The 65,975-nt window shown below is 35.5% G+C and overlaps 1 protein-coding gene across 1 annotated transcript; it reads left to right on the top strand.

Moving 5' to 3' along the window:
• The first annotated feature begins 26,628 nt into the window (after positions 1–26,628).
• prlhr2a (prolactin releasing hormone receptor 2a) lies at positions 26,629–49,129 on the top strand. Its single transcript, XM_058785304.1, has 3 exons — positions 26,629–26,787; positions 37,455–37,959; positions 47,710–49,129. The coding sequence occupies exons 2-3, from the start codon at positions 37,490–37,492 to the stop codon at positions 48,350–48,352; spliced, it is 1,113 nt and encodes a 370-aa protein (XP_058641287.1). The 5' UTR covers positions 26,629–26,787; positions 37,455–37,489; the 3' UTR covers positions 48,353–49,129.
• Positions 49,130–65,975: the final 16,846 nt, after the last annotated feature.

The raw sequence follows: 65,975 nt of genomic DNA, 5'->3' as shown, positions 1-65,975 counted from the left end.
TGACCATGCCTTTCAAACATCAACAAAATGTATTTAAAGTACTGCCAAAACAACAGGCGTATAACACATATTGTGGTGCAACCAAGCAGTCAGCAGTTAAATTATGAAAGATTATGAAAACATTTATATTTAACTAATATGGTAAAACAATGAGTATTAAACAAGTTTTCACACTAATACAGTAAGCTAGAGGTAAATCTGACACATCTCACATTAACATGCCTTTATCATCTTTTTAAGTTTATTTAATGTGCTGGCTAGATTTACTTATCATAGTCAACATTAATTAAATCATGGCCACGAATTAAGAATGTCGTAATAATCAAAACTAGCAAACAAATTCCTGGGAATCATTTTTTTCTTAGCAGTTCTCACTTTGGCTACGTAAACTTTGCATTGTTTTAACGTTATAAAATTAAATTAAATTGATAATCGGTAAAGTTACTTACACTCTGATTGCTGTCCATGTCGTCCATCTTTGGTGATCCAATTCGGTAGGTGGCGCTGTTACAAAAAAATAGGGTCCTAGAAATGCGGTTCTCGAACTTCGGTCCTGAAACTGCAGCCTCCAGTTGTGCAGGAACATACTATTGTGTTCTGCAGGGAAGGGAGACTGGCGTTTGTCGTGGTTTAGAAAAAAAAGGGAGAAAACATGACAGAATAACACGATGGATATAGCATTTTGCGTAAAATTAAAAATGGACTTTTCAATACCGACCAGATACAATACTGATTTTGGTGTTAACTCAATTTTTGTAAAAAATGCCGTTTATCGCGTTTTGGAACCATGTTATCAATGTTCTATTAGCTCATGTGATTTGAAACTCTTTTAGTTTTCATTTTATTCAAATTTAAAAAACATCCCAACATTTCTGGAATTCGGGTTGTATTTATATATACATAATAAATATACACAGTACACACTCATATATTATGCAAACAAAAACTTTTATTTTGGATGTGACTAATCGCAATTAATCGTTTGACAGCACATAATGCAACAACGATTCCTAAAGTCAACAGATTTTACTAACAGACCTACCAATCTCTGTGTAAAAGTAACATTATTATGCTGCCATACTTAACCCTCTGTAATTTGGCTCTGAATCCCAGGTGAAATTTACTATTTTGACCCCCCTCTACAAAATAGTGGATTACTCTGCAATTATTCATCCATGACATTTAATATTTTGGCTTTCATCACTATACATGTTTATCTTTCTACATAAAAAATATTAGGAAAAACTAAAATTTGAGCCAGGGACCTCTGGTTCAGTTGATATGGAATGACCCTTCTGTAAATTTGTAAATTTTTTCCTCATCTATAGTAAGTTTGAAATGAACCCAATCATACGACATGAAATGGACGGATATTAAATCGATAAGATGGTCAACAAAATTAAAGTGATGGAAAACGGTGTAGGGGCCATTGCCTTGACCTTGAGCAAAAGGACTCAGGCATGTCAATAATTTTTTTCTCCAGGCTGAGATATGAGTTCAGAGCCACATGGTCAGGGCACTTAGAAGATCACAGAAACACTCCACTAACATGGAAGAGAGCTCTTTGAAAACCAAGCACCCAGAAATATCTACACATTTTAACCTTTGTTTCCATGTCTTGACCACAGGAGAAAGCGGAGAGGTAATATGGTCTTGTCATGAGTGGTTTATATATAAAAACACAATGCGTCTCATTCATTGTTCAGCAGAAGCATAGCAGCTTTTTTTGTAACACTTTGATGAGAGTCGGTTGATGTTTTGAGCTGACCTGTGCTCTGGATGAGTATTGTTTGCTCAGAATTGGATGCGTTTCATCAATGGCTTTTCACAGATCTGTCAAGATTTTCAAGGTATTGTAAAGAGCATTCTGAAAACACATTGAATTATTCAGTGGATTTGCAAGTTCAGGACCTTATTCATGAGATGATTCAACAGCGAGAAATATTAGTATGAAGAACCTTTCATTGATATAACAGTGATAGTTTGCACAAAAATAAATAATCTGTCAACATTTATGCATCCTCATTTCTTTTCAAACCTGTATGAGTTTCTTTCTTCCACAGAACATAAAAGGAGATATTTTGAATATTGTGCTAATTACTCTTTGCCATTATAATATAATTATATATATTATAATAATTGGGGACTGTGGCTTTCAAGCTTTAAAAAAAGCTGCAGCATAAAAGTACCATAAATGTATAATATTATGCATTATATTCCAAGTCTTTTGAAGCGATATGATAGTTCTGTGTAAGAAACAGACTGTACGTACAGTACACTACGGTTCAAAAGACTGGGGTCGGTAAGATTTTTTGATGTTGTTTAAAAGCAGGCTCACCAAGGATTTAATGGTTTTCTATTTTAATATATTTTAAAATGTAATTTATTGTTGTGATGGCAAGTTTTTTTTTTTTTTTTTCAGAAATCATTCTATGCTGATTTGGTGCTCAAGAAACATTGAGGGGGAAAAAACAGCATTTATTTGAAATAAATAGAAACCTTTTGTAACATTTTAAATGTCTTTACTGTCAATTTTGATCAATTTAATGCATCTTTCCTACAGAAAGTCAACATGAAATGTCATTCAAACTCCATTTTGACTGACAGGATAAATATGACATTTACAAATACTATCTTGTGATTCACCACTGACTGAAGTAGAAGCTACAGGATTTAGTCAAAGATATAGACTCCTTGAAACTATACTCCAGAGCCCAAAGTAGCCTGCTCTATGGTCTTTAACCCAGCTCTTTGCCATAGTGCGACAAAACTCATTTGGGACTGTGTTTGTGATTCACATGCAAAGAGTATAATTTTGTCAAGGCCAATCCAATAAACTAAGTCAATGTGAAAGAGCAAGGGGTCGTTCATGGATTAACAATCCAAACAGTTAAACAAAAATCCAAAATACGTACAGTAATTCCAATTTTTTTGCAAATGGGCTCTCAGTTCTGCAGCCAGGCTGTTTTGAACCAATTACCTGAGCCACAAATATGACTAATCACTATAGAGCCGCAGGAAAAATGACATCATGACAACGTGGATTGGCAGATGGCACCACGAGAATATACAAAGTTTTTATGGTCTTCATGCAGAATATGCAAACCCTACAGTACAGTATCCTGAGCTGTGACAGCAGACATAGTTCATGTCATGATTTGATCACTAGCAAAATATCTAACAAAATATTTGTTAACCAAATATTTGCAATTTATATTTATAAAATGGACAGTTGTAGTCCTTGACTCTGAGTGGTTGAGTCCCCAAAGAAATAGTTTCAAAACATCAGATTTTGTTGTAAATTTTTACTTAACACTTTCCCCACCAAAACTTTCACAAAACTTTAATTTCTCAGGAATATTTTGGTGCATGAATATCTGAACGTGCAATATGCCCACAACATTTTTGTAACATTTTATGCTTTTTTTCTTTTTCTTTTTCTTTTTTAATCAACACTTGTTTCGTTCTGGATTTCATTTAAAAAAAAAAAAACATTTTAAATATATGTAAACGTAGATGGAGCAGATCACTTCCATAGATGTGCTCTGGAGCTCCTTCTTTGAATCATCTCCAGTTCATTTCTTCTGTTCAGTCTGTCGAGGTTAGATTTTCACAATTCATTGTACAGATACCTTTGTGACACTGAAGGAAGTAGAAGCAAAAGAAATGTTGTCTGGCACTGTAATCTTTAAAATAAATCACTTTGTTAAAATGTTCAATTAGCTGTCAGATCTGACTCACTTGTACTGACGTGCATAATGGCTGGCAGTTATTTTATAGCTATTTAAGGTAAGCTTTTATACTGGTAAAGAGTTTCCTTGACAATTCAGTCTTCACATGTGCAACGACTGCTTGCCAGCCAAATCACACAGCTGGTAAACTAAGAAAATATGAGCACTTGGACTACTTCTGCCAATTGGAGCTTATAGATTGCTTCAGTCAAACAGACTGAATGAATTTAAGAATCCATATGCACTGTAAAAAGTGAAAGTTGACTTGAAATTTAGGAAACCCGTTGCCTTAAAATTATTAAGTACATAATAATTAAAAAAAAAGAAAAAAGTTAAATGAACTTGACAATTCAATTAACCTATTTTTTAAATGATCATTTACTTAAAAATTTTAAGGCAACGGGTTTCCTCAATTTTTTTAAGTTGTCAACTTATCACTTTTTACAGTGTGGCAATATTAGTGGATTCTAATGCTCAGTAGTTTCTTAGCTTTCAGACAAATTAGAAACCGTGTGTTCAAGTGTCTCCAAATGTCTTAAACTATAAGCAGTCACACTCCATGTTTATGTGCTGTCATATAGTACTATAACTATACTTCTAGATAAAATTACAAATCGAGCCAGAAACAACAGGTAAGTAATTAACAGGCTGGTTTATTGACAGACTTGAGAGAGATCAAGAAGAGCAAAGGCAGGTGAGTATTAAACACTGTAACCAGTTGTTGAGTGCTTAGCTGAAAGCTGATTGTCTGTATCTTTGCAGGTTCGCTGGTGATCGGATGTCCAGGAACGAAAGGGAACAACGTTGGAGTTTCGCTGGAGAATCGTCTGGAGATCTAAAGGGAAGTACAAACATGTAAGTAACGTACAGGAGTCAGGCACAGTTCAGGGTAGTGAACAGTAGACCGGATGATCGAGTGCAGCGTGCTCTTAAAGGTGACTTGATTGAAGGACTGCAGGAGCAGGTGATCAGAAGTCAGGTGAGTGTGATCTGTTGTAAGTGGTGGCTGATGATTGTGATTACGGTGGAGGCTGTGACTGCGTGACTTCTCTGACAATATGTATGTATGTATGTATGTATGTATATATATATATATATACAGTATATATATACATATATATGTGTGTGTGTATGCATATGTGTATGTGTGTGTGTGTGTGTGTGTGTGTGTGTATAAGAGCTCTCTATTTGCACACAGGCACAATTTTTATTATTTTAGCTGTTGACCAAAACTTATAATGAATATGGGCTTAAAGTGCACACTCTGAGCTTTAATTTGAGGGTATTCTCATCACAATCGGAGGAAAGGTTAAGGCATTACAGCTCTTTATTATGTACCCCCTTTCAAGGGGGATGTACGTAATGACTATAAGTAATTGGACAATTGACTCAAAAGCCATTTCATGGACAGATGTGGGCTATTCCTTCGTTAATTCTACATCAATTAAGCAGGTATAAGGTCTGGAGTTGATTCTAAGTGTCATTTGCGTTTGGAAGCTGTTGCTGTGAACCCACATCATGCAGTCAAAGGAGCTCTCCATGCAAGTGAAACAATTGTTAGGCTTTAAAACCAAAACAAATCCATCAGAGAGATAGCAGGAACATTAGGAGTGGCCAAATCAACAGTTTGGTACATTCTGAGAAAAAAGAACGCACTGGTGAGCTCAGCAACATAAAAAGGCCTGGACTTCCACGGAGGACAACATAGTGGATGATCAGAGGATCCTCTCCATGGTAAAGAAACACCCTTTCACAACATCGAGCCAAGAGAAGAACACTCTCCAGGAGGCAGGCGTGTCACTGTCAAAGTCTGCAATCAAGAGAAGACTTCACAAGAAAAAATACAGTGGGTTCACCACAAAGTGCAACAAGGCCAGATTAGACTTTGCCAAAAAAAAAAAAAAAAAGCCAGAGCACTTATGGAAAAGCATTCTTTGGACAGCTGAAATTAAGATCACCCTGTACCACAATGATGAGAAGAAAAAAGTATGGAGAAGGCTTGGAACAGCTCATGATCCAAAGCATACAAAACCATCTGTGAAACATGGTGGAGCAGTGTGATGCATGAGCTGCATGGCTTCCAGTGGCACTGGGTTACTGGTGTTTAGAGATGAATTCTGAAGTGTATAGGGATATACTCTCTATAAAGATTCAGCCAAATGCAGCAAAGTTGATTGGACGGCGCTTCATAGTACAAACAGACGATGACCCAAAACATACGGCAAAAGCAACCCAGGAGTTTTTGAAGGTAAAAAAGTGGAATATTCTGCAATGGCCAAGTCAATCTCCTGATCTCAACCTGATTGAGCATGCATTTCACTTGCTGGAGACAAAACTAAAGGCAAAAAGACCCACAAACAAACAACAACTGAAGTCAGCTGCAGTAAAGGCCTGGCAAAGCATGACTAAGGATGAAACCCAGTCTCTGGTGATGTCCATGAGTTCCAGACTTAAGGCAGTCATTGCCTGCAAAGGATTCTCAACAAAATATAAAAAATGAATATTTTATTTATGATTATATTAATTTGGTTGGCTATGTATGAAAATGGTTGTAATTCCTAATTATTATTATTATTATTATTATTAAACAAAATTAAATGGGAACTGATATTTATGCATGCACAAATTTTTATATATGCAATCCCGCCGTCATTAAATCTTATTTGTTTTCATTTAGAACAATGTTCTTGCTACTGCTTTCTTTCCCACTAATTATTATACATAATAATGAAATTTATATACTGTTCAAAAGTTTGGGCTTGTTAACATTTTTTGATCATTATTTTTAAATAATCTCATTCAGAAAAAAAAACAATTACAATAAAGACAATAAATATTTGTACACTGTTACAAAAAGTATTCAAATAAATGCTGAAAAATTTTGGGGGAAAAAAATGTATCACCTTTCCCACAAAAATATTAATCAGCACAGCTGTTTTCAACACTGATAATAATAAATGTTTCTTGAGCAGCAAATCAGCATCTTATAATGATTTCTGAATTATCACGTGACACTGAAGACTGGAGTAATGATGCTGAAAATTCCGCTTTGTATCACAGGAATAAATTGTATTTTAAAGTATAATAAAATGGAAAATAGTTATTGTAATTGTACTTGTAATATTTCAAAATATTACTATATTTTTTAACTGTCTTTTTGATTAATTAAATTGGGTGAGCATAAGAAAAGTCTTTTAAAAAGCCATCAGCGTTGTCAGAATTACGTATTTTGGATTATTTGGACTATTTTTGTTGGACTGTTAATCTGCAAAAGACCCCTTTCTCTATGTCTCACTAATTTAAGATAATTGGGTTGCCCTATATAAAAGGTAACTCTCTGTACTCTCTCTTTTTTTTTTTTTTTTGCACTATGTTTAAAAGCTGGGTTAAAAAAGTACAATGTATTATTATTATTTTTATTTTTATGGATAATATATTTATCTAGCTATACTTGCAAATTCTGACACAAAAATCTCCAAAGGAGCAGAAAAATAACTTCTATCATGAAGCACAGCAGCACATTTACTATATATATCCAGACATATCCACATTGCGCAGCAACACTTTTACAGAGACATTATCAAATGCATTATCATTTCCTCAATCTTCCTCTGGTTCGACTCTACTGATGCACAATCAAAAGGTGTGCTGAAAAATGGCTGCAATCTTCTATTTCTCATCAAGCTTTGCAATTTTAAGGCCATGAACATGACCACCAACTTTGTTCAGACACCTCTCACCCTGGTTGTTATTTATTCCAAAAAATATATGCTCCGGAAAATTCAGTCCTAAATTAAACCTATCATACCCCGTACAGCACACAGTGTACAAACTGAGACAGAGGTTCAATTTCATTGCTGGAGTAAATGAATGTTTTCATTTTTAATAAAAAAAGCAAGAGTGGGATCACATTTTGCTTTATTTTATAATAGAACAACATACACACTTAGAAATAAAGGTACAAAAGCTGTCACTGGGGCAGTACCTTTTCAAAAGGTACACTTTTGTACCTATTAGGTTCAAATATGTACACTTTAAGTACTAATATGTGCCTTTAAGGTACCAAAATGGACCCGTTAGGTACAAACATGTACCTTTTGAAAAGGTACCGCCCCAGTGACAGCTTTTGTACCTTTATTTCTGAGAGTGTAGAATAATATAATGGTTTTGATTTTGAATTTGAAAATGAAATAACGTAGCATTTTGTGGGGTTAACATTACTAAAGTTTACTAAAAATTGGTATTTTGCACGGCTGTAACCACCTATCTAAGACTTATTACATAACTTATTACGTAATAACGTAATATGATTTCATGTTCATAATATTTAATTTAATAGCATTAATTTAATTTAGTATTTTAAAAAAATAAATTTTAGCATAAAATGAATATATGTAATTTCACTTTCATCTTTTTTCCTCATCTTTGACTGTTAAAGAAGATTTTTCTTTTCATATTTCAGATAAACCTGATCACCTAAATGGTAGTGAGATATGAGTCATAATAGCTTCTGATTTTTCTGTCTCACCCAGATTCTCTCCCTCTCTCCTGTAATTAGAGGAGCGCTAGCGGCGCTGTGTATCTGATAATACAGGCTGAGAGGGGATGTATTATGCTCCTGTGCTTCCATTTCACAGGTGCTCATTGACATGGTTAACAATGAAGAAAATTAATGACTGTCATAGTGCAAACCCATTAGAGATTTGCCCCAGCTCAACCCTTCACCTCCACGTACACAAAAGCACAGACAGAATATGACAGAATATGAGCCACTTGTGCAGCCCATCGTATCTCTCAGAAGTAACTAGATCAGATGCACAACAATTTGCGAACTTTAAAATCAATGCAGAGCAAAATCACCCTCAAACCAGTCAAAATACATTCAAAAACTATTATTGTTCCCTTTCGTTGCCTAACCTAAGGCGAACAGGTGTGACTCTTTGATTGTCCTATTCAAACAGAAGCTTACAGAAACAGCTCAAATAGTGAAAACCCTCACAATAACACCTGTAAACATAGTGAGGAGTAAATATCAAAGATGGTGACTATAATGCCAGAAAGTCAACTGACATGACATGGAATTGACATTTTGCCCTGTGTGCTTTCATTAACATCACAGCTAGTCACTAATGAGGAGCTTTATTATCCACCTTAGAAACACCACCAAGCAACAGAACATGTTATCTGTTTCTGATGCAGAGAAGCTAGTTCATGCATTCACCTCTAGAGTAGATTATTGTAATGCACTACTAGGTGGTTGCCCTGCATGTTCAGTAAACAAGCTACAGTTAGTCCTATATGCTAGAGTTCTTACCAGCTCAAGGAAATATGATTACATACTCCCAATTTTACAATCTTTATACTGGATACCTATTAAGTATCAGTCATGAAATATAAGGCCCTAAATATGGTTTAGCTCTTGTGCATTTAACAAGTTTTGTATCTTCTATCTACGAACCATCACTCTCTTTAAAGGGATAGTTCACAATTCTGTCATTAATTACTCACCCTCATGTTGTTCCAAACCTGGAAGACCTTCGTTCATCTTCACATGGACTATTTTAACAATGCCCTTACTACCTTTCTGGGCCTTGAATGTGTCAGTTGCGTTGCTGTCTGTGGAGGGTCATAAAGCTCTCATATTTCATCAAAAATATCTCATTTGTGTTCTGAAGGTGAACAAAGATCTTACGGGTTTGGAACAACATGAGGGTGATTAATTCATGACAGAATTATCCCTTTAAGGCTGCAAAACTCTGGACTTTTGGTGGTACCTAGGAAAGCAAAGTCGACTAAAGGAGTAGAGATATTTCTTATTTTGCTCCTAAACTTTGAAATAGACGTCCTGATATTGCTTGGGGCTCAGAAACTCTCTCTCTATTTAAAGACACATCTCTTTAGCCATGCATTCACATAATGCATCTCAGATTGTTTTCCAGTTATATCCGATCAAATGCATACTGTATTATCATTCTTTGCTTGAAGTGTTATGAACAGCAGCTACAGAATTATTCTCTATTTGCCTTTCAGTTTTTACCTCAGATGACGCCAACTCTGAATCATTATAAAAACTCCTACATTTCTTTACATTATATTCCTTATGATCCTAACGTGCAATCACTGCCTTTATCATGTTCATCGTTTCTGATTGAATATATGATATTAACTAACTGCATGTTTTGCATTATCCTAGAACTCTATATTTCTGCCATATGGACATCACTTTGACATAGTCACCTCTGATAACAGATTCCTCAATTCATTATAGAACATTGCCAAAAAGTCAAAGCTTTAACTGATTATCTAGTACACCAAGTGCCTGGACCTAAATGGGCCCGTGTCTGTTCTCAACATGTTCTCCAATTTCTCTGTCAATTTCCTCTCTGTGTCAGATTTTTATAATGTCAGTCACGTGTAGCTTCTCAATTTGTAGAAACATGCATCTCCTGTAAAGCTGCTTTAAAATGATGTGAATCATGAAAAGCGCTATACAATTGTAATTTGAGTATTATGACATTTTGCTGTAGCTTCAGAGTAATTAATCACAAGTTACAGAACTTAGTGGACATGTATGGAGCCCCATACATGACATGCAGGAAAGAAAAATGTGCATAAATTAAGAATTAATTTGCATGATTTACTAATCTGTGGCCAATTTCCCTTGTGAAAAAGTGCACTTAAAAGTGCAGACGTGTAGTGCACTTCAAAGCTTAGAAGTGTATATATATATATATATATATATATATATAACTGTACTTACAGAAAATATTACTTAAATAAAAGGCAAATTAAAAGTTTTATTTTAAAGTACATTTAAAACATTGTTTTTTAAATAATCTTTTGTCCTGCTTTAAAGAAGAACACTAATTTTGGAGTGTTGTCTAACATACTAAAGCACATATTTTAACTGCAGTATGTTTATTTAATATTAAACTTTAAATTAGTATATTTTGAATGTACTAATTAAAAATTAAATGTACTATTTTAAATGTTCAAATACAACAGCAGTAATTATGAAACTACATTTAAAGATGTACTTAAGTCCTACTTAAAAAAAAAAAAAAGTTCAGCTAATTGCATTTAATATAAATTTAAACTATAATACTTTTCTGTATTATATTCTGTATTATATAAAACTGCAATAACATGCCGTAAAGAAAGCATTACAATCAGTTCACACTTATAAGCATATTAAGTATACAACATTTATTTTTTAAAAAGTACTCTTTTTAAAAGTAGTCTTTTAGTACTTTTTTTTTTTTTTTTTTTTGTGCTGGGGGGTCAGTGGCCACAATTTGAGTGAAACAAGGGAACAAATTAACTAGATGTCCCAACCTGCAACAACCCCCCCCCCCATGTCAAGTCCACAAGTCCACATTGATAAAAAAAAATTTGATGTGCATAAGTATCAATGAGCATACTAACTCTATAATTTAGCGGTAGTAATTTTACAGCATACTATTATATAGTATGGGTTTGACTTTGTTTGAAAAAGCTTGACTTTGCAACTTTTTTTGCTATAATAATCTTGAAATGAAGCTCATATAAAAAAAACGAATCATTAATTGGGCTCTGTGATCTGTACTCGACAGCCTCAAGTCTCGCTGTCCTCAGTTCACTAAAGTGCATGGCCAAAAAGTCACAGCTTTAACTGATTATCTAGTACACCAAGTGCCTGGTCCTAAATGGACCCGTGCCTGTTCTCAACATGTTACCCAATTTGCCCATCATTATCTTCTCTGTCAGATTTTTATAATATCAGTCACCAGTAGTTTCCCAACTATCATCCTAATAAACTAGAATTAAAGTATAATTGGAGCAGCATGTTGGAGGTGATCAGCTGGCTTGATTACGCACCAGATTTGTCCTGTCATAAACTTTGTTTTTAGAAATACATGTTGGAAAGAGACTCAGCTGCACACAGCTACTTCTGTATTGGCTTTGAAGCTAAAACCAGGAGGTAAATTGTTGGATATTGATTTCTGAAGAAGCAATCTTTCTGGATGGAGTTCTGATTGAGATGGTCTGTGAAGCAGAAGCTAGCTATTAAAGACTAGAAAACAATGGCACCTGCCTTTCAAACCCTACAGGGGTTAAACTGCCTCTCTGAGAGGGACGAGAGCTGCACGAATCCAAGAAAAACAACTCTTACCCCCATAAGTTTCATCAAAACATTTTTAAAAGGGAATTTGTTCAAAGGGTATTTCACTTTGATACTAGGGGTTTCACAAAAGCGCTCAAGGAAAATTTCTGGATAACTTTTATTGTACTAAGAGAACATTAAGTGTATTCCTTTTGTAAAAACACTATAGGAGTACAAACCATGACAGCAAAGCAGCATTAGGGACATTAGTGATGTGCATAATAACACATTTTCTGTGAGTCAGACCTTCGTAGGACGAACCTCTGACAGAATACAGTAAATGAGGCTGGATTGCATCACCGAATAACAGGATTGTTAAAAGGCCAATAGCAAAATATTGTCTCTTGCATCCAAATGTCAGGCCACTAACTTTGGTGTTGGCTTTATCGGCGATGAAGGTCAGCGAGATGAAGTGGATTTCAATGTTTGAAATGTACAATGACAGACACATTATATTATGACTGTATAAGCTTCTGTCCTTAAGAAATCAAGCCAAAACTATTGCAATTCCTTTGATCTTCCAGGTAGATTGTATCCGACATGTTCTAGGTCACGTTTCCCAGTGTACTTACGCATTAACTCCATGCTCTCCGTGTGCATTCACGGTTCACCGATGAAAGGTGCGCTGCTGTACAAATTCAGTTTGAACTCATGCCGAGAGGAGAATTGAACATGATGGTCTTTGCACAAGAGTTTCCTATGTAGGTGCAAAGCATACCAAACAGATGAAGCTGGTAAAATTGAGCACATACTTCAAAGTCAAACAGAAAAAAACGGGAAAACAACATACTCAGAGAAACACTCATCTATCAGTGCACTTTGCAAATGTATTTCCCTTCCGAGGGTAAATGTGGCATTTTTCTAGCACGTATGTGCTAAAAACGAATCGCTGGATGGATTATAGTGGGGCTTGATGTCAGACAAAGCAATTTACAGCATGAATTAGCTCGAAACAGTCATCTACATATTGATTAACATTCCAGCCTAAGCCTGAATGAAGTAATTTTTTCAAATTAAATCATCCTTCATCCTTATCATCGCCTGTCATGGAAAACATTCGCACATTTTGTTAGTTGTGAGGATTAATGGGTCTTGCGTACTTAAATCCTCAGAAAAGACATGAGGACCGAAGCTAAGCTAACACGCTCACAGACATATTCCAGTCGACTCATAAAATAATCCATTACAGCTGTGTTCTCGCAAATGAATAATATTTGATATTCCAGAATGGAACTAACTAATGCTCTTTTCCAAACATTGCCCAGTCTGAGACACATTTGCTTCTTTTCAAACTCCTGCATAATTGACAAGGAAGGGACGTTCATTAGCAGAAAACAGCAGGGAAGGTGATTCTTTCACTGTGGGTTTGTACTGCGTTGATTAAACTGCAAGGCAAGCCGTCCGAATGTTCCTGGCACTGGCTGGACAAATTAATTAGCCCTCTCAACTCTAGACGGTACTGAAAAAGTGAAATCTGCAAAAGTGATTGTATAAGTATGAAATATATACCAACCCACTAATTTACTAATTTATCAATATTGTTAATGCTATGAAGACAGAAATGGTATTGAAGTATAAGTGAAATAAACCATTAGACCAATTTTGATACAATGGCAAATTGCCATAAAAAAAAAAATGATAATAATTAACTAACCCAGGCAGCAAGTCTCATTCATGAAAGCTATGCAGAAAGAAATTTGTGTAAATTGTTTTTAAAATCATTCTATGTAAATAGTAGCTTTTAGAATTTACATAATGACAATTTTATGAACTACTAGAAATTCATTCTGCTCCTGTTTAATGCATGAGGCCCAATAAATGGACAGACTGCACTGAAGCAAGTTCAAAATATATTATCTGACCTATTCCATATTTAGAACAGAATATCTTGCCCTCTGGTTTAGGTAATGTAAGGTGGGAGGAGTTGGATCTAGATCTAACCACACCCCCTGGATCTTGTGTTCTGCAGTGAGGACCATCTCATAGAGCCACCAAATAGGTTGAATAGATAGACAGACAGTAATGCAGCTACTGTTTTCAAGGACATCGTTAAAATAGTTCTCCGTGTCAGTCTTCACCACCATTGGAAAGACAATTGTGGAAACAAATTGTTTTGCATATTCAAACAAAAGCCAACACACAGAAGTTGCTTGTTGCACTGCTTGGACATGTAAACCAACAGAGCAATGTTCTGATAGCACCACACCTATGGCTACATTTGGCTGTATACAAAACACAAAAGGAAATATTCAGAAGAATGGTTTACCTGTCAGTGGGGTCCAAAACAAAACAAAAAAACAGCAACCCTGAGACTTTTGACAAAATGTCTTCTTTTGTGTTTCTCAGAAGAAAGGAAGTCATGTAGGTTTGAAACGATATGAGAATGACTGACTAAATGATGACAAAATGTTCATTTCTCAAAGATCTATCCCATCAAGCTGGGATCTGAGAAAGCTTTAAACATTCCTGTTAAATAACTGGCTATTGTTCTTCTTTTAAGTACCATTAAAAAAGGAAAGTAGAAATAAAATAGTAGTAATCTTTTATCAGTCATCTTTCACATCTCTCCATCTGTGTTCTTTGAATAAAACCACCCACAGTGACACAACGTTCCTGTGTGTCACTTACATAACATTCGTTCCCTTTCTCTTCAGATCCTGAAGCTAACACCAACTCATCCTGTAATGGTTGTCTTTGATCTTTGGGAAGTTGAGAGTGCTTCCCAGTCACTGACAGTATCTGGATTTTTCTCTTCTTTCCAATTGCACTGCCTGAATGAAAGGAAAAGAGCTAATTGTGACCCAGCCAGGAGGAAGGACATATAACGTCATGCATTTTTAACCAGCTGGGACGATCGGCTGTTCAAATGTGTGTACGTGATCAATATAAAAGTGCATACAATCCTCTTGAGTATAGAAAGAGGACAGGACATGTTTGTGAAACAGATGGTGCGTGTGCTCTAATACGCATGGCACAAGGCGATCTGGAGTCTGGCTTGAAGGGCTTTCTGATAATGTCACCACAAAACGTGATAAAATAAAATAAAAAATTTAATTTAATTTAATTTAAAGAAACAGTTTAAATGAAAATCATTTCCAGACCTGAATGATTTTATTTTTCATCTGTATTATTTACAAAAAGAAAATATTTTCAACAAAAAAACAAACAAACAAACCAAAAAACACATTGACTTTCATTGTATGGACATAAATCATATTTTGACTTTAGAAGACCTGAAATATATTGCACAAGTATAAATATAAATATACTTTCTGGGTCATTTCTTAAGCTTGACAGCGGCAATCCCAATTTATTCTAATTATATGAAACCAAGCAACCAGCACATATACTAAATGTCTTCTTCATTGTTCTAGACATCACTTTCATTTAACTTTACTGTGCCTCAAAATATTACAACAGATACAACATACGTAATTTGTAAACCCTGTCCATCATGGATTTTATATTCTTGCATAAGAAAAACATAAACACACAAAAAATAATGCTATCTAAACGATGTATTTGCAACAAGAGACACTTCATACTCGTCATCCTGCTCTGAGAGCTAATGATTCGTTTGGTAAAAAGGTCTCATGCGTGATAACCTAAGGCAACAGCACTAGTGAGAGTCAGAACGTCAGAGATGGATTAGTCTTCACCTCATTTGAGCTTTTTCTCTAGCTGTGTCCGTGAATTTGAATTCAAGATTATCCAGCCAAAATCCATATACGATTTTGCCAGAGTAACAAAGGTCAACTGATAACTCATGCAGCATATGCGGTATTTAAAATTCATCCAAAAAGACAAACCCCAGACAGAAAGATAACTAGCTGCATAAGATTCACACAGTCAGAATTAATTACTGCTTTTCCCTTCCCAAGTTCTAGTTCCTTGGATGAATAGCTTTTTTCCAGTTTCATTTGCTACTGTTTTCTTGATGGAAATGAATATCCTGCATATTTTGTGCAATTTCTAGTTAAATGTTTCCTTGGATACACAAGTTTAAAAAGAGCTTCATCGTGTACAGTATGCTATTCAACGTGAATCCATATTATTAAATGAGTGCCAGAGGCTACTTTAAATGACTAACCTTGGGTTAATGAATCATTTGAATATAGATCGTATAGATATACCACATAATTTCAAAAAGCCTTTCAATATAATTATACACTCCACTCACGTTATTATTAATTTCTCTCTGTCTGCTGCAATATGCCTAGCCTGATGTGACCATATTGTGGAAGACATTCTGCAACATAGCAACAACAAGGAGAACATGCACTGATATGACTGCAATCATTGGCTCCAGATGATTGCAAAAGAGTCGAGCATAAAAGAGTCGAGACTGGAGATGACATTGCACATTCATCCTACGTACTGAATAAGGCTTTGAATTTACTTGAACAGCTCTGAGCTGATGGCTTTCAGACAAGCCCAACATTTTCAGATAGTGAGCAATAATGAAACACGTGGTCAAAGGTTTATGGCAAGGCACTGATGATCAACCTTGAGAATCTCATTGAGAATATATTGACAGTTGCTCACTATTATAACTTACCACAAATCATTGCAATGAACTAAAACAATAAATAAAGCAATCCAATAAAAAAGTTAGTTGAAACGATAAATATTTTGCTACTTGGAAGAATGTTTCAGTTTAATAACTATAATTTTAAAGTTTACACCACTAAACCACCAGCCAAGCATCACATAAGAACACTTTCCATTTTCACTTACGCAAACTTTTTAGAACACATTAACGTTATGTTAATGATTAATCAAATACGATGTACAAAAATGTGGAAAAACAAACAATTATAAAGGACCCAATGATATTGTCAGGTGCCTCGATACCAATAAAGGCTCATTGTAAAATGTGTCCATATCTACATTTTTGCAAAACTTGCAAATTGTACCTATACATACAATTCACACCCGTTTCCAGTTGACATAAACACTTGTGGCAATCAAACAGCTGCAACTGTTCTTCCTTTTCACACAAATTATGATTACAGTGGCAGATTAGCAATTAGTAAAGACTTATTTTTGTGTGGTTCTTTGCACACTGTGTTACGACCTCAAAACACTTATACCGTATGCATGATTTGTAAACTTATACATTTTAACGTTTGCATCACATAACCAACTCCATATTTATGTTTTTTCTGATGTAGTAAACTTGCTCAATAGCACACCTGGTGCAGCTTTGCATCTATGATCAACCTGGTCTCATAAAAATACGTACCTCTGCGCACTTTTTGTGCGACACTGTTTTACGTACCTTGCTGCACGTTTCGCCGCAGTTTCAAATAGAAATGTCCACTGAGTGGCGCAAAAACACAGGTTCAATATGTGAACCCTGGCACGTTTTTATTACGTAGATATTGGTACATATTGCTGTTTTTTATTACGTTGCTTCAGATACGTATTGCGGCGGTTCAGAATTCAAATATCCGGGGACTGTCGCTAAAGGTTATTGCTCTATCGTGTTGGAAATATGCCCTACACCTAATCCAGTCCTAAACCTACCCGATAGTGTTAACAAATGCAAAACTGATATAAAAACGTATTAGCTGATGTAACTATGCCATTTGAACTTCCTTTTAAGCAGATTTTAACTGCTTTGTCGAACCGTAGTTACACGGGATTCGAACCGGTGCTTCTCGTCATCTAAGTCCGTCTCCGTACTCCGTGAGCTACCGAACAAACTTGTCATTTGTAAAAACCCAAAGATATAAAGCTGGATGTGTGCGATGCTAACGTTCAAAAGTATCAGTTTTCAAATCTCCCAAGTCATAGCATGATATTCTTCAAGTAATTGTGCGAAAATTACACTTTATTAATCGAAACTCTGTAAATTTGTGTGAAAGTGTTCATTTATTTTGGAAACTGCAGTGATATGTACTTATTGGTACGTATTTCATGTCACGCTAAAAAGTGCACCCAGGTACGTAAATGCCATGAGTCTATGATGCAGTGAAACACACATCATGATAAAAGACTGAGATTAGTTGAAGTAAGCTATAATGGTATGGTTCCTTCAGAAAATATGTTTTATGACACATTTGTTTTGTTCACACTGTTGGTTAAGATTAGGGCAGGGTTTAGTTTAGGTGGTACATTATTTGTAATGATAGAGCATTAACCTTTGCAACCATGCAACGTATTATCTTTTTGCAGAAAACGTTTTCAGTGTGTCACCCTCTTGTGACTGACTTCCATGTCTGCCTTTAACCTGCCCTGACACTGCCATGTAGGGTATATTAACACACTGTTTCTCTCTCCATCAACTAACAGAACTGCGTTTTTTCTATATTCTTGCCAATAATGATAGAAATGTGGAAAAAGCCTTTTTGAAGACATGACTGAAAGGTATGCATTTATACAGAAATTGATTTTCAAAACTTTGAGAAATATTCAGTGGAGTGAAAAATAACCAATAGAAAATATCCCTGATCGCTCTATTTATATGCAGTATGTGAATGATAATAGAAAGTCCCTTATTTATGATTATGAATTCAGTTATTAAGTGCAACCCAGCTGACGGTATTTCAAGATATCTTTCAGATTAGGTAAGAAGCACTAAACTATATATACTTTCTCATGAGACATTCAAGATATTAATTGAAAACATCACAATTTGCTAACCTTCACCTGTGCTCATGCCATTGTGAACTACATTTGCGTCACACTGTTCCTCTCAAAAGATTTTGCATACACCTCTGACCTTTCTGTACCAAAGGCATTCATTACCGGAAATCTCAGAAGCCATCTATCTGGACAGTGAACGCTGAGATGGAGGCAGAGGTTACAGGTGTCTAGATGGAAAAAGCACAGCGGTTGCCTGCTTTGTCTAGCGAGAACTACAAGTAGCCTTCGACAATGATGGAATAGGATTTTTTTCTTTCTGCATGAGAGACAGACCTGAGGGAAAACAAGCTGAACCAACGAATTCACAAAAAGAGTTGAGAAAGTTGGCTCTTTACTTTTGCCTCTTTATTCAAAAGACACAGTGGGTAGTGAAAAGAAATGATTGGGAATGGAACAGGGAATTGGATTTGGTCATGTTGCAGGCTGAACTCGAACCTGCGACAGCCACATGAGCACCATGATCCAATGTGTCTGGAGCTATCAGTATGTGTGAAATACAGTATGTGTATTACTGTTCCAAATGGACTAAGTTTCACCATTATCTGTACTTCACAGTAGAGACTGGTGTTCAGATAACACAAAGGTTAGATGTTTGATACCATTTATCATTGTCAGTTGTAATTAGAAGGTCAGACTGATGGCATTTGAAGACAGGAGCTTTGATAATGGGGTTGTGCTGTCTTTCCTGTCTGCTTGTTCTACTACTAAGTAGGCATTTCATCAAAGAAAAAAAATTTCATCATATACCCGTTCCTGAGCCGTATGACATCCTTTCTTACAGCCGTGAAAAACAAACAGAAAGGTTTTGATGTTCATACTGCACTTTTTCAATTATAGTAGATGGGCAGTCAAAAACTAAAAAGCATCAAGTAGTTTATATTCAATGTCTTCTGAAGTCATATCATTATTCACTGAATATTCATCTTGATTTGCAAATCTTATTTGATAACTTAGTAATAGTATGGAAGAGAGCAACATGGACTTTTTTCAAAACTATTGTTTTTGTGTTCAGTTCCACAGACAAAAATAAATTGATAAAATGTTGTATGAATCCAAAATGTGTACTGTGCGTTGTGCCTCCAAGAACAGGGTTAGAAAATACTACTTCTGTTAGTGAAACATTTTTGTTTGTGACCAATTTAAGGGTACCCATAATTGCACACAGACTCTATTCCTGGCATATTAATGGTCCTTCAAATGTACCATATAATTCCCTAAAGGTAAAATAATTGCTTGGAGCAAAATGGAAAAAAACATTTTTAAATGCCTTAAAAGCCTTGACTCATAAAATAATTATTCTGTGATGCCATTCAAATATAAACTACTATTTACTATTTTTTATTTTTTTATTTTTTTTTTTTTAGAAATTACTATTCAGCAAGGATGCATTGAAATTGATCAAAAAAATTATAGTAAAGACGATTATTTTTATTTATTTAAAATAAATGCTGTTCTTCTGAACTTTCTGTAAATCAAAGAATCGTGAAAAACAATCATGGTTACCACAAAGATATTAATTATAGTTTTCAACATTGATGATAATAACAAGAAATATTTCTTGAGCAGCAAATAATCATATATGATTTCTGAAGGATCATGTGACACTAAAGACTGGAGTAATGATGCTGAAAATTCAACTTTTCATCACAGGAATAAATTACATTTTAAAATATATTATAATAGAATACAGTTATTTTAAATTGTAATAATATTTCACAATGTTGCTGCTTTTACTGTATTTTTGATCAAATAAATGCAGCCTTGATTAACATTCAATAACATTAAAAAATATATACCAAACCCAAATTTGTGAACAATAGTCGATCCTAATGTGACTTTATATCTCACAATATGACCTTACATTTCACCATTGTAACTTTGTTTCTTATAATTTCAGTATTATATCTCTAAATTGCCTTTATTTTTGATACTTTTTTTTAGTAGTAGATTTAACCCTTAAATGCATAAATGTTTCGCCAATCATTATTACATATTCGGGTCTATAGCGACCCAGACCTGTATATCCAGCACAGATGGACCTCTAACTGCCGCAATAGCAAAAAAAAAAAAAAAAAAACATTCTCTTGGCATTTTAACAACAAATTACAGAGGAATAAAATAAAGCATATTTCATTACCTTTTGAAACTTAGAAGGGTTCAATTTGAGCAGATGGTTTTACCATCGCTGTCATCGTTAATAATTTTCCAGAGATTAACATGAATGCCTAATAGATGCCTTGCACTCCTCTCTTCTAACTAAGCGTCAATATTGGTCTTGCAAAGATGCTTATTACCTACCAGACTAATGACAGTTTTACTCCCTTTGTATCTGTGGAGATCTTTTTACTTCTAACACGCAGTCAAAGCCAAAGCAGCAATTAATCACAGCTATATGTATGTGTGAAAAGCCTTGGCAACACTATCAAGGGACACACAGTCTATCTATCTATCTATAGTTCCGTCGGTCCGTCCATTCATCCATCCAGTCTGTAAGAGTCTGACATTGCTTGACTCGTTGTATATGCTGTGAAACTGTGAATTCCCACTGCTAAAGTGCATGAACACAAACGCAGGGCATCAAACTGTGAGCTCTGACTGTTTGTTGAGTCAGGATTTAGTGGAAGGGCCATGAATATTTATCCACAGCTGTCTCAGCACTCACACATCAGTATGTGTCTGCACTTTTTTCTCTATGTGTTTATGTGGAATTATTAACCCCACTGTGTAAAATCATTTATTTCTTTATGGGTTGTAACATTGTGTATTCTATTTTCCCAGGGTTATAATTAATAACAATACGGTCACAATTAAAATGTTATTTGTACTCACACAGCATGTTACCCAAGAGACAAACACCATATTTTCTCTGAATGTGTGCATTTTTATGTGCATGCATTTGTGTTTCTGGAGCCTGAATAAATAATATCTTTAGACTATCTGATACTGTTATTTTAGTATTATTTAGCATTAATACTGTATACTATTATTTTTTTATTAAAGTTATTATTTTTATATTTTCAATTTTACTTGAAGCTTAATTAAACTTCAAAACTTCACTATACCTAATAAGACAAAAGTGTCTGCTAAATGACTAAATATAAATGTAAATGTAATGCAAGTGCACTAAACATACATTACGTCAAAGTTTCCCAAACTGGGGTTCGTAAAGGAACTGCGGGGGGTTCGCGAGTTTAATGAAAAGCTAATAATTAAATCATAAAAATGTCAAATTAAAATAAATCATTTTAAAATAACAACAATCAAAATAAAACACTTACTAAAAATAATTTGTTTACCTGCATGTCACGTGACCATTAACCAACGTCAGAGAACCACGAACATGCAAATGTGATTATTTAATTATTAACTTATTACCTTAAAATCTCAGGGGGACTTCAAATAAATATATTAGGTGAAAGAGATTCGGCTCATTAAAAAAAAAAAAATTGGGGAATCCCTGCATTACATGTAAATAAGAAATAAATTGAATTTGTGCATTTTAATGTGTTTGAAAGAAAAAATCCTTCCAAAGTAAAAGAGTAACTGTAGTCTGATTATGAGTACTTTAAAAAGCAATGTAATCTAATTACAAGTACTTAATTTTTGGAATCTGATTGAGTAATCCAGATTACATGTAATCAGTTACTACCCAGCTCTGCATGCCAAAGCAACCGATTCCTTCCAAATGGTTTGCAGTCTCTTTGTACCAGTTGTTTATGGTATATAAATAATTCAATCAGCAGCTATTCCTAAAAGCAGAGGTTATTGGTATGCTGTGATTGAATGGATTACCTCCCACATTTATCAAGAGAAATTCTACAGCTCATCAGTATTAAATCAAAGAACGAAAGCTACTTTTTGTTCCAATCCCAAGGCCTTCAAAACTGACCACAAACTCCAAAAATCTGTAGAAAGTTATGCTTTTGCATTCTTGAGTCTAACCTTGACCCCTTAACATCAGTCTGCACTACAATAATCAGCAGAGAAATGTCAATTGGAGCTTGTAAATAAATTTTTTCCACTCTTTTTTTTTTTCCTTCTTGCTCTTATTAAACTTGGACCTGGTGAACTGGTAAGTCAAACACGACAGTGGAATTGGCAGTCACATATTGCAGTAAACGAACCGTACAAGATATCAAGTGCAAAGATCAAAGAAAACATACCGTATTCATCTAAATTACTGTTTGTGCCCCGAGTTCAGCTCACCTCTGAGTCTCTGAACTGCAGCTCAGCTTGGGAGACAAGTGGTCAAAGAGTGTTTGCATCCAATAAACATACTTTACAGATAAGCATAATTCAATCAAAATCTATTTGGGGTGTTAGAGTGAATTTCGAGGGGACGGCGTTTCATTTCCAACTGGTTAGGTTTATTTGGAAATTAAAGTGATTTCTATAATTTATCCATTCAAATACTACGAAAGCGATCCCAGTTCTGCATATAAACGTAGCGCTGTGTTTATGGTTCGCTGCGCAATTCAGTCTTTTGCCATTTAATACCTGCTTGTAGCCAATAGAAATGCTTCTCTATCGCTGCGCGTGCTGCTCCTCACAGCACAGACCGTGAAGGCAGACTGCAGTTGTTGTCATTCATTGTAACAAACAAAGTGTAGAGACGATGTAAATAATATATTCAGTGTGCAGTGTAGAGAGCTTCATTCATTAAAATGGAAGTTTGTGAGATAGCGATGATCGGAGGGTAACAGCTTTTTAATGATTATAGAGAGTTTGCAAATGTTTTTTTGCAAAACAGTTTATACATTTTTGATTTTATACAAAAGTTAATATTAAGTGACTTACATTTTAGGAACACTGTTGTCTATTTTGCTCTATTTCGTCAACAAAAATATAGTTAAAAAACAAAGTCACAGCTGAGCCTCTGCGCAAGTCTTTGACACAGCGCTGTTTCGTTTATGAATGAATCTTTGCTTTTGAACAAATCTAGTGAGTCAATGATTCAATGACCCATTCATAAAGAGAGTCACTTTAAACGAATCAGCCATTTGAACGAATCGATTGAATGAATGATTCAGTGACAAAGACAGTGACTTGCTGCCACCTACTGGCAGTTTCTGTTTCATTTTTAAAGTATAAATTGAGTTATTTAAATCATTGAAATTTCTATATTTAAAACATTAATCTCATAACATTGTTATTATGAGATGCATTAATGCCACCTTTGAGTCTTGTCAAAAATGTCTTAAATTCTGTAAATATTCCTTAATGCCACATTTGAGCTCTTCTGTGCCATGCAAAGATGACTTGTTGATGCTGATTTAATTTGACTGGAAACTTATTTTTCCTGATTGTTATTGTTATATCTTATTATTTTAATTGAATTTATTGTTTAGTTAAAATTTTTTGATGAAAGTTTATTATCTCAATTTTTTTGGATCAAAAGATGACATACATTTAATAAAGTTAGAAAAATGGCATTACAAAGGTTTAAAAAAAAGAAGGAAAAAAAAAAACTTTAAGGAGTCAAATATTAATAGGAAGGTTAATTTCTGGGTCATTCCTGGGATTCGGTAATATTTCAGTCCCCCAGAGTTTCTAAAGTGGTGGTTAGCCAAAATGAATTGTTAGAAGCTTTTCACAAAACTTTGGGATGCCCATTATAATTAATAAAAATAATTATTGCATTTTTATATTTTTAGCATAAAATAATGTCATATATCTATCTTGAACCAAGCATTTTGTAATGTCCCTGAGTTTGTACTTAGAAAATTATTAACAAAATGTGCATAGGGTCTGTGATTTGTGGCAACAATGTAAGCATTTACTTACAAATTTACTTAAAATAATTTTCTATTGCAAAAATGCAAATGCATATTTGATAAAAAACAGACTGTAAAGTTATGTCTCTTAGTCTGAACTCAAACCCGGCACACTAACCATTCTACACCCATAATAATTTAGTCTCCACTCATATGTGACTTCATTCAGGTCTCTTTAATAGTGGTGCAGAAAATGGTTAGTAGTATCATACTCTTTATTCATATTTTTGAGGTATGTTATAGTCAGGGAGGGTACTGTCAAGCTTAACAACTCAACCCTGTCATATAAAATTAAGATGGATAGATTATTACTTTTTCAACATTTTATTCTAATTCATAAGTATATACAATGTGTTTATTTTATTGCTGGCATATATAGTCTACTCTCCTATGCTACATGAGCAGCAGTGGCCATAACCCCGTCACACTCAACCCCATCACAAATATACGTATTTCTCATTGTTACAGGGTTGTAAACTTGTGACAGGGTTGAGTTAGTTGCTTCATTTATTAATCATTTTAATGAAAAAATATAAAATAGTCATGGTTTCAGTAAATATTTATACTCCAAAATCATGACAACTCATATTTCTGTTTTAAATAGAATTTTTGACGTAATATGTCCACTTAAACGTTGACAAGAATGTAATATTAAAAACTAACTGCAAACGTTTTTGCAAAGTAATATGTGCAAATTCACACACAACGTATCTTTAATTTGGCCAGAATTGCAGGTGCTTGTCTAAATATACAAGAAGGTTTAGAGAAAATATTAAATAAGTTGTTAATAAATGTTATTATAGATTATAAAGTGTTTTATAATTAAATACATCCAAATGGTCATCTAAAATTACCATTATTACCAGCCCCCTTTCCAAGCTAGAGTCCCCCCAGTGAATTCTGGCCATTTCCACCACTGCCTACTGTTTATTACTTGGCTCTAGATTAAGCTTCATTAATAAGAGCGTCTATTAAATGGAAAGTTACGACTCATTTTACTTTGCAGAAAAAACTACCGGGGACCAGGCAGCAGCACAAAACATCATATCTTTAGATTGACATTGCTTGACCTTTACAGCACAGAAAAATGCTTTTATACCTTTTACATGACATTTACGTTTTTTTTCTTTCTTTTTTTTTTCGCTTTTTGTTTTGTTTTTTAAATCTGCATGCAGGTAATTTTTTTTTTTTTTTTTTTACAATGACAGTTCAAGTCTTGGGGACTCTTTTTGATCATTTTTTCTTTACCTGTCTTTTTTTTGTGTGTGTTGAAAAACTTCTATATTTCATCTAAATTTCTGTCATTTAAAGCTGCAATTTAAAGTTGGAAAGTTAAAATATTAACCAATCAATAAATACTGACTGTGAATGATAAGGATGCAGTTCTTTAATTCTAGAACTATGCAGAACATAAAAATCGAAGAAAGAAATCATTCTAGATTTAATTATAATCTAAATGGGTAAAAAGGCACTTGAATTAAAAATTAAATTATGCATATTCAAACTGGCATGACTACATTACATTACAACATACACAAGATCAGCCTTCTGGAATCTGGATACAGATATATTATTTCAGGAGACTTGCAGTGCATGAGTCATAAGAGCTGCTTTTTTATGGTGCTTTATGTATTTCTGTCCTCTTTGGATCTTGACTGCTGAGGTCATGGACTGCTGTACAAAAGAAAGAAATAAAAAATAATAATAAACTGCATGATGATTCATAAATTAATTTTGGAACAACGCTCTTAAAAATAAAGGTGCTTAAAAGGTTCTGCACAGCGATGCCATAAAATAACCATTTTTGGTTCCACAAAGAACCAGTCAAAGGTTCTTTAAAGAACCATCTCTTTCTTACCTTTTTATAATCTGAAGAACCTTCTTTCACCACAAAGAACCTTTTTTGAAACAAAGGTTCTTCAGATGTTAAAGGTTATTTAGACAAAAAGGTTCTTCTATGGCATCGTGAAGCACTTTTATTTTTAAGAGTGAATATGAGCATGTGTAATGACACAGTTTTCAATTTTGGATGAAATATTCCTTTAAATGGGAATGTGAAAGCACTAGGCTACATGATCAAGCATACAAAAGGGACTAGGCTGCGTTTCCCAAAAGCATCGTAGCTTAAGTTGATCGTATCTCCATTGGTTTCAATGGGTCTACGATGTACTTAAGCTTGCGATGCTTTTGGGAAACGCAGCCCTATACAATCGATAGTGCGCACATGAAACAATCTCTGACATCCTTTTGACTTGAACTCAACCCAAAATCTCTCTTTCTCTCTCTCTCTCTCTCTCTCTCTCTCTCTCTCACACACACACACACACACACACACACACACTTTACCCCGCCTCTCCAGTGGGAAACACTAGTCTGACGCTCTCACTCAGGTCCGGTAGCGCATGATAAACGAACGCGCGCGAGTCCGCTGATTGAGAAACTGCGCATCCACGAGGAATCAACTAAACTGCATCCCTGTTTAAAAAAGGTGAGACGTCTCATTTTTCGTCTTATAACCGGCTCTTTTATGCATTTCTCAAGTGTCTGTGACTGGATATACTGAGTTTAAAGTGATAAAATACTCAACATTTATTTCAGACGCATCCACAAAACCAAAACATTAATGAGTTGGCTAATAGTGTAATTAGACATTTAAAAGGCTACAATTTACAAGGCAATACTTTAAAATATAAATATATACTATAAAAGCATATTATATTATATAAAAATGTAGCCTATTTCAGTAGCCTACTGCAATCTCTTCACATCATACTAAGTAGCTAATGACAAGATTTTAATAAATTCAGTTTTGGATTAACTGATAGGACAAATCTGCAGCTGAATGGATTCAGCAGTGCTTTTTTTTCTGACGAATGGTAAAAGTTCACGCTCATTTGGATTCATAGCCTACATTATTAATTTATTCTGCAGTGAAAGTCTACTGTTATTTGACTTATTAATGGAACAGAAGATGCATTTGTTGTTGGTCTGTTAACTTCGCTGGTAAAAAAAAAAAAATACCTCCTCGCTGCGCTTTGATTAACCATTTTGTGGACCAACAACATAAAGGAAAAGTCCGACTATTTCTGCAAATCGGTTCTTTTCAACAGTTCATTTTAAGAAACCGGTTCAAAATCAAATCTTTTTTACTTGTTCTTTGACATCCCATATTATTAAATAGCCCACACTAACATTCCAATAGAGCCATATGTAATACATATTATGCTACTGTTTATTACTTGGCTCTAGATTAAAACCCATAAGAACCCACAGTGACGCGGGTGTCACAAACACTGGTGATTATCTGGAAAGGTCGTTTTAAAGCATTATCCCTCACTTTCAACTCAGGAAGTCCCTAAGTGACATATAATGAACACCCAGGTTCAGTCATGTGACAATGTGTGCATTTTTTTGTTGCCATGGCAACATTCCCAAAATTGTGTCATGTCTGGTTAGCACATGTTACAGTGTCAGCAATTTAAAAAAAAACGCTTGTTTTTGTTACAAAAATGTATGTTTCAACCCATGCGACAATTCTAATGTTTTAATAACATATCCTAGATTACTCTTAACCTGATTTTAATACGTTTCTTGAGCAAATTGATATAAAACAAGTTATAAAGATATTGTGGTGACACATATGTCACATCGGGCTCTTAACCTTATAAAAGTAAGTGGAATTTTGATGTGATGTATTTGTCACATTAAGAAAAATGGTAAAAATGCTCAATTAATTTAGCTGATTCAATTATTTTAGTGTTATATATATATATATATTCTGCTGCTCATTTCAAAGCATATTTTAACAAATCTACACGCATGTTTAACATGTTGAACTCCAGTGTGAGGTAGTTATTTATTTTTATTCAGTTTGCACATTTTCGAGTTGTGAAAAAAAATTATAATCTAAAAATTTATTTCTGGTTAAACCATATACCTGAAAAGGTAGAATTTTGATATGTTACAAAAGAGTTGTTATAAAATTTAATGGTCACAGTTATGTGGTTATGAAATATGTTGTGGCAAAGCAAATAAAATTCAAAAACTGTATTACTTCTGAAAAAGGTTGTTTTATTTTCCCAGAAAAGTAATCATTTTGATATATGTTGTGGAAAAGCAAATAAACAGAAAAAAATATAAAATGTATTTTTTTTTTCAATTGAGAAATAAACGCCCAATGTAACATATATTTAACATGAAAAATTTATCATAAACGCCCAATGTGTCATATATGTAACATTACGGATCTTTCACAAGGAGGGGTTGTATTTCAAAAACAACTGCAGAAACATGTTATAAGTGGTCCATTTGGTCTGTTTTATATGACCCATAATTTTCCTATAAGGAGAAATTGGTCTGGGTTCTTATGGGTTAAGCTTTATTAATAAGAGTGTCTATTAAATGGAAAGATACGACTCATTTTACTTTACAGAAAAAAATTGCAGCCCGTTTTAATCAAACACTATCTATTAAAGTCAACTTTGTATATGTTTTCATAGCTTGTAAACATATTTCCATTTTCAATTTGGCTATTGAACACTGACTGAAAAACACTAAAGCAGTGTACAAAACGTTTTGTGATATATTTTAGTTCATCTATGTACTAAGAATATGTTTGAAAAAAACATACAAATACTTGAAAGAAAAAGACACAGTCCTCTGTTCAGTCCACAGGAATGATTCAGTCCCCTTCATAAATTAATCATTTGTATTTGTGAACCAGTTCAACTCATTCATTGAATAAAAGAGAGGGAGGGAGGGAGTGTGTGTGTGTGTGTGCGCGCGTGCGTGTGTGTGCGCGCGCGTGCGTGTGTGTGAACATGAATCAAATGAAAAGCTTCACATCTGACAGGGCAGAGATTGCAGATTTCTAACCTGGATTGACAATATGTTTCAGTGAGAGCGTTTGAGAGCAGGTGGCTTGTAGAGAAGTTGAGATGATTAAACACAATGCCAGAAAAAAATCGACAGCTGAATTAAGTGACTTCTAGAGAGATTAATTTGTGCTGTTTCTACTCCTTCTTCCATAGGAGATAAGCAGGCTATTTTAAGGCATTACTAAAAGACATTTGGGTAAAAATGTTACTTGCGCATATTGATTGATGAAAAATGGCATTGCAAAGTTTTGTTTTTGTTCGTCTGATTAATATCTGCATACCAAACATCAAACATCTCACTTTTAAAATTTCATAACACCTTTGATCAACTTCACTGCTTTGGTTAACAAAATAATTCTTGTTTTTAATCTCCCTCCTTCTGAGGCATCTATAAGAATGATTTCCGACAAATAGGTGCTGTTGAAATGGATCTGAATGTGTTCAGCTAGACAAAAGGTCTTTTCTGACACTAGATTAATTTATCAATTTAATTTGCATTTAAAGGGCACATAAAAGTTATTCTGAGAAGGGGAACTGTTGCATGAGCAATGCGTGCTGTCATATATTTGATCATTGGCCACTCATGTGTCTCACTTGCTGCTAGTGTTAGATTTATTGTGCAGCACATGTGTCAGGGCTATAGGAAAGGTGTCACTTTAGGAAGACTTCACAGGAAGTGTCCGACAGCTTTGTCGGAGATGTGTTATAGAGGTTACAGGAATAGGTCACGCAAAAATGAAAAATCTGTCATTTACACACCCTCATGTCATTTCGAATCATATCACTTTCTCGTTTTTGACTGTATGTTGTCTCTTACATTAGTAGAGCAGGAGTACAGTGCTTGTCTTGAAACAAAACAGTAGGTTTTCGACAGTAGGTAATCACTGCATGCTGATATACAGTCATGTCTGATGGTTACGGGTGTGATATTGTGTTTATACAACAGTTAGGCAGCACAAGCATGTAAATAAAAAAGAGGCAACAACGGAGTGCCTTTAAAAACCCTTTTTTTGTCTTTCCACCACGGATTCAAATCTCAGTTTGACAGTTTAACAGCTGAGCCCAAGCCTCCGTTACTAATTTGAAAACGTCACTTTAGAACTAACGAAGGAATGTTGAGTTGCTTCATTAAAAGCTTATTGTATTACTGTATTAAAAGCTCACTGTATCATGAGAGAGAGATGGACTGTGTGATTACCTGCCTCTGATACAGCAGTCATTCCTCAGCTCAATCTCATATTCACAATAAAACATTAGTTTGAATATCCGCTGAGGAAAGCGATATCTTTTTGATACTATATCCTTTCATCTGTTAAAGTGTCCCTATTATGGGCTATGAAAGGTTCATATTTTGGTTTTGGGAGTCCCCAACAACAGGTTGACATGCATGCAAGGTCAAAAAACACTTTCATTTTCTTATAATATGCATTTATTTTTACCTTATTTGCACAACGACTCCCACACAATTTGCTCTACGATTCATTTTTCCAAACCCCTCTTTTGCGTGACGCTAATCTGCAGTGATTGGTCAATTTAATTTAAAGCAGTGTTTGTGAGCTTTTAACGCATCAAAAGCGGCACCTAATGGCAAAGAATGAATTTGCATTTTCATTCAGACCAACGCGAAAATCAAGTTTCCCCCAGTTCTGCCCACACAACAAGTGGGCGGGCAATATTCTGATGTTTCATGTTGACGTCAACATGAAATTGCTTGGGATTCGTTTTAAAAAAACAACTCGTTTCAGTGATTCAGAGTCGACTCTTTCTTTTGAGAGACAATAACTTTATACATGGTGCACTTTCAGATTTAAAACTTTGCAGGATGTTTTCATTCACTTAGTGCGTTACACACTGTATGAAAGGTAATTTTCAAAAATCCATAATAGGGGCACTTTAAGGGTGATTTCTGATGACAGCGCTGCTCAGTGCATTTGTTGACTGCATCTTACAAGCTGTTGTTGAAAGTAAAAATAACTTCCTTGTTTACAACCATGTCTCTTTCAATATAAAAGTCTTTACTGCTGACTCATAAAAACCTAATGGCGGAATAATGCAACTAAAATCACACACACACGGTTTCTCGATACTAAATACTATTATTAAATACTATTATTTATAATTTTATTATTTAAAATTTATTGCATAATAATATTTAATAAACAACAACAAGCCATCATAAAAGTTGCTAAGCAATTCAGTCAAAAGTACAAAGGCAGTGCTCTGATATACAGCATTAAAAAGTTATATAAAATACTTTTATATATACACAAGTTCTCAGTTGTGACTTTTAAAACTATAGCCCTATTTTAATAAAGGTATTTATTAGAGCCTCGGATTTCTTGTTTCACAGTGTACTATCCCTTAAAGGAGCACCTAACAGCCTTGAAGCAAACAGCCTCTTGCTGCAGTTATTGGTGTCAGTTATATTAATTTTGACATTTTCTGTCAGCATAATTAATAACATGTTTTCTAAGACATTTATGACCATATAATGTTTTGTGTTGAATTGCTGAATGTGTGTTTTTATTTTTTTTTATTATTGCACTTATATTTAGGGCAGGGCAATATATCAAATCTTTGAGATATCATCAGTATAATCGAATAATCAATATAATATTACAGAAAATCGTGAATTCAATATCGAATATTGATGAAAATTAAGATGAATGTGCCAAAGACAGCACCAATTTCACTCCTCCTGCAAACTAGCCAAGAAGTGCTTGTGTTCCAGCAAATAGTTCCCCATCTGATCATAGTGTCATGCCTCAGAGCATCTCATAAACCAGAAACTGTTGAAAGACTTGTGTCCTTAGCTAAAACTTGTGAAAAACTTGCATAATTTACCTCAGTTGCACAGCCTAATATGTAGTGTGTTAATTAAATTTCTCTAAGAATGTACTTTTTGCACCCATTTTACACTCTTTTTCTTCATATTGTTATATTTTACACGTGTTAATTTAATAAAAATAAGTGGTTGCCAAGTCTACATTTTTAAATCAAGCATAGCGTTAGTTCTGGCAGGTCACGTTAGTTAAGCTTGCATCAGCTGACTCTCAGCTGATCCCCATCTACCTATAGGGATATGACACCTATCTAAGCATCCATATACACTGAACAAAATTATAAACGCAACACTTTTGTTTTTGCCCCCATTTTTCATGAGCTGAACTCAAAAATCTAAGACTTTTTCTGTGTACACAAAAGGCCTATTTCTCTGAAATATTGTTCACAAATCTGTCTAAATCTGTGTTAGTGAGCATTTCTCCTTTGCCGAGATAATCCATCCACCTCACAGGTATGGCATATCAAGATGCTGATTAGACAGCATGATTATTGCACAGGTGTGCCTTAGGCTGGCCACAATAAAAGGCCACTCTAAAATGTGCAGTTTTATCACACAGCACAATGCCACAGATGTCGCAAGTTTTGAGGGAGCGTGCAATTGGCATGCTGACTGCAGGAATGTCCACCAGAGCTGTTGCCCGTGAATTGAATGTTCATTTCTCTACCATAAGCCGTCTCCAAAGGCGTTTCAGAGAATTTGGCAGTACATCCAACCGGCCTCACAACCGCAGACCACGTGTAACCACACCAGCCCAGGACCTCCACATCCAGCATCTTCACCTCCAAGATCGTCTGAGACCAGCCACCCGGACAGCTGCTGCAACAATCGGTTTGCATAACCAAAGAATTTCTGCACAAACTGTCAGAAACCGTCTCAGGGAAGCTCATCTGCATGCTCGTCGTCCTCATCGGGGTCTCGACCTGACTGCAGTTTGTCGTCGTAACCGACTTGAGTGGCCAAATGCTCACATTCGATGGCATCTGGCACTTTGGAGAGGTATTCTCTTCACAGATGAATCCCGGTTTTCACTGTACAGGGCAGATGGCAGACAGCGTGTATGGCGTCGTGTGGGTGAGCGGTTTGCTGATGTCAACGTTGTGGATCGAGTGGCCCATGGTGGCGGTGGGGTTATGGTATGGGCAGGCGTATGTTATGGACAACGAACACAGGTGCATTTTATTGATGGCATTTTGAATGCACAGAGATACCGTGATGAGATCCTGAGGCCCATTGTTGTGCCATTCATCCACGACCATCACCTCATGTTGCAGCATGTTAATGCACGGCCCCATGTTGCAAGGATCTGTACACAATTCCTGGAAGCTGAAAACATCCCAATTCTTGCATGGCCAGCATACTCACCGGACATGTCACCCACTGAGCATGGTTGGGATGCTCTGGATCGGCGTATACGACAGCGTGTTCCAGTTCCTGCCAATATCCAGCAACTTCACACAGCCATTGAAGAGGAGTGGACCAACATTCCACAGGCCACAATCAACAACCTGATCAACTCTATGCGAAGGAGATGTGTTGCACTGTGTGAGGCAAATGGTGGTCACACCAGATACTGACTGGTTTTTGGTAAAACTGTAAAACAGTAAAACTGCACATTTTAGAGTGGCCTTTTATTGTGGCCAGCCTAAGGCACACCTGTGCAATAATCATGCTGTCTAATCAGCATCTTGATATGCCACACCTGTGAGGTGGATGGATTATCTCGGCAAAGGAGAAGTGCTCACTAACACAGATTTGTGAACAATATTTGAGAGAAATAGGCCTTTTGTGTACATAGAAAAATTCTTAGATCTTTGAGTTCAGCTCATGAAAAATGGGGGCAAAAACAAAAGTGTTGCGTTCATAATTTTGTTCAGTGTATAAGGTCCCTCAGTTTATCAGCAGTTTTCTCATTGCTCAATAACTACCGATAATTACCCTCCTCCTCTGTCAGTCGGATTCAGCCTTCTGATTTTCCTTTGAATCAGACTAATTCTAAAATGTACAAAAATTACTGAACCTTAACGATATCTGCATACTTTCGTTGGTTCTGTTCTGTTTACCCTGGGGGGTTATCACTGCACTCATCCATGCTAGGCTGCATGGATGCGCAGGGAGGTCTTGCCCAGAACAGAACCATACTGCCAATCCAAACTGTATACTAATTGTCATTGTTTGTTTGGGACAGAACAAAATCACCCTTTTAATAAGTTTAGATCGAATGCAAAAATATTGCACTGAATATCAATTATCACCGAAATTTGGAAAAATACTGAGATATAAAATTTTAGGTGTATAACATAGCCCTAGTTATATTTAGGTTGTTTCAGCTATTTTTTGGTTTGTTTCAGTTATTTTGCACATTAAAATCTGTTGACAGCATTGTACAGTAAACCACAGGGACACTTATTGGGTTCTGTTCACCTGGGCTCTCGCGCTAATGTGAGTACTAAAAAGCACCTCAATTGTTCCATTAGTCTGTGTTTTTACCGGCTGAACGTAATTGAAGCACCCACAGGGAGGGACGCTACCACCCAGAGCGATTTAAAGAAACTCACAGTATGCTGGCTGAGAATAACACATACCTCACAAGTCTGTTTACTTCTAGATATCAAGAGCTGTTTAGCCGGGGTGCAATTCAGAAGCAGACATTATTGCAAGTTTATGCTCAATGTGTTATAATTAGACCTGGGAAATACAGCTAAAAAAAGAGAGTCCACAAATATTTTGCCAACATTCAATACACATCTTGATATTAGGTCTAAAATAGCTTAAAGAATAGTTCACCCAAAAATGAAAATGTGCTGAAAATGTAGTCACTCTCAGGCCGTCCAGTGTGTAGATGAGTGCTTCCTCATCAGAACAGATTCAGTGAAATTTAGCACTTGCTCACCAATGGATCCTCTGCAGTGAATGGGTGCTGTCAGAATGAGAGTTCAAACAGCTGATGAAAACATCACAAGTAGTCTGCATTATTCCAGTCCATCAACTAACATCTTGTAAAGTGAAAAACCGTGTGTTTGTAAGAAACAAATCCATCAATAAGATGTTTGAACTTCAAACCATTACTTCCAGCTAAAATTCAAGTCCTCTATCCATAATATTGCTTTCTCCTGAAAATCATTTCTTCTGAATCAGAAGAGAAATATGCACAGATCAAGCAGCATTTATATGCAAAAACAGTCCGAAAGAGTTCTGGTGTATTTTGCTGTGAGAGGACAACAGGGGAAGGACTTTTTCACAGGAGGAAGCATTATTATAAGCTTGTATTTTGGCCAGAAGTGACAGTTTAAAGTTAAAACAGCTTAATGATTTTAACATACATTAATTGATGGACTGGAGTGGTGTGAATTGCTTGTGGATTACCGTGATGTTTTTATCAGCTGTTTGGACTCTCATTCTGACGGCACCCATTCACTACAGAGGGTCCATTTGTTGAGCAAGTGATATAATGCTGAATTTTTCATTTTCAAAAGAAGAAACAAATTTGTTTACATATTGGATGGATTTTCAATCAAACAATCAATAACTTGGACAAAATAGCATTGAAGTCTGTACAAAAATAAAAAAATACAAAAGATAATTGTGAATTTTTATATCTCCCAATTGTAAATTATATATCATATGTGACTTTATATCTCACAGCACTGTCAAGTCAATTTTATTCATATAGAGATTTCACAGTACACATTGTTTCAAAGCATCTTTACAGAAAATCATGATGTTTTAATATTTTCAAGCCTTAGTTAAATTTAGCAGATTAGAGCTAGGTGATATAGTTTACATTTTGTGAATTTACAAGCAATCAAGCAGTCAGGATTTGTTATATAGTTTATGTTGCCCTATGTGAGTATGTACATGTATGCGGTAAAGTTGGATATACTTGCATAACCAACTTTATATAAAGAGTTGGGTGATAATGTATTTACATTTTGTGAAGAAATAAGTTAACTTTGCTTCTCATAATTGCATTTCAGAACTACTTTATTACTCTTGTCATAAAAATTGTTTTTTATTTCTTTATTTATTTTACAAATTTGACAATATTTTAAAACATAAAATGCCATGCAGGGACTTCGGTTATGAGTAATGATGCAAACAAACTGGTGAATCTATTCTTTGAAGACTTTCTAAAGCAATCCACATTTTTGCTAAAGAGGTTTAAACTCCATGGTAACATTCTTTTTAACTCTGTTAAACAAGTAGCAAGGCAAGTATAGGGAGTGTAAAACTAACACACGAACACAGCCTGTAGGAATCTTAAACTGTCATTTTAAGATTACTGTGATATTTACATAATGTCACTTAATTTCAGATACTGAAAATGCATAGTAAATATTCAATATCTCATCCAGCGAGGGCTTGTTAATTTATTCTCATCTAACCCAGTCGACACCCTGGGGAATCTTGTATTTGAATGTGCTTGATGATTTGAGCTAATTAAATAGGTTGTCTCACTCAGCTGAACGTGCTGTATAAAATTAACTGCACTGAACGTATGGCCATTTTATTACTGTCTTGTCCATGAAAAAAAAAAAAATGATAACAAACTTTTATCCTGCGGACAGTGTTTGGTGCTTCATTTGTCTGAACGCTAACAAATAGGTATTTTTAAATGCATGTCAAATGCAAAAAAAAAAAATACCTTCCCAAACTTGATTGATAATGAGGATGAGATTAGCATTTAAGACAAAACAGAACGAAGCAGTATCTAGGACTACTGCTTTTGCAACAACTGACTGATTGGTTAAGAGGCAAAAACAGAAAACACAATCCCTGCTTTTGCAGGAGCTTGTTACAGGAGAGACCAAGGAGCATTTATGCTTAATCTATGAACCATTTACTCACTTAATTAGAGGGCGCGAGTGAATGAGGCTCATTTGCATTTCAACAGTGTGATTGCAGCCGAGACGCATCTTTGACTCAAATCATGTTGGCTTTCATTAGTGTCCTTACAAGTTTCTGTTTACTGTTGTTTGGACTGACAGAGCGCAAGGAACATACAGATCTCAAGTCCCGCTGATTCTTTATATGAGTAACCTGCTACAGAAACCAGCCATCCGAAGTAAGTTGAGGCTGTAATGAAGGGCTTTTAGACGTGACTCCTGCATCTCTAATGTTCAGAAGTACTGCTGTGCGGAAAGTGGTTTGGTATAGAGAACAGGAACTTTGAGGAAAACTGTAGCTGTGCTCATTAGAGTTTGAAAAAGTCACTTCATTATATGAGCCAACTCAACTTTCAAGACAAACTAGCACCTAAATATTGCAATCTGCATGTTTGGCACCACACACCTCCACAGGACACACTCAGCTGGCTCACTTCTTCTTCACAGACATTTCAATCCATCTGTTAATGGTTTAAAATACAGCTTATGAAGAAAGCTAAACAAAATGTATCTCTTTCCTTGTTATTATGCACAAACACCCACTCTTTAGGTCTCTACAAGCAGTAGCCTATTCCAGCCGTAAGGATGGATGGAAGTGGTGGTGAATGGCTCAGCACTCCTGTGCCCTCGTATTGCCTGGAAAACACCACCGTGGAGAATTCCAGCGCTGGCCAAATCTACGAAGTCATGCTGCAGTCAATGAACACGACTAAGCGCAATCCGCAGTTTGTTGGCGTGGAGCTCCTTCAGTCTTTTAAACCCCTTATCATCCCGTGCTATGCTCTCGTGGTCCTGGTTGGAGTTTTTGGGAACTACCTGCTGCTTTACGTCATCTGCCACACCAAAAAAATGCACAACGTGACCAACTTCTTCATCGGTAACCTGGCATTTTCCGACATGCTGATGTGTGCTACCTGCGTGCCCTTTACCCTGGCGTACGCTTTTAATCCTCGCGGGTGGGTTTTTGGAAGATTCATGTGCTACCTGGTGTTCCTCATTCAGCCGGTGACAGTGTACGTGTCGGTTTTCACACTGACAGCCATTGGGGTGGACAGGTGAGTGATGCATGTGAGAGTTGTGGCTTTTGACTGTGTGACTAATTCATTATTCCATCAATGTTGTACTAGCATTCTGGCGCTTTTGTAGAACATGATTATGTAACTGACTGATTCATTGGATTAATCACATTCTATATACTAATATTGAAAAGATAATTCTGAAAAGAAAAAAAGATCTTATGTTCACCAAGGCTGCATTTATTTAATAATAAAATAGAGTAAAAACTGTGATACTGTGGAACAGTACAATTTAAAAATAACTTCTTTTTTTTTATTTCATTTTTAAAATGTAGTTTATTCCTGTGATGGTAAAGCTGAATTTTCAGCATCATTACTCCAGTCTTCAGTGTCACATGATCCAGAAATCATTCTAATGTGCTCACAAAACATTTTATCAATGAAAAACAGTTGTGCTGCTTCATATTTTCGTGGAAACCATCATACATTGTTTATTTTTTAGGATTTTTTGATGATAGTTAAAAAAAACCAGCATTTATTTTGTATCGTTATTAATATCTTTGCTCACTTTTGGTAAATTTAATGCATCCTTGCAAAATAAAAGTATTAATTTATTTAAAAAAACAATCTTACTGACCCCTTACTAACCCCTTTTGAAGAGTAGAGTATATTCAGTATGTCTGTGAAACAGGTTGTACAGTACATACCTTTGTACATGTACAGTATAGCGCAAAAGAAAACTTTGTGGGATATAAAAGTTCCAAAATAAAAGAGAGTGAGACACCCAGGAGAACAGCAAAACTCATGTATTTTGCATGTATACTAGTGCTGTTAAATGATTAATTGTGATTAATCGCATCCAAAATAAAAGTTTTTGTTTACATAATATATGTGTGTGTACTGTGTGTATTTATTATGTATATACATATACAGGTGCATCTCAATAAATTAGAATGTCGTGAAAAAGTTTTTTCTTGTAAGTTATTTCAAAAAGTGAAACTTTCCTATATTTTAGATTCCTTGCATGTAAAGTATTTTTTTGTTTTAGTTTTGATGATTAGAGCTTACAGCTCATGAAAGTCAAAAATCAGTATCTCAAAATATTAGAATATTTACATTTGAGTTTCAATTAATGACCATCCCTACAGTATAAATTCCGGGTATCTCTTGTTCTTTGAAACCACAATAAAGGAGAAGACTGCTGACTTGGCAATGATCCAGAAGACGAACATTGACACCCTCCACAAAGAGGGTAAGTCACAGAGGGTCATTACTGAAAGGTGTGGCTGTTTACAGAGTGCTGTATCAAAGCATATTAAATGCAAAGTTGACTGGAAGGAAGAATTTGGGTAGGAAAAGGTGCACAAGCAACAGGGATGACTGCAAGCTTGATAATACTGTCAAGCAAAGCTGATTTAAACACTTGTGAGAGCTTCACAAAGAGTGGACTGAAGCTGGAGTCAGTGCATCAAGAGTCACCACGCTTAGTAGCCCTTTTCTTCAGGAAAAGGGCTACTAAGCCACTTCTGAACCAGAGACAATGTCAGAAGCATCTTACCTGGGCTGTGGAGAAAAAGAACTGGACTGTTGCTCAGTGGTCCAAAGTCCTCTTTTCAGATGAAAGTAAATTTTGCATTTCATTTGGAAATCAAGGTCCCAGAGTCTGGAGCAAAGGTGGAGAGGCACAGAATCCATGTTGCTTGAAGTCCAGTGTGAAGTTTCTACAGTCAGTGATGATTTGGGCTGCCATGTCATCTGCTGGTGTTGGTCCACTGTGTTTTCTGAAGTCCACAGTCAACGCAGCCATCTACCAGGATATTTTAGAGCACTTCATGCTTCCTTCTGCTGACAAGCTTTATGGGGATGCTGATTTCATTTTCCAGCAGGACTTGGCACCTGCCCACACTGCCAAAGGTACCAAAACCTGGTTCAATGACCATGGTGTTGGTGTGCTTGAGGAAGATGAGAGACACCAGACCCTACAATGCAGATGAGCTGAAGGTCACTGTCAAAGAAACCTGGTCTTCCATACCACCTCAGCAGTGCCACAAACTGATCACCCCCATGCCACACCAAATTGAGGCAGTAATTAAAGCAAAAGGAGTCCCTACCAAGTATTGAGTACATATACAGTAAATGAACATACTTTCCAGAAGGCCAACAATTCACTAAAAAAATGTTTATTTTTTTTATTGGCCTTGTGAAGTATTCTAATTTGTCGAGATAGTGAATTGGTGGGTTTTTGATAAATGTGTGCCAAAATCATAAGAATTAAAAGAACCAAAGACTTAAATTACTTCAGTCTGTGTGCATTGAATTTATTTAATACACGAGTTTCACAATTTGAGTTGAATTACTGAAAAAAATTAACTGTTCCACGACATTCTAATTTATTGAGATGCACCTGTATATTTAAGAAAAATGTTTTTTTTGTACATTAAATATATTTATATATAATATAAATTATATAAATGTAAATACATGTAAATATTTTCAAAATATACACTGTATGAATGTGTATTTAAATATACATAATAAATATACACAGTACACACAAATATTATGTAAACAAAAACTTTTATTTTAGATGTGATTAATCATTTGACAGCACTAATGTATACACATTTTGACAAAAGTTAAATTAATCTTTTGAAACTAAAGGGTTTGTATGATGCCACATACAAATTGTAATCTACTGCCACATGTGGATCAGTTCGAATAGAGGTGATCATATGATGACTGGAATCTAAAAATGATGATAATTTCTTTAAATATTCTGATCTACCAACAATTAGGTGTTTCCTCAAACGTGCCAATTTTATATAGGTGTAGATTTTAGCTTGAACATTTTTTGAACAGATTTCTGTTTAAACTGATTTCAAACTTTTTATTTTTGCTATAGCAAGGTCACAATAAAAATGTCTTGGATACCTTTTTGCCATGCCTTCATTATTTATTTTTGCAGATTTTCAAATGGCTTTATAGTTTGTTCTTGTCCCAGACCTTGACAGTTATACACTACTTTGACAACCCAACATACAAATTAATTATATATTTAAAAGTATGATCATAGAGTAAAACAATAATTTTAATATTTATTGTTTAAAGGGGTCATGAACTAAGAAATAAAATTTCCCTTGATCATTTGACATATAAGAGGTCATTGTACTATAAAAATATCCTGTAAGTTTCAAAACCCAAAACTTTATAAAACAGCTTATATTGAAGCCAGTCTGCCAAAACGTCAGAAGAAGATCAACGCCTGCTTCTACATCACTGCCTCTTTTAGCCACGCCCACTGATACGTGCTTGTAGTAGGAAAGATGTGACCCTGGACCACAAAACCAGCCTTAAGTTGCACTGGTATATTTGTAGCAATAGCCAACAATACATTGTATGGGTCAAAAATATCGTAAAGATTACCAAAAATTAAGTAAAGATCATGTTTCATGAAGATATTTTGTAAATTTCCTATCATTAAGATATCAAAACTTAACTTTTGATTAGTAATTTGCATTGCTAAGGACTTCATTTGGACAGCTTTAAAGGCAATTTTCTCAGTGTTTAGATTTGTTTGCCATAAAAAAAACGTACATCAATGGAAAGTTTATTTATTCAGCTTTCAGATTATCTATAAATCTCAATTTCGAAAAATTGACCCTTATGACCCTTATGGTTTTGTGGTCCATGGTCACAGATAGTCTCAGCCTCAGATGTCACGCCCAAGGACCACTGGTTGAACGTCTGATGCGTACGGCACACTTTACTGGAAACACTTCAGAAGTTTTGAAGTCATCATCAGATTGGTTGAATTATACAGGATTTCCGGGAGATTTGTGTGTTGTGTTCTTTAACATTCTGCCTGGAAACAAAGATGCCGTGACACCAAACCCCCTCATGGAAGAAGAAAGCCATATTGTTTACAACTGTGATGATAAGCGCTTATCAGGATCAACTAAACTCTGAATTTTGAAAAGTATGTGAAATATTTAAAGTTCGCAGCACAGTATCTTTAAAATATAACAGTTTTACACACCGGTTTCAGTTTGTTATTGTGGGGACATTTCCACACCCCTTAACATGATGTGGCACAAAACCAAACGTGATTGGTTGCTTTACCTGTCAGTCACATGGCCTCTTGGGCAGGCCTTGGCCATTCAAAGCGGCCAAGGTTCCCAGACCTTCTGCCGTCAGCACATTTTTAAACAAGCCAGTATGATGCAGGCTGTTTAAAGAGATTGAAAGTAAAAGATGATGCAATGCTGAGTCTGACTCCAACAGTAATGTTGTAACACATACGTTTGAGTAAAAGTGTTTTACCACTATTGCATTGTCTGTTCCAGACCATTTGCTATATATATTGACTGTTCATATGTTTTTAACCCAAATGACCCATGTTGTTTTCAAAGTACATTCCATCTGTTATTTTAATAAGCAAAGCAGTGGGCATTTACTTGCGAGTCTTTACTGCATCCGCCTATTAAAACAGACCGTTCTGTAGAGAGGCTCAAAAACATGATAGAAAATTGCCTATTACTTCTACATTTTTTTTTTTTTTTAATGTAAAATTACACTAACATTATAAGTGAACCTCAGAGAACATAATAAGATAATAAAAAATGCAGTTCATGACCCCTTTTAAAATGATCTTTTTTTTTTTTTTAATTATAGCATCAGAATGCACAAAACATTTTTTTTACAATACAAAATGTTACATGTTAGAAAGGCCCGAACACTTACTGTTTTTAAGTCTAGCTTAAAAACCTACTTTTATAGTCTGGCGTTTAACACTGTGTGAGAGCTGCTATTTTTATTTTTGTACTTTATTTTATGCTACCCTATAATATTTCAAACATTGTCATTTTATTTGTGATATTGTCTTATTCATGCTTGTACAGCACTTTGGTAAACACTTGTTGTTTCTAAAAAAGCGCTTTATAAATAAGCTTTTACTTGATTTGACAACAAGACACTGATGGGAATTTTAATGACTTTCAGAAAACTAATAACAAATGACGGAATTGTCCTGAATTGAACTGTTAGACTTTTTGTCTAAAAATCCACATTGTTTCAACTGTTTTGATGATTGCAGCTCAATTTGAATGAAGCAGTAATCTAAATGGCTTTTTCAGGGTGCCAGAAGAGTATGTAAGCTCTGCCATGAAGTGTTCATTTTTAAATAGTAATTTTGTCTTATGGTACACAAAAAAGGTCATGAGAATGCATGATATTAAGTGACACACAGCTGACACACAGATGTGAAATACCAAGGACACCTAAAATAAACCAGGACTTTTTATTCCCAATTCTGAAAAGAAATTCATAGTGAATCGTCTCTGTTTAACATTGTGGCTTCGTACAGCCTTTAACCTTCACACTTTCCTCCCTGCGTAGGCATGTGAGTCAGTGATGGATGACGGTGCTGCACGATAGTCAAGGAAAATGAAAAATTGTTGGTTTGCAGTATGCATTAAGAATCCATTTACCTTACAGTGAAGACTTTTTTTTTTTTTTGCGCAGACTAGGCCATCATCTCCTGTACATGGTCTGGTGGTTCATCTTCTGTGCTTTTACATGTAGTGAAGCCTACATGAATATCTTTAAAAGCCCTTGATATTATCATGGGGTTTGGACGCAGACCCATTCATCCAGGCTGGATCGGAGGCGAGGAAATGTGCGTCCATTGAAGAGCGAGCTTTTGCAGCAAAACATTCAACAAGTCCTGCTCATCTTAAAGTGAATAAAAAGAGTTCATAGAGGTCTTGTTTTTATCCCATTTCTTACAGCCCACTTATTATGTATTTGCAAAATCAGCATGCTAAATCTTGTATTTGCTTCAGCTTATCATGTTGTCTTTATATCTTAACACAAAGCTCTCAAACTCAAATTGGGGCCACTAGTCATCTGGTGTCCGTTGGGTCAATGATGTACAAGAGTAGCTTCTTTTAAAAATCTAGCTTGCAATACATGCCTCGAAACAGTATGATATAAAACAATATGTTGGTTTCATATGGTTTTGAATTTTTTTTTATACCATCTTCAAGATTTTTTTTTTTTTCAATTTAATGACTAAATGTCATGAGGTGTAACCATCAAGTAAAAGTCATACAAAATGTTATAAATATTATTAATTAAAAATGAATAAACATCATGGATTTGCATTTGTGGGTTTTGGAATTAAATAAAGACGATTCAAAAAGTGAAATCAGAAATAATATTTTGCAAACACAGTTGTGCGTGTTTGTGCATACATAAATACTTAGTCTATATTATAGACAGAGAGATTGTGTGTTTCCAGCATTGCTGGGCAGTAATGTGTCAGGGTTCTGTCACTTTGGTCTAGTGTTATTCATGGTTTTGTGGCAGAGCCCTGACACTCCCGTCATGTCCTGTTTTTATGTGAGTGTGCGGCTTCGAGTGTGCTCGAGCCGTGTGCTCTCTCGTCTGCGTGCCTTGTTTCATGTTGGAGCGTGGTGTTCGGATCCCGGCACTCATGTCTTGAGTTTCGGTTTCGTGTCACTATTGAGTCCTCGCTTCATCCCTTCACCCCAATCCTGACATAATGTCCCTATAAATACTAGAATACTGTGTGTGTAAAATATGATTCTTTTGTAACAAGTACATTTTGTACAAAAAAAAAGTGATCTTCAACTGATAGTGTGGATTATAACAATAAATCAGTCAGATAAAGAATCATTTTAAGCAAGGCAAATCACCCTAACTAATCAAATCCTTGAAACGAAACGGACTTAGCATGATTGGGGCTTGTTCACTCAGAACGCTTTGTGTTCCATGGTGTTCTTTATAATTGTTTGTCTACTTAAACATTCGCTAGGCTAGACAGGCTGACGTTGCCACGTGTTTAAGAATGCCATGTCAAACTTTTTAAAGATCAGTAAGACCTTTAGTTTTTTGCCATTCCGCTGTGCTGCACTGCAACTGATGTCTTCAATACTCATTAGCACTTTTGGGAGATCGAATTACATTTTATTGCTGCTGTAGAATTGAACTTGGCTCGTTTTACATTTACATTTAGTTATTTAGCAGACACTTTTATACAAAGTGACTTACAAATGAGGACAATAGAAGCAATCAAAGCAACAAAAGCACAACAATATGCAAGCGCTATGACAAGTCTCGGTTAGCCTAACGCGGTACACGTAGCAAGTGGGGGGGGGGGGTTATATAAAGAAAACAAGTAGATTGAATAAAAAAAGAAAGCTAGTGTTAGAGGGTCAGATAGATACAAAGAAGACAGATAGATAAAACAGAATTTTAATAGATTGCTAGAGTTAGAGGGTCAAACAAAGATGGAAGAGATGTGTTTTTAGCCGTTTCTTGAAGATGGCTAAGGACTCAGCTGCTTCTTTTTAGGTCTCCCTCATAATTGAAAAATCAGTTCTTTGTGAGTCTCAGCACTAGAGTCGCGCCACATGACATTTTACCTGGACTAAACTTGCCATATCATAAAAAGGTCAAATTAATTATCTGATATTTTAAAAGGCTTATCGACTTACACACTTGACACACACATTAAGGTCTGTATTAAGATTTGATAAAGGTTTTTTTTGTTTTTGTTTTTTGCTAAGGATTACCATGCCAAACTACTTACAAAGGTTTTCACTACAAAATATTTTTTTCGTTGCACCATTACACTTGTATAAACTTAATATTTATGGAAGAGTCCGGTCAGGAGTAACCGTTGGAATAAAATAGCAGACTGAGGGAACTACATCAATATGCTCTTCTTTTATCCAACCACCTTCAATCCTTTAGACATATATGATGCTGTTGACATTTACACTCACGCACATAATAAGAGAGAACAATGTCAATAAACATATTTGTTTCATTTTTAGCGCTTCTTTAACACCCCATCTACAGCAAGCCTCTGTGTGATTCAGTCCGTGTTGCGCATATCACATGAAATAATAAATAAATGGCATTTCTGGTGTTTTTTTTTTCTTTCAGTATTTATTGATCCTTATTCATTTCAATTACAGTTTCCGAATGTTATTTACATCTAAAAATAGCTTACCTATAGGCTAATGTTATTCATGATTAAGTAGTATCGTTTTTAATGGAAACTTATTTTTACCATTAGTTACATGAGGCAATATTTGAAGGGTTCTATTGGATCATTTAGGGTAAACATCATATTATGTGACTACGCATTACTATACTGAGAGCTTATGAACTAATTCCTGCCTTACAAACAACTGGTGCAACCGAATAATGTGTAGATTTAATTACAAACTAGCTAGTAGTTACTAAGGTCCTGCACTAGTGTGTTTTCATATTAAAGGGTTACTCCACCCCAAAATGAAAATTTTGTCATTAATCACTTACCCTCATGTGGTTCCAAACCTGTAAAAGCTTTGTTCGTCTTTGGAACACATTTTAAGATATTTTGGATGAGAACCGGGAGGCTTGTGGCTGTCCCATTGACTGCCAAACAATTAACACTGTCAAGGCCCAGAAAAGTATGAAAAGATGTTGTGAAAATAGTCCATCTGCCATCTGATTCAGTGGTTCAACCGTAATTTTACGAAGCTATGAGAATATTTTTTGTATACAAAGAAAACAAAAATAACGACTTTATTCAACAATTATATTCAACAAAAATATTCAGCAAAACAGCGTATCTGTGTGATGCGGCTGACATAAAACAGCGTACGCTGTTTGCGTCCAGCGGATATTCTCCAAAATGGTGCTACGCTGACGCAGAGGAGACGAATTGTTGAATAAAGTCATTATTTTTGTTTTCTTTGCATACAGAAAGTATTCTCGTAGCTTTGTCAAATTACGGTTGAACCACTGATGGCAGATGGACTATTTTGATGATGTCTTTCACACTTTTCTGGGCCTTGACAGTGTTATTTACAGTCAATGGGACAATCACAAGCCTCCCGATTTTCATCCAAAATATCTTAAATTGTGTTCTGAAGACAAACAAAGCTTTTACGGGTTTGGAACGACATGGGGCTAAGTGATTAATGACAAAATTTTAATTTTGGGGTGGAGTAACCCTTTAAAACGGCATTTTAAAATGAAAATGATCCTCGTCTACCCTGGCATTTTCACTGCGTTTCAGAAACAATCTCCGTCTACACCAAAGCCACTAGAAGGCATGTGATTGGTTATTACGACACACGTGATCCAAGTTGACCGTTACACGCTCTCTCCCTATAGTAAGACAATCTCTGCGCCCACACTACACAACCGAAAATGCATGTCACATGACCATTCATGCAGGTACAACCATAGATATGTATAGGTAGATTCCCTATTATTTAGATGGCGGACACGTCTATGTGCTTGGAGCAGTCGAATGGAGAATCTACCTATACATATCTCTGGGTACAACAATGAGCATGATGTTATTGTTTACACGATCGTCAAGGATACGCAGAGAGAATGTGGGCAGCCACGCCATCATTTTCAAAAGTCTCAGTTTTCGGAGTGTCCCCCCACTCTCAATTGTTTTACTTCAATGAAAGTTTTGTGAATTTTTAAAATAAAAGGTCAAAACAATGCAGTTTTTTGTTTGTTTTTTTACAGCGTGAGGGTGAGTAGGCTAAATGATGAGAGAATTTTTATTTTTGAGTGGAGTAGGCCTATCCCTTTAATTCAGAAATTAAGCATTTGCTCATGATAGAAAATAAATCATTGTTTACATTTGTAATGCCCTTTTTAATAAATTAATATATAGAACTAAAAACTGCTGCATCAGATACAGATGTGAGATCACTGCTGTAACTTCCTGAAAACTGTCATTTTTCCTTCTAGATACTACGCTACTGTTCATCCACTGAAGAAGCGCATCTCAGTTCTGGCCTGCACATACCTTCTCTCCGGGATCTGGATTCTGTCATGTGGTCTCGTGGCTCCTGCTGTGGCCCACACATACCATGTGGAGTTCAAAGACGAAGGTTTCACAATCTGTGAGGAGTTCTGGATGGGTCAGGAGAAAGAGCGGCTAGCCTACGCTTACAGCACGCTCTTCATCACCTACGTTCTTCCTCTGTCAGCTCTTTGCATCTCATACTTGTGCATTTCTGTGAAGCTTCGCAATTGCGTGGTGCCAGGTCATCGCACCCAAAGCCAAGCGGAAGCCCAGCGGGCTCGGAAGCGCAAGACGTTTCGCCTGGTGTCCTTGGTGGTCGCTGCTTTTGGGATCTGCTGGCTGCCGATAAGCGTCTTCAATGTTCTTCGGGACATTGATATAGACCTGATCGACAAGCGCTACTTCCTGCTGATCCAGCTGTTGTGTCATTTGTGTGGAATGAGTTCGTCTTGTTGTAACCCATTTTTATATGCATGGCTGCACGATCGTTTCAGGGCGGAACTGCGCAAGATGTTCACCTGCCATCGACGGATTGGCATCGGGATTCCTGCTAACAACTGTGCAACGGCTAGTGTGGTTCTCTGACAGAAAAAGAGCACATCAAGTTAAAAGCGGCTAGCAGAACACTTGGGTTGCACACTTGAGGAAAAAGAAAGTGTTCACATCGGTCCTGGCCGGAACTCTACCATCTGTAAGGTTCCACCACATGCATCTTGTTTTAGAAGGACACAGATGGTCTTTCTTGGATGTACAAGCCATGTGAGAAAGCTGTTGGATTTATCCACAAGATTTCACCATGCTGTCTGTGATTTGGATGCGGGTCACCTATGAATGAAACTGGATGATGGTCTCATTACAGAGAAATGGTAGCTAAAAATACTGCAGCAGAAACATTCAGATACCCAGCTTTCAAAAAAGCAAATGCTTCAGCTTTAAAAGTGAATAAGAGCTTACGCCTTTCAGACTGTTGGATTAATATTGTGTAAACTGCATGTGTTTATACAAGATGTCACTGAAGATATATTTACATCAAAACAGATAAAATATTCAAAAAGAACACATGGCCTAGAAATACCATATGAAATATTAAAACCTTTTGCTAATTAAATGTTTTCAGAACTTTTTAGGCCTTTAATGTTTTTGTGCTCATTAAGTGTGCAAGAATACATTATTGTCTTTATATCCAAAAAAATAAGAAATAAAAACTTTTGTCTGCACAAACAAAAGGTTTTCATTTTGCAGCCAATATGACTGGATGTTGTAATGTAGTTGAATTTTTTCATTACTGAACCAAGAATCCAGTATCTTTATTGTCCTGAAGCAAATAAGGAACAAAACTAAAAATTCAGAGAAGAAAGTGCCAAAATGTGTCAGGTGAGAGAAAGTCTCATTCATGTGACTAAAACCATACAATTTTGTATAAATTCATATAACGTGCAATGTTGCAGTAATAAACAATGTCTGGATTGGAGGTTGTTTTATACTGAGGCTTATTATCTCATTGATGGAGATTGGGAAACATTTGATATTGTGTGCTAATTTGTCAATAAAGTGGCCTCACAATGGAGTGATTATTTGAAGATTAATGAAATATGTGGACGCAAAGACACATTATTGAGTAAACAAAATATTTGCAATGAACTTATTGTTGTTCAGGTGAATGAATATAGTGTGAAAATCTCATTATGTTTTCCAAGAAAAAACTGAGGATTATTGCTCAAACATGGGTTTAATGACCTGTACAAACCTCCAAACATAACATTTTGTGCTATAGATGAATATTGGAAGAAATGTGCTTAAAGGGGTCATCGGATGCAAAATCCACTTTTCAAGTTGTTTGAACATAAATGTGTGTTGGAAGTGTGTGTACACATCCATCCTATAACGATAAAAATCAGTGGTTTTAAGAATCAGAATCAGAAAGAGGTTTATTGTACGGAGCCGGACATGACATGCAAGAAAAAAATAATAAATTGTGTGCATGATTTACTAAAACGTGCACACGATTATATTTCATTCCCTCAATTTGCTAAATCGTGCGCTGGATTTGCTAATTCGTTCCCTCGATTTGCTAAATCGTGCACACGATTTACTAATTTGTTCCGTCGATTTATAAATCGTGTACACGATTTAGCAAATCGAGGGAACAAATTAGTAAATTGTGTGCACAATTTATAAATCGAGGGAACGAAATAGTAAATCGTGCACACGATTTAGCCTACTATTTTTTTCCTGCATGTCATGTGCGGGGCTCTGCATTATTGCCAAGTATGCTTGCGCATACAAGGAATTTGTTTTAGAGACATAAGCTTCCAGTACACAGAGACAACAACACACAGACAATAAAAATAAGATTGAAATAGAAAATACACATATGTCAATATAAATAGACAAAAATTGAAAAATAAATAAATTGTATGTACAGTTAGCTATAAATGATAGAATGGAATAGAATAGAATGAGATGCAGGGATGTGCTAGTATGGAGGTGGTAAAAAATAAATATAAGGTTATTGCACATTTTTATTGCATAATGTGGGGAACATTTAACTGTTCATAAAGTATTACCTGGGGGAAGAAACTGTTCTATCGATAGTTGATTGACAAGGCCGTTTTACCTTAGACACGCCCATTAGGATTAACGTTACTTTCGCTTTGAAGTGAATATGCCGATCCCCGATCTGCCTAAATGCGTCTATGTTAGCGCGAATCGTTCGTAATCCAGCCTCACCTACATAAGAAGTGAGTATAAGGGTTTATGAATCTTTGCAAATCGCTTTTCCTAATAATGTATTAGTTAGCCAGTTTCAGGCTAAATCAAACAGCACTGCTAGTCACCCCACGGAAGAGAGGGGCGGGGTGAGCAGAGCTCATTAGCATTTAAAGCAACATGGACTAAAAAACTGCTTGCTGAAAACAGAGCTGATTTTGACAGGGTAAAAAAGGGTGTTTTTTTAAAATCTGGGCAGGGCCTGCTTGTTTGTTTTTCATTTTAAAAGTTATTTTTACAAATGTAAAAGCCCTTTCACACCAAAAGTAAAATGAATACTCATCAGGCTGAAATGTAAATTCATGTCTGTACAGTAGAGGGCACAGCTCAAACAAATTGCATGAAGAATATGACGCAGGAGAAGAAAGTTCAACACTATTCAGTAATAACAAAAATGTTTGCTTACTATCGTTGAAATGGATCATCGAAGGTCAGTAGCAAAGACATTTGGTTAATAAAATGGGATTAAATACATAAATGATATTTGTCTTATTTAACATATTTAATTATTGCAGGTTTGTATCATTTTAAAAAGTAACAAACTCAGATAGTTCCTTCTAAATTAAAAAGTAATGCGTTACTTTACTAGTTACTTTAAAAAAGCAATCTGATTACATAACTCGCATTACTTGTAGGCTAATGTGTTACCCCCAACACTGTAATCAATTACTTAAAATGTGCTTTAAATGTGTCAACATGAAAATAAAATTTTGCACAAACAAACACCATTAAAATCTAGTCAACGGTATCATGTTACCGGTAACTTTAATTCAAAGTGCTAAAGATTCCACCAGTACGTTCGCTAATTCAAAAGAACGCCAATGCATGTGAACCGTAGGGAGATAAACTGATGAAAAGATGAAGCGACTGCAGTCTCAGTAACCTTTAAAACGGTCTGGGCATGTTAATATCCTCAGCACAACAGCCGAAAATTAAAATGGGTTACAACTACAGCAACAAAAGACAAACCAATAAAAAGGAGGAAGCGTTTCTATGGTGACCAACTCAGTACATCTTTTGAGTCTTTCTCTCCCTTCTCCACTCAATCTCTTACTGTGATAGATAGAGATGTTTTCAAAGGTCTGCCATCCCAATACATCAAAGACAGCCAACTACGCAAACACGGTTTTGATAATAGACCATACAGTGATTCACAAGGACGATGACAGAAAAATGTGAAAGACAAACAAGCTGCACCCTACAAATGAGTAACTAAGACACTTTCAGCTCTTCATCTCTCAAGCTGCAGGCTGCAGACCAGGTTAAGATCACAGGTCTCAGATCTATTGTGCAAACATAATAGAATATTCTGCTCAGTGTGCAGACACACTGCCATGGCAGTTTTACGATTGAAGGACAGACCCATTGTTAACTTTCCCATTCAGCCCTACATCTGGAGAGCCTTGTGTTCAAAGGACAGATGTGAGCTCCAGATGTTTTAAAACCGTGCAGGTTTACCGCATGCTGCTTTAATGGCGTGCGATCTGGAGACTCCGTAACTATGGAAACAAAGACAGTGCAAAATACTTATTTGTTGATTCAACTGTGTGTTGGTCTTTGTAAAATATGGGACAATGGACTCATCATTTTACCTTTAAATAGCTTACGGGACGATTACGTATTTTTAGGGATGGGATGCAACCCTAAGTCCTGGACTGAAAATGACTCAAACTTATGTTTCTATTGTTATTTATTTAATTATTTATTTAATGGAGAAATACAACACCAAATGGATGTCTTTATGAGTCTTCAACTTTTTTAGGCCAGAAGGTGGAGCAGCAGTGTTGCCAGATTGGAAATGTCTAAGTAGTACCAGAGGCTCAAAAGTCAAAATTATTGTATTTGAAAGAAAATTATCGTACACGAGTCAAATATAGCTACAGAATACAACTATTTATCTTGACCAACAACTTTTTGACAATATCTTAAAATTACCACAATAGATAAATAATAGGCATACCTTAGTGGGAAGGTCCAAACTCCTTTCCTCAGTCGTTGTCATCGGAAGCCTGTGTGTTGCCAGATGTTGACGGGGGAATAGATTTGATGGCATCATGGACCGCAACATATTGCTCATTGGCTTAAAATGGCACCCCCTCCCGCATTCTTAAAACACTCTGAGGTGTGCACGATCAGTGAGTAGGTATAGAAGCCCTATGATAACAATGACCATCATTTGAAGTGTCACAAAATTCTGAAATTATCGTACACTATGTTATTTTTATTTTTCATTTATTCATTATTGATCGTACATCACAGAGGTAAAAAAATACCGTACAAATTCGTACGTCTGGCAACACTGTGGAGCAGAGACCCCCTTACACACTGAATAAAAATGAACTCATAACAGGGTTATTGTAACTCAAACTAAAACCATAAAAAACTTGGAGTAAGATAAGAAAAAAAAAAAAAAACTTTTTTCACTTCAGCTAATTCTACTTCTGCTTTTTATTTAGTTTGAACTGAAGTACTAAAATAATTAACACTAAAACTAATATATATATATATATATATATATATATATATACAGTGGTCGAATTGTAAAAATAAAATAAAAAAGTAAAATATATTAAAGGGAACTGTATGTAAAAAAAATACAAAAATAAAAATACCTTGACATATCAGTTATTGTATATTTCTAATAAGAAGAAGAGCTTCAATTTCTTTCCCTCGCTCCCTGCCAAACATTTTGGTGAACGGGTAAGAAATTCCGCAAAAGAGCGGATTGCTTTATGGCAGCAACAAATGCACATGACAGCTATCCACTGTAATTACGACAGTGAATTCGACTCACTTAACTGTAGGGGGCTCCAAAGTCGCCAAAAATTCCAAAAGCTACATATAGCTGCTCAAAAAATAAAATAAAATAAAAGTGAAATTAAAATAAAAAATGTAACTAATTCAAAATATTAATAAAAACTATAATAGTATCTCAATGATACTGAAATAACACTGGTTCGTAACATGTATGCTGCATTAAAGAAATAATTTTCATTTGTTGCAAATTCATTCAAATATTCATTATGCAAAAGTTATTTTCAGTCCTCAAATACAGCTGCACTCTTAAAAATAAAGGTTCTTCATTGGCATCAATGGTTCCACAAAGAACCTTCATAATCCATGGAATCTTTTCATTCCAAAAAAAAAGGTTCTTTATAGTGGAAAAAGATGATTATTAAAATGTTCTTCACACTAAGAAAAAATGGTTCTTTTAAAAACTGTTCACTGAAAGGTTCTTTGGGGAACCAAAACTGGTTCTTCTATGGCATCGCTGTGAAAACCCCCTTTTGGAACCTTTATTTTTAAGAGTGTGGTTGAGCGGCATTCACAGGCTGCTATAACAGTGCAAAAGCACTGAGACATTTCACTGTTTCTATCACACCTGTCTGTGAATAAGTTCAGTAACTCTTTCTATGTTGCATTGCCAATAAGTGGTGAAAACTAAGTCACTGAATCATTGATTCTACCAATTCATTCAAAAACTAATTAATTCAACCCAGTCGCATGAGAAAAGGTAACTAATTTACAAGATGCTGATTTTGTATGATGTGATTTGTACAGAAATGTACATTTTTTAGAAAAAGAAAAAACATTACAAAAACATAAGCATGAAGGTCCACCCATTATACCTAACAGTAAAGAGATAGGGCATTAGCAGATGTGTTCATGCAAATTTATACAAATTACCTACCAATTTGCCAAAATGGAAAATAGCTATGAATTGCAGAGAGAGTGTGTTGCTTTCATTTAGCAACAAAACACGTGACTGTACGGTGGCCGAGAGAGCTCAATGCGCTGCAACACAGCAAATAGAAAAAGCACCAGCAAATCAAGAAAACATCTTCATCAGTTTGACAGCAGGTGCTGCAAATGCTCACAACACAAACAAATAAAGAAACGCGCAGGTATTCTTTCTATTTGCAGCGCATTGAGCTCTCTCGGTCTTTATGAGTCATTCATTGAATTATTCACTCAACCAATTTGCACAAACACAATTAATTCAGGAATGAAACTGTTACAGCAAGATGCAAAAGGCTACATTTGGAATTATTTTCCATAGCTGAGCAAAAATAGTCTTGTAATATTGTGTCTAAAATGTAAGCTTCTGATTATTAACTTCCTGTTTATTGAATTGTTGAACAAAAACAATACCACAATAACTGTAATAGCAATCTTGATTGTTTGATAATGCTGAATTATCTTTACATTCACTTTAAAAGTGAATTATTTATCTGCGTCGGAGAAACAATAATTAGTGGACTCCTTGCAGTACCAGTGCAGACCCCCTCTTGAAGATCTTTAGCAAGATAAAAATAAAAAAATAAATCAATATATCTCTTATGGAGTCAATTTAATGCCGCATATATATGCAAAAGAAAATAAAGTTTTGCAAAAGAAAATGAAGTATTGCAAAAGAAAATAAGTTTTGCAAAAGAAAATGAAGTATTGCAAGAAGAAAATAAGTTTTGCAAAGAAAAATAAAGAATTGCAAAAGAAAATGAAGTATTGCAAAAAGAAAATAAGTTTTGCAAACAAAAATAAAGAATTGCAAAATATAAATGAAACAGAGCAAAAGCAATGATTTTGCAATACATATTTTCCATGGCCATATCTACTAATTTATTTGCAATGCAGCTTTTATTTTGCGTTTCAGTCAAGTTTGAGCTTGCAATACCGTTTTCCCCTTTGCGCTTCACGTTTCTGTGCGTCTCACTTTGTGGCGCTGTTTTGACATGGGGGTGGAGTCAGGGGACGAGGGCGTGTCCAACAGGCCTGGGCATGCCTCCCTGGAAGTGACGTCATCGGCCCGAGACGCAGATCACAGCTGATCCAGGCACCGTCATTGAGCAGTGTCACTGTCACTACTCGATCCGTACCGGAAACACGATTTGTACTGCGCATGCGCGAAATGCTTCCACTTCCTGTCACTGTCAACGTTTTTACGACAGTAGCGATATGGATTCTTTTGCGTTTTATATACAGCTTCAAGAATTTCTCTTAAAAGGAGAAATTCCTGACAATTCTGCAAATCGTCGGAAGGTACGACGGACGTCGGTGAATTTCATCATCAAGGGTAACTATTAGTACCGAAACATTAAAAAATAATAATAATTGTTTTAAAAATATCAAGCTACGTTCACTGTAACGTAACTTACTTGTTCAGCCCATATCTGGTTATGTAATTTGATCTTTTTACATTAAATTGCTGCTTCTTTTGACTTTTTCTTTTTTCCTATTAAAATAGATGACAGACTCTTCTACGTCGGCCCCAGTAGGCAGTACATGCGGCTAGTTGTCCTGTCAGAGGAAGAGAAGAGGTCTGTTCTTACGGAGTGCCACAATAACCCTGGGACTGGAAATCACAGTGGCGTCAGAGGCACTCAAAACAGGGTTATTGCTGGATACTATTGGCCTACAATTATCCAAGATGTGAAAGAATGGGTAATCTACTACAGAGTACTTTACTTTCTTTTTCTTTTTTACTTCTGCCAGTTTTTTTTTTTTTTTTATGCAAGTATCTATACTTAAAAATTTGTCTTTTTTTTACCACCTCCGATTGTTAGATACAGTACCTCCTTGATTTAGAAGTTATATTTATTGTCATCACCAACTTGTATCAAGTGGTGTTTCTTGACATTTTGTTCAAAAAATGTGTTGCTTTTTAGGTCAGATCCTGTCACCGCTGCCAGTTGAATGACCCTATCAAGACTGTTGTGCCAGTCTTGCATTCTATTAAGGTACTGCTTATAAGGTTTTAGCAAACTGATGAGACTAACAAACTAGTCTCAACCTTGTGTACAGTTTTACCAGCATTTGGTTGATGCTAATTTTGTGCCATGCAGGTAAAAGAACCTTGGGAGGTGCTTGGTTTGGATTTGATTGGACCACTGCCAGAAACAGCACGCAACAACAAGTATGTCCTTACCATGACTGACCTGTACACCAAGTGGGTGATTGCAGAACCTATGAAATCTAAGACAGCAGCTGAGGTGTCTGCAATAATAACCGCAAAGCTGTACTTGTTCGGCATGGTTAGGAAAATCATTACAGACCAAGGGAAGGAGTTTGTCTGCAAGGTGAAGTTTTGTAAATGTTTAATTATGTTTTTTTCCCCCTACTCTTGTCTCAACATTTCCACCTTATTTTTCCTGAAAGAGCTTGCAGCCATTTGTAAATTTAATGTGTCTGACTTCCGGTCTCATCTGCTTCCGGCTATATTTAGCTGTGCAAAACAGCTCGTTTTGTTGCTTGATATTGCAAACTGGTGTGTTTTACCATATTATTTTAATTATGAACACACTGGTTTGTAGTGCAAACAATTTTACCGTTTACTGCACTGTTATTCTTCCACTTCATTAAGTACGATAGGGAAATAAGGAGAAGTCTCGCACATTCACAGAGAACAGTTTACTTCCACGTTAAAAAATAAGGTGGATATGTTGTTGTCTACAGTTACTCCAGTCTTGCAAATTTAACTTATGATCCCTCTGCAGCTCAACGACAGCATTTTCAGTATGCTGAAAATCAAACATGCCGCTCCAGTGCTTACCATCCCCAAACCAACGGGCAGGTGACTCTTTTTATACCTGTTTTTAAGATCTATTGTTGCCTTATGGTTATTCATCAACTTTCTAAATGCATTGATATGTACAGGATGAAAGAACTAATCAGAATATCAAGCGCGCACTCAGGAAGTATGTGAATGACAACCACAATGACTGGGACCTCCACCTTCCTGCTGTGGTGTATGGAATCAACACTGCAAAGCAGGTTTTGTCTCACTTATTATATTTATAATATCTATGGTTAGTTGTCAATGGTAAAACTGAATTGGTGAATTTATTTACTATTTAATGTCAAGGATGGAGTTTTTCAAACTTATAGATAAATACAAACTTAATAGTTAATGGGAAGCTTCCTTATGTGATCAGTACTCCACTAGACACAGCCCCTACTTCCTCCTCTTCCATCGACACCCACGTCTGCCAGAGGTCATGAATGCCTGTCCCATGGGAGATGATTTTGAAGTTGCTGACCCAGAAGACGACATCGACACCAGAGTCAATAAGATGAAAGTTCTCAATGAAAAGGTTTGTATTTGAATAATAAAGGTAAATGAAGTAGTGAATTGCTATCAGAATTAGACCTAGGCATAGGCTGATCTATGTATTTTTTTGCTGCGATTCTGCTTTATCTCTCTTTAGTTATAAAAGCAGTTGAATCCTCATGTGAAGCCACTGTCCCTCACTCTGTTACATTGTAATGATTAAACCTGGTTCCTTATTGTTCTATCTTGGCCTGACTGAGACTCCATTGATCAATAGACCAGATAATTCTGTATTTTTAAATGAGTTTTAATTTTGGGTACTGTTCTTTTTTTGTAGGTTCTTCACAACATAGAGAGAGCACAGAGCATGCAACAGAAGTCATTTCAAAATCGCAAGCGCAAGTTTGTGCGAGTATGTTCAGTTCAGGCCGGTGATGATGTTCTGCTCTCACGGGACCCCAAGAAACGACGGACAGGAGACACATTTACAAGTCAGCACCAAGGACCATATACTGTGGCCAGCATCACTTCCAAAGGGGTGGCCACTATCGTCAAAGGGTCAGCTTGTCAGAGGGTCAACGTGTCAAGACTGAGGACATACTACAGATTGAAAAGTAAGAGTGTTTGATAAACTCTGTATAAAACAGTTTGAAATTAAATGGTAGATTGAGAAATATTATACATATACTAATGTACTATATGTACAGTTACTTCCTGGTTTTAGATAAGCCAGCTCAGTTATTTCCGGTGAACTGTCAAACTCCGCTGTGCTATAAGGGGAGTGCCCTTTATTCGGTTTCTCTACATAATTCATTAACAATCTGAAAAAAATTTTTGGAAACACTTTATTTTGATGGTCCCTTTTGAACATTCTGTTGACACTAAGTAATGTTGCAATCACATGTCAACAAACTCTCATAAGAGTATTAGTAGACTGTCTGCGTCATATCTACTAACTCCTTATTGTGTTGGTCTCCCAACAGATCATGTGTTTCATGACTATGAATGTAAGTTATCAAGTATGAAGAATACCATTACAATGTTGTTTGAGATAACATCACTAGCTAGCCAACGTTTACCAACAGATTACCAGGATCAGCATATACAATTTTATGTTGTTAAGTGTTAGATAAGATAGGCCGTCATTATTTACGGTGATTGGAGTTATATTATTTCTGAGTTTCTGACAAGAATGAGGCAGGAGAGGTTTCTGTGAGGGTCTCAAGAGTATCTACATATATACCACAACGTCAAATGGCATTTCACCGGAAGTTTTAAGCTGGCTGAACTATATACAGAAGTTCTAAAGAATGCTCCATGCTTATAGTCCATTGTCACGTATCTGTATATCATCAGATGGACCAACTGAGAGGATGTTCCTCCAGGACCACTGCTACTCAACATTCAAATGGCAGGTAGAGCATCCATATGCTTGTTCGGGTTTGATGTGGGAGAAGGACTTGGACCATATTCAAGATGAACTGGTAAGTATTGTTTATTTAGTGACACTTTGCATATTTAAATGATAACCATTACTTAATCTGTTAAACGTTCTTTATTTTTAGTTAAAGTATGTGTTGGACAAAATCGGCCATCGGAAGAACTGATCATAAAGCAAGGCCAAATTTGCCTCACACGAGAAGACTTCTGGAGCCTGGGTTTAAGCCAGTGCATGGAATCTAATGTGCGTATGTTTAGTGTCTTAATTTACTGCACAAAAAATAAAAAATTCCCAGATAATGCATAATGTTACACATGGCAGCTTTCACAGGGATGTAATCGTTCTGCAATTCATTTCAGATCGGAAATGCCTGCCTCAAGATTGTGGAAGAAGCTGCACGAAGACATGTACTTTATACTATTATCTTCTTTTAGAAGTATTAATTTGGATGTATGCATGTTTAATAACTTATGTTCTTTCCATAAGGGAAAAAATGTTCACATTGTGGACCTCTATGCTGTTCCCACCTGGAAAGACAAAAATGTGGACCCAGAGCATAGTTTGCCTGTAAGTTTTTTTTTTTTTTTTTGCTATCATGATCTTATCAACCGAGAGAGTTTTATTGGGAATAGGCACAAAAGTATGTTAAAAGTATGTTTTGTGCATGCATATTATTTTGTCACAATAATATTAGGAACACGTGAGGTCCAAGGATATCGTACTATTTCCAGCTTGGAGCAGGCAGGTGGATGAAGCTGATCACTATCTGCTCTGTGTTGAGTTTCTTTTAATCTTTCTAGCTGTAATATTTCCAAATTCAACAGGTAGGGTTAGTGAGTTCGATTTTCATGGATATTAACAAAATACCCATTGATTGCAAGCTTTGTTTGTAGCTAAGAGGGAGATAGTTTTTCTTGATTCTCTTCGCCCTGATGGTTTTGGAGATGAGACCTACAGAACCATATTTAGGTTGAGACTAAAGAGAGTTAATTTATTGGCCTTGTTCCAGGCGTGTTATTTGGTTACAATTTCCAAAAGGAGTCTTGTTCTCAGGCTTCAAATTCGTATAAGAGTCTTGTTCTCAGGCTTCAAATTCATATAAGAGCCTTGTTCTCAGGCTTCAAATTCGTATAAGAGCCTTGTTCTTAGGCTTCAAGTTTGTATAAGACCCTTGTTCTCAGGCTTCAAGTTCATCAAAGAGCCTCCTTCTCAGGCTACAGAACTGATCATTCAATTACACATTATGTATTTTGTGTTTTCTTTGGAATGTCAGACACATTGCAACCTTCATTGACCAAGGATCCTGGACTGAAAAACAGGAAGAGACCTTGAGGTATGTTTAAAATGATGGAGTTGTGTAAAGCTAATTTAAATTTAATTTTCTTCTCCCATAAGGGAAAAAAGACCCAAAATAGCATTTTATGGTTACTGCCACTAGAAGGGCCTATAGGATCCCATGGAGATTCTTAACTGTGCAAAACAAGTGAAACATATAAACTTAGTCCAATTTGAAGCTCGAATATGCTTTTTTAATGCAGTCAGATAGATTTAAAAATAAAAATATATATTTTGCAATAAAATTAATTCAAACTGAATTTTAATCTTAACATTCAATTTCATAAATATGTAATAAATATAAAATATATATTTAAAACTATTAATATGCTATAAACTCATTGGTCTCCACCACAGTTAAATTTGAGTTTAAATTTGAGTACTAAGTCAAAATGACAGTGATTACATTTGGATTGATCATTTGGTACAATGCACTTATTGTGTACATGTTTTACATTGTACTTATATTTTTTAAAATACCTATATGTAATTACATCTGTAATTAATTTCTGTAATTATTTATAATTACACTGTTGACCCATCCCTTACACCTTAACCCACCCTTAAACCTACCCATACCACTTAACGTGACCCTAACCTTTCCCATATGCCACCTCAATAGCAGCAGTAGTGTTTTGCAATACAGTATGAACACAATAAGTACATTGTACTTATTTTTTTGATGCAAGTACATAGTAGTTAAGGCCACCTAATATAAAGTGTGACCAAAAAGTTTTTCAGAAACTTCATTCATTCCCATGCGGCTCAAATTGACCCGCAAGGGAAGGATTTGTTGCTTTTTTAACGTTTTTTATTTTTATTTTTTAATTATAACCACAGAAACTCTGCTATCCACTCATTTTTTTGTGTGCATGTTCCCAATTCAAGTGTGACAAAAGTCATAAAGTCTCATACCATAATGATCAATGCTTGGTTTTAAAAATAAACTAAAATAATTTCTGGCTCGAAATGATCCTAAAAGGATTAGGATATTTATGTATACATGTTTAAACAAGCCAGCAGTTGTTTTTAAAGCTAACTGTGGATGCAAATTTCCTTTTCCAGTGTTTTCCTCAACAGTCTACAGGAAATTCCTGTGGCATCTACATGCTGATGGTAAGAATGTTTCATTTGTCAAAGCCGTTAAATAATCAAATCAAAGTCTTACAGTGTTATTTGTATTTCACAGTATGCTCTCAGCGCCTGTACATCATGGCCATTAACATTCACAGAGGTAAGCTAGATTTTCACAAAGAATATACCGAACTACTTTTATGTGGATTTTTTTGTTTTTGTTTTTATTTTTGTGTATTGCACTCTTTTAGGAGGAGGTGCCATTGATTCGCCAGTGGTGGTGCATTCAGCTGATGGAGAGGTTTTGTCTTGAAGGGTATGACAGACTCTACAGTTAAAATTTCAGTATGCTGGCTGTATTAAGTCACTGTTGGCAAAGTGATACTAGAAAGGTGTTATACAAATAGAGTGCATATACATTTACATATTTTACAAAGGCATGGACAGAGATTTGCACACTGGGCAGAAGAAGCATCCCAACTCCTTCAGGGAACCCTTGAGCCTGTCTTTAGGGTGTCAAACTCTACCACCACCAAACAGACACCCAGCAGAAGAGTTGTGGTTGAAGAGGACACTGATAAGGTAAATGATTTTAGTGGTCATATATCAAGGAGTTGCATGCAAGCTGGAAAAGAGTTTAACCCTTAAATGCATGAATGTTTCGAAATCATTATTACATATTCAGGTCTTTAGTGGCCCGGACCTATATATCCAGCATGGATGGATCTCTAAGTGCTGCAATAGCAAAAACTCTTGATGTTTTAAGAACAATTACAGAAGAATACAATAAAGCATATTTCGTTACCTTTTGACATGTATAAGGGTTCAATTTGAGCAGATAATTTTACCATCGCTGTCATCGTCAGAGCGCACTTCCACAGTATATCCAGCATCTGGCTCATATTCATGATCTTAGCCATATTCTCAGAACTATCATTTTCAATGACTTAAAATCAATATTTTGATCACTGGCAGCTTATTCACCACATCCACCATCAAATGACAGTGACAATTATATTTCATTGTGTACAGTAATTTCTTTGCAGTAAAGCCATTCAAACCAGTTACATTTTACAATACACTTTTTACAAAAAATTAATCAGAAAACAGGCATTCTTGTGCATATATTTTTTCTTGTTATATTGTTTATAATTAATAAATTGAGGAATACTAAAAAATTTGATGTCTAACTTTAAAAAATGAAGGAGGGAGAGGGCAGTGAATGATGTCCTGGGTTGCTAAAGATCTGAGTTATGCATTTTAAGGGTTAATTTGTTTGTGCCATTATATAGTTATATTTTATAATACTGTTCTTCACCAGGTGCAACAGCCTACCACTGTGAGAGACCTTCATACAGCTTGGTACTGGGTTCACAATCACAGAGACTTATTTCGTGGAGAGGTGACAGAGCCTGCTTTTCTGCAGATGAACAGTGAAGATCAACAAAATGCACTCAAGAAGGCCCTGGAGAGTGAATTCTGAAGCAAAGGATGACTTTTGTTTATATTTCAGTATCAAGATGATATGGAAACATTTTTGTCATACTGTGTTGATAAACAAGGCCTTAAGGTCAATGCCATGTTCCTCAATCAGCAATTGTAGTGGAGGGAGGGATGGGGTGGGAGGCATGGGTGGGTGGGTGGGAGGGAGGGATGGGGAGGGAAGGAAAGAGGGAGGGAAGGAATGAATAAATAATTTGAAGAAAAAAAAGTGTTTTGTGTGTTTCTTAGATGCAGACATTTGTTAAGTATGCTGAAATAAGTAAATCATATCTTTAGAAAATTAAAAAATGTAATGTAAAACACTCACTTATATACATCTGTATTACCCAAATAGAGTCTAGCAAATGTAAACTATTCAATTGATTTAATTTGTGCAAATCTAATCGATTAATCAATATAATATAATTGATATATTTTATCAAAAAAAGTGTTTATATCAGGAGAATCACTAAACAACTCTTTCCAGTACGGATCGGGTAGTGTCAACAACACCTGAATTATTACATTACATTTTTTATTAGTAATAGTATTATGACAACAATTTTATTAAAACTACCCAAAATTGCCGTAAATTGTTTCGTCGTACTTCAGACAGGAAGTAGACGCATTTCCGCGCATGCGCAGTACAAATCGTGTAACAGGTGTTACGAGATTTTCGGTTTCCGAGATTTTCAGTTTCAGTGGGCGGAGCATACATGAATATTAATGAGTTTCCGGGACATGCGCGTGGAACTGACAATTTCAGTTTACGCTCCTTGTATCTCAGCAGGTTTAATGGACTATTTTTAAAAAAGGTAAATATATTTACAGCGTTGCATAAACCTATTCCTAAACTACATTTGTTCATCATTTCGTAACAGTTTTGATTAGTTTGCAGTGTTATGTTCACACAAACCTTGCACGTTTTGTGCAGTCGTCCCTGACTGAATGATTGCAGACATTCTTTGTGTAATGTTAGGATAAATCACCGCAAACCAGTTGTATACATTGATTTCAGTTCGTTAATTGTGCTGTTCATTTGTTGCTCGCAAAGCTTTAAAACTGTCTTATTAATTGTTATCATTTGTTGAATACATTATGTCTGCTACAAATGAAATAAACCTATATGAATGTATCTGTGGACATTTTTGTATAGCGTGTGATGATCCATGTCTTAACTTACTCTGTTCAACATTCTCCGTGTTGTTTGGTTATAAACTAACTGCTAAGTTGCTGAAATTGTCATTGGTTTTTTTTCATGTTTCCCATATATAATATTTAAACATTTGTACAAACAAATATAAATTAAGATGATCACAAGTAAAGGTGTAAGGTTCCCCTTGCACAGTGAAACGAAGAATCCCAGAACACCTGGATGATTGTCTACACTGATTTCCAATAGTAGTGCAGATATAGACATGTGAACCAACAACCATTTCAATTATTTATTGATATACTCTTCTGTTACCTTTTATGTTTTAAAACGGTCATCCTCTGGCAATGAATGAAATAACATTCACCACCATATCAGCGGCCTAAGAAGAATTTTGCAACCTACACTGATGTTATTCTCTGTCATCTGTTCTTTGACCATGTGTTGCACTGTACTTGGATGATACACAATGATGATCATTTATACAAATGCATGATCTATTTTACATTATAAGCCATAAAGTTTCATAAACATATATTATTAATTAGGCTTTAAATAGAGGCACTTTTCTATAAAAATAAAGTGGAATAAAGATTGGATTGTGGCCTTGACTATCTTTTGATATCTAGATGTTGCTATAATGTGTTTTGGTGTGGAAGTTTGATATTATTTGAGACAGTGACATTTTGTTTTTAAAATATGAATTCAATAATAATTCACACTCAAAATTTAGTCATGGAGGATGTGATTAATATAAGTTTTCCTCAATTTTGAGTATGAATCACTATTGAATTCTTGTTACAAACTAAAAAGATTTATGCACCAAAACAAGACTACATAGGAGAAAAGAGTGTGATGTAAATATCCTTTTTGGATCTGCTGTATAAAAATATGACACATAATAAAGTTATTCTAAGATCATATGTAAGAGAGGTAAAACAACAACATATTTCTAAACTTGATTCTGGCATTTGACTAGTGACATTCAAAGGTTTTGGGATTACTATGTTGTTGTTTTTTTAGTATTATTATTATTATTTTATTGTATTTTATTTTTAAGAAATGTATGCTTTTGTTTGACAGGGATGCATTTAATTAAAACGACAGTAAGTACATTTATAATGTTACAAAAGATTTCTATTTCAAATAAATACTGTAGAACTTTCAGTTCATCGAGGAATCCTGTTACTGTGTAATGGTTTCCACACTTCATTAAGCACAACAATTTTCAACTCTAATAATAATCAGAAATGTTTCTTGAGCAGCAAATCAGCATATTAGAATTAATTCTGAAAGATCAAATGACACTGAAGAGGAAAAATTGAAATCTGACATCACAGACCTTAAAGCCTTTGAACAGTAGGCTAATCAGAATCAGATATTTATTGCCAAGTGTGTTTACATACACAAGGAATTTGTCTTGGTGACAGGAGCTACCAGTGCAAAGAAAAAAATAATAATACAGACATACATTAAATTAAGTTGCTGTTAATAAAATCATTTTGTTAACATCAAATTAGTTGCATATTCTATTCCATAAAATGCCGTGAAGGCCTATTTGTTTTCTCATTTACAGTGTACCAAATATAGGCTACTTTATACACTTTTGTCCATACAAATTAGTTTAATCCAAAATTGTGCTTATGTATTAAAGGAACACTTTCATCCATGTGTGTGGTCTTGGATTCCTGTTCATTTTGTAAATATAAGTCAAACAGTTTGAAGAATCACACCAGGGCAGATTAAAAATGATTAGTCCACAGATACAAGTTTATTTCAGCTGTTGCACTCAAAAGATAACAATAGCAGACAGTTTTAAAGCATTGCAAGCTAAGCTACAGCACAACAAACTGAAATCAATACAACTAGCTGAGGTTTGCTGTGCTTATCCTAACATTACACAAAG

The sequence above is a fragment of the Onychostoma macrolepis genome, chromosome 08 (genome assembly GCF_012432095.1).
Source record: "Onychostoma macrolepis isolate SWU-2019 chromosome 08, ASM1243209v1, whole genome shotgun sequence".
Taxonomy (NCBI): Eukaryota; Metazoa; Chordata; class Actinopteri; order Cypriniformes; family Cyprinidae; genus Onychostoma; species Onychostoma macrolepis.
This window is presented reverse-complemented; position numbering and strand designations above follow the sequence as displayed.

Bases quoted from the DNA above. Each gene is read 5' to 3' on its own strand.
- prlhr2a (XM_058785304.1), top strand. From the start codon at position 37,490: ATGGATGGAAGTGGTGGTGAATGGCTCAGCACTCCTGTGCCCTCGTAT. The intron at 37,960-47,709 runs GTGAGTGATGCA...TTTTCCTTCTAG, and splicing joins ACAGCCATTGGGGTGGACAG to ATACTACGCTACTGTTCATC.